At 38.0% G+C, this 72089-nt stretch overlaps 1 long non-coding RNA gene across 1 annotated transcript; it reads right to left on the reverse strand.

The window, feature by feature from the left end:
- Positions 1–17826: 17826 nt before the first annotated feature.
- On the reverse strand, positions 17827–43773 carry LOC141937690 (uncharacterized). The gene is made up of 2 exons (XR_012627030.1): positions 43574–43773; positions 17827–18745 (listed from the first exon to the last, which is right to left on the reverse strand). It is a non-coding gene; the product is annotated as an uncharacterized LOC141937690 (long non-coding RNA).
- Between the last annotated feature and the right edge of the window lie 28316 nt (positions 43774–72089).

The following is a 72089-nucleotide window of genomic DNA, read 5'->3' on the forward strand; positions in this document are numbered from 1 at the left end:
AAGACCAATGCACAGATTCAGAGTTGATGTAAAACTGGTTTATTGTTTATAAGGAAATGTAGCACATTTCTCTACCTTTATGTTTCCCAAATTCCTTTCAACTAAATTGCTAAATGTTGAGGTGAATTGGGAGAGCATTTATTCAATGGGTGACTATAAGCACCAGAGACTGTGATATAGGTTTTTGCAACTTATTTATTGCAATAAACAGTAGGAAAGGAAGCATCATATGCAGTGTTTGGGAGAGAAAGGGACTGAAGTCAGGGTGACAGGGTGCACACAAAACGAAAGCCGTTTGTTTGGTTGGGATGCTCTAAGTTATGATTATATTGATGTGGTATATTTGATTATAGTATAACTCGAGCTATTCTCAGGTCTCCTTGACAATTCAAAATAATGGAGACACCAACAATTTCTGCAGAAGTGCCAACCTGTGTCTTCTGTGATGTCACAGTGCATGAAAACCCCACATTCTGAATGCCAAACAATGACCGATTCTGTTCATGTAGTTTCTTAAACTTCAGTAGGATTGGATGTGTAAGAGAAACATAATTCAACCCTCTTTTGGCTTGGGCTCAAATTAATAAATAATTTTTACAAATGCATCCTGTAATTTCAAGTCAGTATAACTTGATGAGTCAGCAAAAATCTAATGAGTTTTGGTCAAGATTTTGTTGCTGTTGTCCACCTAGCTTCAGCAAGAATTAATAGCTGACAGTAATAATGTACTGAAGATGTCTTCTCACACCAGCTGAGGTACAATTAATGTTAGTCCCATTTTCCTTGCTCCCCTTGTCAGGAGAAAGGAAAGGAGGAACAACAACCTGATTCCCCAGTCTTCCCTGCTTATTGCTACCACCACAGCATAACAGGTGTGTTAGAGAAAGTTCAGCTCATATTTAATGGCAGTTATGAACACAAAGTTTTCTATCTAAATGAAACAGAGTTTTATAGGTTTCCTGCTTTACCCCACCAATCCGGCTGATACATCTGTGGTGGAACAGGAGCATGACTGGATGTCCACTTGTAGCCTAATATGTGGATATTCTCATCTCTTTTTCAGTATCTAGGAGTGTTTCAGGATTATGATGAGCTAAATGGGTCTGAGTCAATGCCTTTATGGAGGACAGCTGAGAATTAATCTCAGGCATGGTGATGTGTATCGAAGGCTGCTTTAGACCTTCATCATCTCTCCCATCCCAGTGTGATAGAGGGAAACTGGTCGATGCAGTGACTTCAGTCACCCTTATGTGGTGGCTTTGAAAAAAGCAGGCATTTCTGTTGGGATGATCTTCCTTTTCCAAACCAGCAGGACCATGGTGACCACTGGGAAATGCATGGGAACAAAAATTCTAGAGTGTTCGATCTGGCTCATGGGTGCCTTCAGTAAAGTTAAACTTCAAAATGTAGTCTTGGTATGGTGCCCGTGTTTCATATATCTGTATCTGCATCCATTTTAGTTTAAAGTAGGGGTCACGGTTTCCTAACAAGCATTTGAATAAAATGAAACCAGAAGCTAAATATGGATTCATATTTTACCATATAATATTATCCATATGATAGACGTTTGCAGTTTTCAGCTCAAACCCGTATAGGAGTTAAACTCGTGCCCTAAGTTTCATCTCAGTGCAAAGAGCAAGTAAATGCTGGAAATCAGGATTTGTAATGGCTAACCCAAGCCATCCTTAACTACCTACACCTCTATAATGTCCTATACTGGCTATGCAACTGTAGAAATACACTTAAAGAAGTAATCTGTCCTTTTAGCTAATAACATCAAAATGAGACCTTTTTCTTCACTTTGCCTGGACCTCTAACCTTTAAAGGTGAGTTAGACAGCTGCAGAAAACCTGATCTCATTTTCTGCCCCCGGCAAGATTTTTTCAAGTTCATCTTCTTTTTTTCCCTTCTCTCAAAATCTGATGAAAAATGAAATGTCATGAAAACAGGCTCTGAGGCTAAAAAACCTCTGTCTGTCTCTGTGACAGATGTCAGTTTGAAAGGTTTCAGGTCACCTGTCAGAAGTATGTCAGTATGATCCATACAAACATCTACTCAACCTCTAACACTAACATTGAGTTCTGCTTTTTAAAATACCCCTTGAAAAAGAATCAAATGATTTCAAGTCACTGCCTTTTCCCCTTTCTTTTAACTCTGATTAATGAGCCAAACTCTTAGGCAAAAAAAAAAAAAAAAAAAGAAAGGGGGAAAAAAAAAAGAAAAAAGCGCCTTTAAAAAAGGACAGCTTGACCTTTTTGTGCCCCTGGCAGTGAACCAATCAGCATTCTCGTAATCCAAACACAGATGCCTGGAGCTAAACAAATCCTATACTTGTGAACAAGAATTCAGTTTGCTGTCAAAATACAATGACGAGCAGCAAAGTGCTGCTCTTAAGCAAAATATCCTGAATTAAATTAAAATGTTTTTGATTAATAAAAGGAGTAACATAAGTAATGTCATACATCACTAATAGCATCATTTGGAAACAATTACGTTGAGATATTTATGCATATATATTACATATGTACATTTAAAGCACAGTACCTCATCCCTACATAAGACATGATCCCGTAATATTTTATGCCACCAGAAACATTGCTCATCTAATGCTACAATTCAGTATTTTGTAGTGGTTAATTAACAGGCTTGAACGTTATTTTGTTCCTGGCTCAGTGTCATAATGTTTGCATTATTTCTCACAACCGAGTTCTGCCCTTTAAAGACTAAGCCTCTGTTTTGTTAAAAAAATTAATTGCAGTATTAAGGAGAAGATCCCAGCTGCATGACAGTTTTTATCAGCGTGCTGTTTTAATAGTCTACCAAATAGATATGCTTAGAGCTTTCTGCCAATTTCTATTTTCAAGTGTTCCACATAGACCCTATCGAGTAGGTTCTTGATGTCAATGGACATATTTCTGGATGTTTCTTAAAAATCTGTAATTTTAGGGTCTAATGTAACAGTTGGGAAAAAAGATCTAGACACCGCACGGATAGACCACAGATGTACCAGATCCAAATTTCAATGTAATCACAAAGTAATTCAGTGCTAATTTTTGTTTCAGGGCTAAACAGGTCATTTAATTTATGCATGAAACTGATGAGAAAGCATAGATGGTGTTTTTATGCTGTGTTTCCATGGAACGCTCTCCTCAGGTGTAGAGTTCTTCTTTTAACTCTTTTCTAATACATTATTCGTATGCTGCTGCTCACTAAGTGTCCATAATCTCTCTTTTTTCTCATAAGTGCATATACCAAATGTGGAAACAAACTGTGTCAGATTTCAGTTTTTTTTTTTTTTTTTTTTTAATTATTAATGATGGCACTGTGCCGCTCTCCAGGAGTTAATTTCATTAACATTTAAACTGATTCATATGACAGAAAAACAGTCAGTTTGGTATCAAAGGGTTACAGCTCTTACAAAACAAGTATCAACTTCATTTTGGGCAGTCCTACAGAGACTTGGGAACAACTGGGGAGAGAATCAGGCACAGAAAACTATCAGTATTGTTTAGACAAAGATAACCACAAACATCCTGAAATACTTAACCGTGTCTAATCTCTTAGTGACTCATGTTTACATTATTTTTTACTTTAATGTTAATTTCTTGTTTTTTTTTTTTTTTTTTTTTTTAATCTTCCATTCTATTTTTTAATACAATCATAGAGTGGAAATAAAGAAGTTTACATGTCATATTAGGTTACAAGATGGATAGTATGATTATTTCAAAGTTCTGATGGGAATGGGTAGTTTTACTAAAAACTGCCAGCTGCACAATTTCTCCGGTCACAGTGGATGTGATGCAGACTGGACCAGGACTGAACACTATCTTGAATACTTACTGATGCAACTCCAAGTCCACCTTGCAAATGAGGGTAAACCACTTCAACAAGCAATATTCCTTCTGTCTGCAGAATTGTAAATACTAAGCAGTAGTTACAGAGATTTCCTTTCTAGTGTTCTCATAACTTCAAGGTTTGCAAATAAATCTGCAAGATATCATTTTTTCTTGTGCCAAAAAGCTTATTAATCCTATGGGTTAAATGCTAAGTATGTTTAAACAGATGATAAACCATTTAACGTAACTTTCTTGCCTCCAGTTATTTTCAGCACTTAGGCTGTGACACTCTGCTCCTCTGAATAAAACCATGAATTAAAAGGTATACACATTCCTTATCACACAGAAAGCCCTTTTAGAACCTAATAAATTAATTACATCTCCAAAGAAAGTCTTTCACTTGCTTCCCTCCCTTAGCATTGCCAACTACATCTGGCCAGCCAGCCAGATACTGAGAGGGCATTATTGCAGATTACAATCAGAAATGTTGAAGCAGTTATTGGTGTCACACTGGAATAGCATATTAACATCGCCACAAACAGTCTTTCCCTTGTAAGAATAGTGCTTTGATGTTCCAACCCCTAGCAAGAATAGTTGGAAACACAAAAAAAAAAAAAAAAAAAAAAAGAAAAAAGGGAGGGTGAAAACAGCAATGATTGTGAAGACAGATTTCCCAGCTGAAATTAATAATTCTGAGCAGCACTAAAATTAATTACTCTGTAGTTGTAAGAAGGCAGCGGATTTATGGTAAATGACAGAGTGTTTGCAAATTTTCCTGACTACTCGATTAGAAAATGCACCAAGTACAGGCGTCAGCCGAGCATGCATTATTTAAGTGGTTGGTGTCTGGCGACAATCTGGAAGCTGCAATTGTTGTGGTTGCCCGTAGGAAAATTCGCACTTTCTGGGAGAAATTCTTTCACCTTTGTGTGCCCACAGCATGGATCTCTCCTCATGGCAGCTGTAGGATACACTGGAACTTCATGACCTGGAAAATGTGGGACAACTGACACAAGGTGACCCACTGAATGCTGGGGTAGGCCCAATTAATTTAAAATTTTGCTTGGCCTTGTCTCTTCCAATTTTCTAAATCCTCTGGAAAAATGATTAATGCGTACACTGCCAATGTGAAAATATTTTTGACCCTATTAAAGTCGACCAAGGGTAAACCAAGTGTAGGCTGGCATTGTATCAAACTAGCTTTATTAAATTTGATTGGAGGTTTGTATGAGGAAGGGACAGACAAGGACATTATTTTGCACAGCAACTCCCTTTTAAATGAAAATACTGGGAGGAATACAAAGTACTGGTGTGCACTGATACAGAGCTGTATTTAACCTAGCAAAATCTTACCAAAAAAGTGATTATTTCTGAGAAAGCTCAGTAGTTCCTCCCTGTGAATGTATGCTGTCAGTGAAGTTGATTCATTATCCAATGAGCGTTGTTTCCCTTGAAGTAGAAAGGGAATGATTCAAACCTTGCCTTACTTCTTGCCTTTTTGGATTTTTATGCCCCAATCTATACTTGTCTTTCTGGCTCCAGCAGCTGGAGACACATCCAGAGGAGGATTTCAGGAGTGGTACTAGGGCAGGTGTAGGCACCTCAGTCACAGAAAGCGCTGTTTTCAACACTTTTCCAAAATTCTACAGCAGTCCACTTTTTTTTTTTTTTTTTTTTTGGGTCAGTGAAGTGCTCCTGAGTTCTGCACAAACTGAAAATCACTAAGTTTCTCAGAATTTATCCTCATGCATTCATGATCCTTAAGCACAAGACCCTGTTCTCAGCTCCCAGGAACACTGAAGGCTGAAAAGGGCATATTACAGAATCACAGAATCATTCAGGTTGGAAAAGACCCTTGGGATCACCGAGTCCAACCATCAGTCCTACTCTGCAAACTTCTCCCTTACACCATATCCCCCAACATCTCATCTAAATGACCAAGACTCCATATTGTCCAGATCTGATATCTCATAGTGATTATTTTAACTAAAAAATAAAATAAAATAAAAAAAAGTCAAAATGTAACACAACTTCCTAATTTTCTGTATAGAAAAGAGTGGTAGCTGCGCTGTTTTTTACCCCCCTAAACCTAACAGAAGATTTCAGGAGCCATCCTGCCTTCCCTGCTGCTCCTTGTCCTGTTTAGGTATCCTGTTGGCTAGCTTGGCTAATTTAAGGTGAGTCTACATGAAGAAGGCAACTGGTCATAAGTTTGCCTGCTCCCAGTCCACTCTTACTTAAAATACTCCAACTCCAGCTTGGAAACTGCAACTCTGTTAATTTAAATTGGTGTTAATTTGAATTGGTGTTTTCACAGAGGGTGTGCTACCTCTGATGCAGGATCTCCAAACTGACTCTTGCCTGCACAGCTGCTGGACTGAGATGTGTGCAGGAGACACTGGACACCGTGAGATGCTGGCTATGGGGAGTAGATTTTTAAGGCTAAGATGCTTATTAAACAATCCATCAGAGTGTTTTTCTGCTTTGTATCAAATGACAGTAAATCACAAACAAAACACTTGAAATGGAGTGGTCCAACTCGTGTAGCGGAGAACATTCAAAGCTTTTAGCATTTTTGAGTGGTATAAGACTCATAATTACAAAATGTTCTGTACTGACAATGTGAAATAATCCTTCAACCACTCAAGACAGAGCAAAAGCAGAAACTACTCAGCCTAGACAGCCTTACTTACAGCCATAACTGCAGCGAAAAAATAACCAGACTTTGTCTTTGAGGAGATGAACATAATGATGCACATGAATGACAGCATTATTTTGGTAAGATGTGAGCTCGCTGGAGACCACCAACAAGCTGTCAGCAGATAAGCATTAAATGATTTTGATGAAATGACTGAAATCCTGCTTGAATTAAGCTTGATAAACTAAAATGAAGAGGCCTCTAAACATCCCTATTGAGCTTCCCCCAAATGCAAATTTAACATCTTCAGAAAACAATCCATCAAATCTAGATGTAGTGTAAATATAAATATATACATATACACATATACATGCATAAAGTTTTTAATTAGAGAGATGTGGACAAATTGTTTTTGTCTACACTACTATTAACCTAGTTATCTAGAGTCAGAGTGAAGTGTTATAGTCCTCCAAACCTGTGATACGTCAGTCAGAGCCAGCTAAAAATTAAGTGTAATATGCAGAGTTTGGATCTGACTATTGAATATGTTTTTTCCCCAAACTCAGAACTCATCTACAAGTCTCAACCATTTATACTTAAACAACTATTAATATAAGAAGATCTCTGAATGTCTACTTACTGCCATAAATTTGAATTGGCTGAAATGAAGGACAGTGTAAACTTGATGTGAAGTACATAGGTTTAAGCATGTGGAAGAGAAACATGATGGTAGCTCATCCCAATCTAATAAATGAGATAGTTACAAGGATTTTTGAAATGGTAAATATATATATTGGAGTGCACCACTGTTATACTTGAATTATTTCATAGTTTGTGAGTGAGTGTACTTGGTAACTTCTCCAGTAAATTAGTCTTTCTAGCACATAGTGGACTGCCTACAGCATTTCTGAGAACAGCGGCAGACCCAAGAACCAAAAAAAAATAAATTATTTGCATGATTCTGAGCTACTTTTAATACTGAAACTTCAAAGATGAGTTCAGCAAAGGGTGAGAGGACTCATAAACTGTGCAAGTCTAATTTGCTGAAGACATGCAGACAGTTTCTAGAATGACTAAATAAATTGCAATTCATTTTTTCCACTTCTATTTTATCTCTGTGCTTTATGTATTTATAAGGCATCTATCATTTTGTACTTAACTATGAAGCATTTTGAGTCAAACTCTCATTAAAATTCTCCCTTAGTAACTAAAAAGAGAAACACAGAGAGACACCTGTAAGCTGGTTCAACCAAATATTTTACTCATTTGTAATATGAACCTCTGATTATAGGGCAACATCTGCAGCTGATGTTTTGCAAATGCTGTCTTGGAGATACATCAGAAATGTCTTGTGTTAGGTCCTGGGTTTGGACTGCTTTGAGGACTCCCACTCCTGTAGCCTTTGCCACCACCTTGCTATTTTACTTCTCTTTTCTGCCTTTTCTGGAGAAGTCAGCCCTTTCGGTGGCAATTATCCATACAAACAAAACTGTGCTCTCCTGCCAGGCTGTTTGGGTATTGTTGCTGTTGTTGAACTGCATGTTCGATGGTTACCTGTCCTCTTGGAGACTGGAGGATAAATAAACTGGGAGGAAAGTGGAGGCCCCTAATATCTCGCAAAGGGATTATGAACAATATCCATGTATTGAGCAGGACACCTATTTTCATTTCAGAGCTAAGCAGTGGTGAACATCAGAGAGGAAGGTTTCATGTTTGACTGACAAAACATCATAGGAACTGAAAACATAATAAGCAAACAGTTTTCTGGCATAAATGGGAAATGAAGGATCAGGTCTGAGAGTAGTCACAATACTGAAACTAACTGTTTGTCTTCCAGACAGGCTCAATTCCAGCCCTACTGATAATTACAGCCACCGCATCATTGTCCTTAGGGACAAAGTGGGAGGTATGGTCTGTCTTTCGTGTTCAGCTCGTGGTAGGACTGCTCAGCATTTATGTGGGATTCAAGGGGTCACAAAATAAGTACGTGTTGCCCTTAGCTTAGATGGCATCATGCTGAGTTACTTCAACAAACAGGAGAGGTAGTCAGGCACGAACAAAGTAAATGCTTCCAAAATATGCAGCATCATGAGATCTTTTGCTCTAGATTGGTCCACAAACTCACTGGACCTGGTACTCAAGTTGTTTACATTTCAGGTGGTCTTAAATCTCCAGAGTAGGTGTTTTTTATTTTTAGTCTCTTCACAGTTCTCCATTTTCTGCACCGGACAGCTCTGACTCATAACAGCATAAAACTTTTCTTGCTTAATCCAAAATCTAGGAGATTCCTGTTTTCCTCAGGATGAGAGAAACATGACCCTCTCACTCATCAAGATAAGTGTTATCTTTAGTTCCAGCCTTGTGATGACTGTGTGTATCAAAATACTGCTATCAGACCAATTCTTTTATCAGTAATGGTTCTGTCTCTTCCTGAACTGACCACAACCTCTGGGAGAATTTGGGCTGGTTCCACTTTGTGGTGTGCTAACCACAAGCACTAGACCGGCAATTTTTTGAAGACTATGGACAGTAAGGGGAGGAGAGTGGCTGAATATCAGTTTGCAGAGAAAACAGCACAATTTTCTTGGAAAAATGTAGTAACAGCTGATTTGAGCACCTGGCTGAATGCAGAGGGTCAATTTGCTGGATGAGATATTAGAGATGGATCTGCTCGTGGATAGCTGACCACATCCATTGCCTAAGTGGGAAGGCATTCACTGCTCATGCCGACAGCTGCTGTGGGGCGAGGTGAGACCTACAGAAGAGATGATAAGGAGTAGATTGATAGTGCCTCTACATTGAAAGGCCTGCCAAAGGCTAGTGCAGTCTTGAGTTCAGTCCAGCTTAGTTCCTTTTCTCTTTTATTAATTTTTCGATGAGGAGCAGACGTGGAGTTTTCCAGGACAATTGTGTCTATAGGATAGATGAGTGGAATAACTTCAGATAATTTTCTCTTTTATGACTGAAGTTACATATATGTTCTCTATTAACTACTGCAGCAATATTGTAGATAGAATGGTAGATTTAATGTTTTTTCCTGTTAAATGCTGAAAAGTTTTTCAGCTGAGGATTCTGCAGAGGCAAAGCCCTCACAAACTGGTTCCCAATTAGCGTTGTAATTCCCATATTTCCAAAATTAAGTATAAAGGTTGAAGTAATTAGTAGTTATTTCCTGTATTCGGCACAGAAATTAAGTCTTTCATAACACTACAATTCCCAAGTGACTGAGGATTACCTTTTATGTAATATTTCCTCCCAAGTTTTGCTGTGCTACTGAAGCTGCATGGTTCAGTCAAGACAGGACTCAGATTCTCTGCATCCCAGAGATGCGATTGCAATTACACTGTTTTTATAAGGTTCTCATTTAACGGCTGGTACATGGTGATGTAGCTGAGCTTTGGTTCTTGCTCGATACAAGTTGCGGAGGGAGAGACTATCTGAGATACGAAGTTGTTAAAGACAGGGATCTACTCCACAGCTTAACTCTGATGGCAGCAGTCTGGTTGGAGACCTTTCCCTTTGTATATTTCTCTATGTAGGTGTCATGACCCTTCCAATTTATTATTATGTATATTGTGTGGATGAGCAGGTATTACAATCATTTTTAGAGTATATTTGTCTTAGTGTTTTCAGTTCACAGCGGAATTTTGCCCACTTCAGGATCATCAGCTGACTTCATTTCACTCTCAGCTATTGGTCAAGACTTTTCCCAGTGAACTATTATCTACTCATTTCAATCATTCAAAGATAACTCAAAAGAGCAGTAGAATATAATATCCTAAAACTTTGTATTTATTTTTGAGGTACTGCACCATGCTAGCATACTTCTATCATGTCACATTGTGTTACACAGACTTACAGTGAGAAGAAATTTAACGGGAAGTGACATGGTGTAAGTGATGCACTGACATGTATAATTTAAGGACTATACTCTTGTTGGGAGCAGACACCTGCAATTAATTCAGATATTGGGAATTCAAAATGAAACTGATGATTAAAGCCAGAAGGGACTTAAGATGCATATTAAGCTCATGAACTGGTGAATTTCTCTGTTTATCTAGCAGAACAGCACAGTTACAGTTACTAAATTTCTTCTGAGAGCTCATCTGTGGAGTGCCATTGCTGCTACTTTGACAAGATTTTATCAGTCCACAAAATACACAGAAATTCATATTTCTTCAGTTCCTATCCTATCCATGAAGACAGAGCTTGAATCAAAAGCACTTTAAAAGGGAAATATCTTTGTTTTCTGTTCTTTTAATGTTTTTTATTAAATCAATATCCAAATGGGTGACTAGTTTTATCCAGGAAATTTCATTTTACTTTCTATGGTGCTGTGTTGGTGGGTTTGCTGAATACCAAGCAGAGGTACTGCTTCATGCACATGACCAGAAGTCAAAATTCTGTATGAGTAATTTTTCAAACATTCGAAGTTACGTCTTATAAGTATCTCTCAAGTATCTCTTCACAGACCGTTCTAATGCAACAAAACATGTTGGCCTTGAAGTGTGCCTACACATCTGTTGAATTTTTTGTTATAGTTGTATACCTGCAACCTGAAATTCAGTATTTTGATCATCTCTGATAGTGGGAATATACTGCTTTGTTTAGCTGTGCCCTACTATGAAAGCCCTCAATGAGCCAACAGCTTGAGCCCTGCATACTAATAGTAATGAACATTGTGATCTTAAGATTGAAGAAATGTGTACTTTCTGTCTATTGAAATAAATCTACATGTGAAGGCTATAGATATCTTCGCATCTATTTACTTAAAAAAGCATTTAAGAAAGCTACTGGAACAGCTTTGAAATATAATAATGTGAAAAATATAAAAGAGCAGCAGCAGCAGCAGCAGAATTCATCCTATTATGACACCAGTAGTTTTCACTGTAAGTTTATACTTACTAACTTTATGGCTAGCTTATCACTGATTAAATGCTAACCTGTGTTTATTTACAGCTTGTCTGTTATTTCCCACTGGACTACGGGCAATTGATCAAAAAGACACTGTTGACAGACACCTAAATTAGTAAACCGGAGATTAGGATCTTTGTTTAAAAATAATCATCATGTGAATGTTAATGCTTAGGGCTCTGTAAAAAGTTTTGGCTTTTTACTTTAAGTGTAAACCCTTCTTTTCCTAAGACCATGACAGCTGACAGAAAAAAAGCAAGAAAAGTAAAACTTGGAATGTGCCCTGGAAATAAAAGATAACTCTGGCATCAAGTTTTCACACGTATTAAGAAAGCCCAACAGTCAAATAATAGTGGAGGTACATGAAATGCATAGCAAACTCAGGGGAATATCCCAGGTGGACTGAACGGGTCAAGAACAAAAATCCGTGTAATCATTGTACTCCAAAGTGAAGGCAGCATTGCCAAGATCCGCCCTTCTGAGCTGAGGCAGCCCTCGCTTGCAAAACTGCTGGAAGATGCATTTCCCTGGCATTGGAAATATATATATTTGTATTTCTAACAAAGCTTTTAAGCGCAGGCAGTCTGTCTGATGCCCCCTAAATTGCTGATTATTCATTTTTCCACCTCCTGTCATTTCTGGGACTGTTTGATTAGGCAAGCATTCTTTTTTTTTTTTTTTTTTTTTTCCATTTTTTTTCCTGGCTAGACTACTATCAACCAATAACGGGGGTTTGAATTGTGAGGCTGGCCAACCTAGTACAACATACTTGCTTCATTTTCCCTGAAGAGTTTGGCAGTCCTGAAAGACATGTTCAGTGTAAACGAACAACTGAGAATGTAATTAAGAAGCATGTTAAACTATAAAAAAGGGGTAGTAACCACAGTATGCTTTCATTAATTAAAGCACTTTCTAATATCAGCCAATTACATCAACCTCCTCTGGCCCTTATATTTCTTAGGCTTTGTGTAACTGGTCCCTTTATCTCTAATGGGATCCTTATAATGCTGACCATGTGGCTTTAGAACAACACCAAAATGCTAATCTAATCCCCAGTGTTGCCCAAAGGCATTACATGGGCCCTGACATGGATCCAAGATTGGTGGCACCCTAATTCAAATAAAAGCAAGAATTAGGGCTGATCAGGTGTCTCAGTGACAACAGTACAATGAGCGATTGGGGGAAGGTGGGGGCAGGTTGGGGAGGGGGAGATGGCAGCAGCAAACAATCAGGCACATTTCAAAAGTAATTGGTCTCCAGGGAGGGTGCGGGTTGCTTCCTAGACCACTTCTACAGAGCCCTTTGCACCTTGCCAGCTGGAGGGAAAGTGCAGCCACTTCCAGAGAATAGCGGCGGGGCTAATGGAAGTGCACGTACGTGTGAGAACGGAAAGCAGGCAGCCTGAAACTGACGGAGTCTATTAAAACGGCTCTTTCTTCCAGATTTTCCTCCTTTTTTTTTTTTTTTTTAGATTCAGCCTCGCCTTTACGCTGATTTTCAGATAACTATACTAAGTGTGGAAAGTTAGGATCCCTAAAAGCAGTTTAAAATCACAGGGCTACACTTCCATCCCTGTCTTGCTGCATACATGGCGTGAAATGAAATGACTTCAAAGCCGCAGAAGCTTTTCAATATTTTTTATGCTTTTTTTTTTTTTTTTCTGTACCATTGACTTCTGTGGAACAGTTTTGTTCTGTAGATCTCAAAGCATTCTCCAGCTGCATGACTGCACCATCATCCCTACTCTGTGCAAAGGGGAAAGATGCTGTGAGCTGGTGTTTTGTGCTCAAAGAGACTGAATGCAACCTCCAATAAGGACTTCAATCTTCTTACGGGCTCACCCCACCAGCTTACAGGCATCTTCCTAAAATTAAATTAATAAATAAATAAAAACAAATCTCTGCTGCAGGTCTAAATGGAGCAACCGAACAGACAAAGGAATAAGAAACCAAAAAACCCAGGAAATATTTCAAGTCATTTTAACTGTTAGAAACTCCCCAGGAATTCTCTCTATCTGACTTGCCCTGGCTTCTTGCTCTGCCAAGTCAGGTACCAGCAAGTCTCTAACTTTAGCCTGTAACCACTATTCAGGCATGACTAAGCTTTTCCAATACAACTAAAACACAGCATTTAGTCAATGGAATTTAACACTCTTTTTCAAGATCTGTCTCTGAGTTGCTGTGTCCCAGGCAGCTTGTCCAATCCAATCTGTGCTTTTGGGCATTAGGGCAGAAAATTTCACGTCTTGTTGGGAAGGTGATTGTCAGATTTGCCTTCAGAAATCTGTAAGAGGAGCCCAAATTTTTAGTACTTTCTCTTGTATCTTTTTTATGGCCCTGCAAGTGACAGAAACATATGCAACATGATTAAGCTGTGATTTTTTTTTCATCTGCTGGAAAGGTATAGAAAGATCTGAGAGTGCATTAGAAGACAGGGCTTGCTGATAGACTAGATCAGCTTCTGCAAAACCTTTTCTGAGTGGGTAACAGAAATACATGTACATACGTAATTTTTGTCATTAGCTTTTCTTTTTTCTTTGACGATAACAATCTTTACTTGTTTCACTCCAACTTCACCACATAAGAAAACACAGGTCTGAATTGTGTTAGTTCACCTGGAAAGCCATAGCTTAATGCAGAAAGTTTCTAGAAACAGAGAGACTGTGGGGTTCTCTGTGTTCTTTGCTGTGATCTGTCCTCTACAAAAAAACCATACCTGTCGTTAGACCAACTTGCTTTGTGCCCTGTGAACACCATCTGACTCTTACCAAAATATTTCAGTCCTACAGTCCAATTTACAGAATACTCTTCTTCATGTCCCAAGGTATTCTGATGAAGATTGAAATAAAAAATTGACTGCTATACTTTTCTTATCTCCTTGCTGAAAGAATGTTGGACTATGACTGCCACCAGGCTATACATTTTTTAACCCTGATAATAAGGCAGGTTAAATCCAGACACATTGTCACCATCTTTTGTTGGCAGGAACAATGGAGACAGAGAGACTTTGGATGAAAGGAACAAGTTTGTGGTGAGAGATCATCCTATAGTGACTTCTCGCTCCTATAGAAGTCGATGGGGTGCCCTTTAGTGCAGTGCAGAACCTCGGACTACCACATTGTTGCTTTTTTCCAGCCTTTCTCAGGGGATGGTACCTAAAATGGAGACACACCAGAGAATTAGTCCCCTCACCTCGCAAAGAACAGCTCTCCCTTCTCATGGAGAGATTAAGTGAGGTATTACCATGCACATGATGCAGTTTTTCCTTCGTCCTCTTCTGAACGCATTTTCCAGTTAGTGGAAATATAATCTCTTAATTCTGGAGAGTGTAACAACTCTGATTATATTTTTAACTGCTTTACGGATCACACAGCAGACCTATAATGCGTGTTCTCAGAAAGACAACTAATTTTCATTTTCAATCAGCTTCTCCACAAGATTTTTCATATAACTTCCCTTCACGCCACTAATTTCATTTTAGACCTGCCATCATATCACACATCCCTTTGCCTGCTGTGCTAACATGTTCTCACACGCTTGTCCTTTATTACCGCAAGAGGCAAGACTCATAATGACGCTCACCCTTACACTTTGCAAAAGTTCTGGGGCAGCACCCTGGCTCCACCAGAACAAGAAAAAACCAGAGAGAGAAGGGATTTAAGGATAAATGAAGAGAGCAGGAGAAAGCAATTCAATTAAGAGTAAATAGAAGCTCTAGCCTAAGCATACTTGAGGTGACTTCAGCAGCACTTAGCTGTCGCAGAGAGGAACCTGGCATCGCATTTCTTCAAAATACCCTGTGCAAACCTATAAGCTCTGAGACAGAGGAATTTTTTAGTTCATATTCAAGCAATGTCAATTCAGCGTAGGCAAGATTCTCCTGTTACAGCCCAGCAAGGTTTTAATTTGAGCTGCTCTATACGAACATACGGAGGCAGCTTTCCACATTCCAGATGCAGTGGATGGTGCTTGCCCCAGTTTGGTGGCCATTCTGCCTGTGCAGTGAAAATGGGTGGTAGAGGGGAAGGGTTTTGCAGTCAGGCAACTTCTACCCACAGACATATGCTGCGTTGGTCACCAGCAATAAGAAGACACTGTCCTCCCATCTTTCCAAAAGGGCAAAGTCGAGCCTTTTGTGTTTTATGTGAATTAGGTGTGCTGTGGTGGTCTCCTAAGCCATCTCCTCTCAGCAGGAACACCGGGTCTGGCTTTTAAAGATGCCCCTTGGCTTTCCACTTGTGAGGGTGGAAGCAGTAAAGGGAGCACTCGCAGATCAAAGGTCCATTGTGGAGAGAAAGTGGTTTGCACACCAGCGTGGTGGATCCCCAATCCTGGTGCTCCCCCTCCCATGCTGAGTGCATCATGGCCAGCTCTGCACCCACCAGCTCCTGCTCTGCCACTCTAACAAACTATTATTTTGCAGAGGACATCCACTCTAATTACCCCTGTGCCAGGAGCAGTGACATCTCTGCTGATGGCCAGCTCTTCCGTTACGTACCTCGCCGAAATGCCCGTCTCGTTCCTTTGTGTGCAAGTGGCTCAGAGTAATTGAAAACAGAGCATAATATTGGGTCACTGGGGTAAGGGAAGGATACAGAACATATTAGTGTTCCACATAACAGGGACAGAAAGGTGAAAAGAACTGATCGAGTCTTTTTGCAGGTTCATTGACATTAGCTCAAGTGAAGGCCCTCTTCTGCTCTTTGCCTTGAACGTGAATAGGAAAAATCTCTTGTGTGTCACCACTTTACTCAGCTGAAACAAAATTAATCCAGAAGAGAAGTGGGAACAAGCAGATTTTTTTTTCCTCCAAGTTTTGTTGTTAATTAAAAAAACAATTACCAAGGATTTCTAATTACTTTACAAGTACACTATAGCCTGTACCTGCTCCTCAGCAAATTAGAGAGATAATACTTGAAACGTCTTATTAAACAGAATTACTCTTCCTCCACATCCATTCACACTTCTGCTTAATAGTCTTTTTGAGCAACACCTCCGTGAAACATTTATGTCCATTAAGGTATCTTACCAGTATTAATACTGTTCAATAGTTTCCCTGTTTTGCTGTTGAAAATGCAATAGATTAGCAAGATTGAGCTAAGGGGCAGTGTTGGAAAGACCTTCAAATATGTCTGTTATAACAGATGGTCCAAGAAAAGTGACTTCATAACATGTTGAACACCGTGGTAAGAAGGTGATAATCACTTCAGAAATTCTATGGACAGCCTTGAGAGGCAAACAAGAAACACCATGGATACAGAGAGGGGAGGACGGGCAAAAACTTGACACAGCCTTTGAGAGGAAGTTAATAAAGTTAGAGCAAGTCTGTGTTACGGTGAACAGAAAATCACCCAGGAATTAACCAGGTGAAAAAAGCAGCAAAGGATCGGTGTGATTTGGGGCAGCAAATACATAAGCATCATGATTTTGCCCCTGATGGTGCTGAGTTTTCTGCAGACATACTGCATTTAATTCCAAGCAATCAGTAACAGAAAAGCAGTGACCTTATTAGAGGAATTCAGCAACAAAATACCAAAACAATAGAGAGATTAATGGTGATGGTAGTGATTAACATGTAGTTCATAAAAAAAATAATTAAAAACTGTTCTGAAATATTTAAAAGACGTGAACGGAGAATATGTGCTTCAAAGGGAACTGTAACGTGACCTTAAGAAACCATACTGCTATTTAGACATGGTTTTAAAAAAAAAGGAAAAAAAAAGAAAAAAGCTTCCTGACAAAGATGTTTTAGAGTTTAGAGTGGTTTTCAAAGAGAAGCAGTAGAGTCCCATTGATTTAGGTACTGGACTTTAGCTAAAGGGCAAAGCAATAGCTAGTAAAGCATATAGGCCACCCTGCTCAGGACTTCTAATGATCTTATATTCTTTCCCAAATGTCAATGGTGTAATTCTTTGTTTCATAGCCTGAAATCCTTGGACTTCTCTCAATTATAATGAAAGCAACTGAAGTGAAATAGAAAATAAGTAAGAAAACTTCACAACGGTATTTTGGGGGGTGGGGTGCTACCATTTTTAATGCAGTATAACGTGTGTTATAAAGTCCACTTCCTTTTTTCAGTGTAATTAATTGGTCATTTCCTGACATACAAGGATACTGCAAACATTAATTGATTGAGGTAATACTTTAACTTCTTTCCCCCTCTCCAGGCGCAAGTGTGGAACCAAGAATTTTCTTGCATTTGGAACAACCAACTCAGGGGTTTCGGATTCTGCTTTTAAAGAGAGCTTTCACATTTGAAATGCAATTTTTTTGTGTGGGTTTTTTTTTTTAATTTTAAAAATTTCTACTGTTGTCAAAACACTGATTGAATCTTATTTTGAATATTCAAATATTATTTAGGTTATTACTTACTGTCAGCATCTACATATTATATTGTAACTAAAGCATGGATAAAGCACGACCACACAAAAACGTAACATCTTTTTTACAGTTTATTGACAAATACCATTTAAAAATCAAAGCACAAGGGGAAAAAAGCTCATTTACCTTGGAATACCTCAGAATTAAAATTTTTCTCACCTTAATTTTTAATTACCATATCATTCAAGACCGTAAAATATGTGCTATGAGTGCTTCTTCCTGAGTGTTTAAACCCACTTTTTTCTTTTTTTTTTTTTAAAAAAATTTTTCTCTCCCTCACCACGTGTGGATTTTCACATATTTTGGGAGGAGAAAGAGTCTTTGAAAACTGACAGGTCGGTTTGGGCTTGTAAAACACAGCATACAGTTTGGTTACTTCAATTTGCTGTTTGCTTATGAATCTCATTTAACCATTTATGTTGTGCACTGCTTCGTATTTACATTCAGCACATGGTAACAGTAACGCTACTTATGCAAAATACAATAGACGGAACTTTTCCTGAAATAACCAGTTAGTCTTAGAGTTTCTATACGATCTCCCTCTTGAGTAAGTAATAAGAACAAAATCACATATTGAATGATATTCTCAGGAACATATGTTTTAATTGGTTCCTGTGCACCATCATGTTTTCCAAGATGGCAGTACCACGAAGCAACATTAATATCTATTCAAAGCAAAGTAGATCACAGCTGGCAGGTAGATTTTATTAGAGACTTATGAGGAAGAAATAAATTAAGCCACAAGGGATAAACTGAATAGGTTGAGGGCTGACTGAACCCAGAATGTTATCCACCCTCCTATGTCAAATTTGTCTGGCTTGCAACACTAACTAGGTTGTCCTTGAAAACAATAAAATGAGGCGCTGTGTTTGTTGTGGAGGACCTCTCTTCCAGAAGGCACAACTGGCACCAGCATTCATCTGGGCTCCCTGTTTCTGCAAGGATCCTGCTTCACTGGTTCTCCACTGGTTTCCGTGCTGCAAAGAAAGAAGAGAGTTTTCATCCCAGTAACGTTGCCGTAAATAGAAACTAATTCCATAAAATTGACAAGTCTACCCTGGCTGTATATGTGCCTCAAAGCTTTTCTTTTTTCTTTTCTATTAGCTGGCTTAATAAAAACATGACTTTTCCCTAAAAACCTCTCTCCAGGTTGCAGGGACTGACGTTGGGTCATTCAAATTTAGTTTAAATCATTACTGATGAGAAAGTATCATCATCTGATAAACAGTGGTTGTGGGTCTTGTTAAAAAAGGATGATTTATAGCCTTTGAGATGCAACAAAGCTTTGATGTTGCGTTTGTTTTGAGAAGGTCCAAGCATCCTTCTGCACCAGCACTGCAGGGGGATGCCCCTGGTAATGTCCTCTGCTCATCAGAAGAAAACTTTGTCTCCTGCAGATTCTAATTCGTTCGCTCATGTTAGACTTCCACACACACCTCCCTTTCTGAGGCTAAGAGCCCCACCAAGTCTGGGTAGAAACCATCGAAAATTTGTTGATGCAACAGCTGTTGATTTGATGAAAATGAAACATTTTTTTGCGAAACTGCATGGATTTAATTGATGTTTTTCAAGGGGAAATATTTCCTTCCAATAAGATAAACTATTTTGTTTAATCTTAAATAATGTTGAAATTAAAAAAAAAAAAGTTGACGTAACGCATACTCAGCTAACAAGTATGAAGCACTGTGACCTCTGCAAGTGATACTGAAATTATTCTTTTTTTGCTAGGCAGTCCTGAATATATGTATCCAAGAGTAATCTGAGACTTGAAAAGTTTAAAAGCTTGATATAATTTCAATTCCTATAGGTGAACAATGGAAACTGCTCCAGTACCAGTGAATGAAAAAGCACAATGCCATTGAAATAAATATTTTTTTTGGACACTTTTTTTGTTCTTTTTCACTAGTTTTTGCAAATTCAACTTGAATACAGATAGAATTATACGATGCAAATCTTTCCTCTTAGTTGTTTTAATTTTAACTTAGAGAAAGACAGTGGGATACTTGCATCTGAAAAGTAATATATGTTAAAATATTTAATATTTTTTTTGGAATTAAATTCTTGAGATTTTTATAATTGAAAGGATTATTACATTATATTTATTTACATTTTCATTTTCTTAAACCTGAAAACACTTTGTGTGCTTTTCATCACTTCTCTGCAGATTGGAAGCTCATTTGTCAGATTCACCTTCTCGTTGTGCAGGTCTTTCACAATGCAGAAGTGGAGAGAGAAACATTTATCAAAAAAAGGAAATGTCTATAAAGCAGTGGAAATTGGTGGGCAGCTTAAGGGACAGATCTGATTTCTTTTACAACATTTAAATTCTTCTTTGCAATTGACTGTATTTCAAGTTGCTAGTGTCCCCTTAACTTTCAGGTCTTTGTGAGGACAGAAGTGCTTTATGCAAAAGCTGACCTATTTTATTTCCCTTTTCATGTATATTTCAGCACAGGAAAGTTAGTAGCATCCTAATATAATATATACTGTAATTATGACATGGTTGTATTTATGTAGTTTCAATGCAGATGCACTTTTTTTCATGTTCTGCATGAACCAGTTGCCTTCAATAAGAACTGAAGTGACCTCTTTCTTTCAAAAACTATTTATTACAGTTGCAAGACCTACATATTCTATTTCCATATGCACTACTGCTGGTTCTTGGAATATGCCGGCAGCAGGCTGGTTTCCTTTAGCTGTGATAATAGCCAATACGAAACCAAGCACCGCTATAAATTCATTAAAACAGCAAATAAGCATTAATAAAACTGGACAGTGAAGGATTACATAGACTTTTAAAATTATGGGAGAAACTTTTGAAGGTTTAATAGTGTTCTAGATGTAGTGGTGCAAAGACAGAAAGAAAACAGGTTGAATCATAAAGAGAAGTGATATTTTTATTATCAAACTGATAAAAGTTGGAACAAACATTTCTGAAGGGCTTGCAAATTCAAAAACATGTCCAGTTTTTCTATCCATCTGCCTGACATGTCCAGCGTTCCATGTCTGAAAGTTTCCTTATGTTTTCCAAGTATATGAGTCGTCCTGAGAAGAAATACTTTTGTCTCTTTATGAACTTTTCCTTTTTTGGAATTTTAAGAAAGTCAAAATGTAAACTTATATAAATGAAGGCAATATCCCAGGTGTAAGCTTAGAAAGCAGTCTGTGGGTTTATTAGCTATCATCTCAGGTACTCAGCTTGTATCTCCCACACATCTAATACACCATGTCTGCCCAGATTGCTTCTTGGTTGCAAGTACCACACTGGAGAGGTCAGGCCTTTGCCAGTCTACATGCCTCTAAAGCACTAGAACCTGAGAAATCTTTTAACTTGTCTAAATTAAAAATGCCCCCTATTAAGCTACCTCTTCCTGCTATACCATTTCTATGTGGCAGTAAGTAGATGTTAACAGAGATCTTACGAAAGCAACCAAGATACAAAAATATGGCCTGATTTGATAAAAAAAAATTCTGTAAGAATTTTTTCCCTGTAATACAGGTTTGCCAATAGCAATTTTCTTTACTATAGCTTTTCTGCTGCAATCTCATGACACATAGGCAAAAGTTTGCTGAGGTTTGAAATTGGTTTGGTCAGCCTCAGCTGTGTTTCACTGATGTTAAACTCAAACCAAATCATTAGGCTATATCAAAGCTGTCTCCTTCAAGAAATTCAGTGCTACTCTTCTGAGTATTTGAGTATTTTGAGGATTGAATAGAACACAAGGTGTTTTTACTGTATTTTGTCTGCATTGCCTTACTGTAGAAATTGTGTTTGTATCATGTCACGAGGAGAAGCATGTCCATGGATGGTGTTGGACTTGGTGGAAGCTCTTATGTGTCCCTCAAGCCTGCTACACTGTCTCCTCAACTCCGGTTGACTACAATCCCTTCCAAGGGCACTGCAGATATACATCTTCATCTGATTGTACCAAGAAAACGGACCTCTGAGATCTCAGTGCACACTTATACTTTCTTTATAATTATATTATAATAATGCTTAGACAATGCCCTACAATACCGTGTACAGTTTTGGGCATTCCGATATGAAAAAGGCATCCAAAGGCTGGAGCAAGTCTGCCAAAGCTGGAGAGGCTGAAGGAGATGGGCTTCTTCAGTCCCGATTGGGGAGGATTTTCTGTAAATCTCATCTAAATATTTGCAAAACAGGGCTGGAAAAGTTACAAAGCCAAGTTAATTTGTAACATAGAGAGGTGTTAAGAAACTAAAAAAACTACCTCTTTTTCTTTTTTTTCCTTGCAATTTTGTCCCGTTGTTTCTGAAATATTACAGCTTCAAGGAAAACTTTGGTTTGAGCTCAGAGAAAAGTTTAAGGGGGCGTCTTCATTATGGCTCTCTTAGAAATTACTCTTAGAAATATCAGATTTGGTGAGAGTATAAAAAGTGCACTTTATAGTCTTTTCTCAGTGTAGTTTATATCTGAATAAAGGTGCAAAAATCCTATTTAAGATTGTCCATTTTAGATACATACAATGTGAAAATAAATAACTTCTAAATTTCAAGTTTTATAGCTAAAAATTTAATTAACTTCCATTCACTGAGAGTCAGTTTTAATGTATCTATTCAACACCCTTAATTTTAAAAATGTAAATACCAAGACTGTTTTAGTAAAAACAAGTGTCTAACCCTGCTCCCCGTAAGGGTGATAGCTCATCACAAGGACTGAATTAGGCTGTATATGCTACTCTTACAAATTATTTAAGAGTTAATGAGATTCAGGCACTGAAACAAAAGGCCTCATGTTCTCTCTTCTTGATTCCTACCCCACTCTATCTAGTGGTTCATCCTACTTCCTTGGGCTGATCCTGGAGCTGGTTTAAAGCTGAGCAAAAGAAGTTATGCGTTGGATTGTTATTGGCCAGGGAAACTGTGAAGGACATACAACTTCCATACAACAATCCATAATTTGCAGTACTGTCCAAGTTTGTATTTGAGCAGGGGCCACCCATGGCTAATAATTCAATATCTCTTGATTGTAGCTACCTCTTTACAGTTCTTTGAGCTTTGTATCTGTGTCAGTAGCTTCCTGGTCTAACTGAGGAAGCTGGTTAGATGAAGGAAAATGTCCTGTGCCGGAAGAAGCACTGGACCAGGTGTAAATGGAAGAGGAACCACGCATAGAGGTGACCTTTGTCTTACAGAATGACAAAGAAACAAACTAGGCAGTAGATTTACATGACTAGTAAGGATAGCTAACCAGACATTGTAAATTATTTTCCATGTAGTTAAAGCTATGAGTGCTTTAGCTTCAGCTAGAAAAATGGGAAAATAATATCAATATTTTCTAGTTAACAAATCCTGAGAGATCCTGTGATCATGACCTAGCATGACTAACACTCCTATCTGCACAGTTTTTGAACAATTTGCAAACACCCTGTTCTTCTAGTCTTTGCAGATGCTTCTACCATATGTTGAATGGCCAACCATTTATTGCCCATACAAATAACATTTATACAGTAAAATTACTTAGTATATTCTCAGAAACTCAATAAAATGATAAGCAAAATATTTCTATAATGTTGTTCAGTAAAACACTGAATTCACCACACTTTCAAAAATTTCCATAATTTTAAAACTTTTTAAAATAGAAATTTTGTTCAAAGCATAGAAGTGAGAAACTGGAGAACTATACAAGATGGTTAATATTTGGTACAAGGTTAGTTAACATTTTTTTTCCCTCTGAAACCAAGGTTTATAGGAAAATCACCTGTACCAAGGTATGGATTTTGTAGCTGGTTATATCTTTTTATTATCTGGAAGTTGGAGTACAATAATTCTGTTCCCAGTGGGACTCTTTCCTCAAACTAAGGTTCTTGCAACCTTCACCATAAAGTACCTTTTAAAATGCTTTTTTGACATAAAATATGATACCTGTATACAATGATCTGTGCTATTTGACTTTCACAAAATGGAAGGTGTGCTTTTGATCGTGTATATGAACTTTGAAATTACACAGGTCTCATCTACCTCAGCTATTGCTCTGATAGTTGTGGTCCTCTGCTAAGAGGGAAAACTGCCCCAAAAACTCTCCTCTCCCATCTTAGTTTGTTCAAATAGGAGACTCAGCAGGGCAGAAGCAATTGCGGAAGACAATGAATATTGGAAAATGGCACTTATTTCATGCCCATGTAATATAGTTTGCTACCATTTGTGAGGATTTTTAGTGCTTCTCATTAAACTAAATACTATAAAAGCAGAAAAAAAAAATCAATTAGATAAACTGAAGGATTGAAAAATATTACTAACTCCAAAAACTGAAATGAATGCCCGAAATATATGAGGGTCAGCTGAAGTAAAAACATTTAATCTCTATACTGTATTATTACTTTTTTACTGAGCCCTTTCTGGAGCGTGTGTACCTATAAGAAAAGCAATAGCCACAGATAATAATCATGCTGCCAGTTGAGGTATCGTACCTAGGATTAGCTGGGGCTTAGGAGGAGGACAAGGTCATTGCCAGGGCTCTCCAATTACTACTGGTATCACTACCTTTTCTAACGTGTCAAATGACGACAAGCTTTTGAAGGCTAAATCCAACAGCAGCAGCTTCTAGATGGGTTAGTGGTAAATGAGTGACACCGTGTCTGAGAGTTTGACATTGTTTGTCAAGATAAGTTCACAATGAAGATGACTTTCATTTCCAATATAAGCTATGATAAAGAGGATTGCACCTATAAACTGTGCTGCTAAATGCCTGACCCTGCCAAGAGAGAGGCATTAAATAAAGTTAATGACAAATTCCCAGGGCTATTTGGGATAATTATTAATTGTTATTAAGTTATATTTCCAGTAGTTTGTGTTTCACTTTTTAGAGCCATAGCTAAATTTACAGCGTTCCTTTAATTAACGGGGGTTTGGGGATGCTAACCTGTCAAAGGGCCGCACTGTTTGTTTCCTAGCAATGTTTTTCAACATTTATGCAATAAGATTCAGTGGGTGGAGAGAAACCCTGTAACCAGAGGGCTCACAAGCTGAATGTTATTTGTTTACTCTTTAGCATAATTTGATTCCTGCTTCCCTGATAAACAAAAAATGACTTGATAATTCTCTTCCTCTTGGGGGCAGGGAGGGTAGAAGGGGAAGAAAAGGAGACTTTGCACGCAATATGGCAGTTTCACAAGTGAAATTCACAGGATCCCCTAGAATTTGGTTCAAAACGCTTAAGGAAGCTCTAGGGTATTCTCCCAGTAAGTCACAGAGCAATTAGTTGCTTCTGGAAATTGTATTTATTCCCCATTGTTCATTAAGCAGATGTGTTACTCGTTCTTACCTATCCTTAATTGTCAGGATCTGGAAAGAAGTTGATGAAATTCAGCCCTTTCTTAGGGTCATTGCTTTAACCTGGCTGCAAATCCTGCTCAGGGAATGAATCTGGCTGCAGGGCATGAGCACCCCGTGCTCCCAGTTGCTGTGGCACACGATTGGGTGCCCTCCTAAGGAGCACACCGTTGGATGGGTGGGATGTCCCAGCGGGGGATGTTACCAGGCTGTAGTGATCGCTGTGCAGGCTTGGAAACTAAGGTCATTTTTTGAAATGGATGCTCTGAAACCTCTGGGGTTTTCTGAAGCAAAGGCAGGAGTAAAACCCTGTGGATTAGGGAGAAAATTTGACTAGCCCCGACTTGTAACATGCAAAAGTTTGGACAAAAATAATCAACAAAAATGGTATCTGTAAGCTGTTCCTTTTAAAGAAAACTGAAGCTTATTAAACTAATGTAAAGAATTTATATCTCCCCAAAATAGTAAAGTAGGGTCATTTACTCACAGTCCTTCAGAAAAACCGTCTCAGTGCTGATCCCAATACTTTGCTCAACCTGCTGCCTTTCTGCAGTGAATACAGTGAAGTGTCTTAAAAAAGCTGCCATTAACCAAATGCCAGGCTCCATTTCTTGCAAAGACTTGAACTGGAGGACAAAATAATGTTCTAATCCTCTGTTTAGTCCTTTGGTATAAATAACTTTTGATAATCTGTTACCTTGTTTTTCTTATTTCTCATGCAAATAATTTTCTTATAAAAAGGCCCCAATATGCATACAATATGTAGAAGATGTATAAAGGATACTAAAGTCCTTTGAAATAAAACTATCTTCAAATGTGCATTTAACTTTAATAGGATTTTTTTGTTGAGATTTAGATTTAAAAAAATCCACCCACCCACCCAACCAAAAAGCTGTTTGTTTCCATTCTATTTCAGAAGCCGATTTTATGAGTGAGGGTTTTTTGTTTCCTAAAAGAAAGGCTTTTGAAGAGAAATCTTGACCCTGAAGTTGCTAGGAGTCTTACCTTGATATTTCTAATGGTAAATGACAGAAAGACCCAATTTCCAGCAAGAAAGGATAACATGCCTGTGCTATTAATTATGGCTTTTACTTAGACGCAGTGATTCAGGAGAAGCAGCTGACTATAGTTTTATCTACTAGAGCTACAGACTGTCATTGGAAAATTAGTCTCTCAGGCAGGGGGGTTTGTATCATCTCATATAATACTCAAGTGGTAAAACCATAACTGTATATTGGAGAAGTCCAATGTGAAAAATTTAAATTTTTTGTTATGGTGTCCAACAATGCTGTAAGGTTGGGTTTTCACAGAGCTCATCACTCGAACACTTTTGCTGAGTGACTCAGCACTCAAGTCTAGACACAAACATACAGAAAATTTCCAAAAAAACCCCCTAAAACATACTTTCAGTCTGAGTTTCTGCTCTCTTGACAGCGATCCTATGTGACTCAGGTTCCTTCCTTTTTCTGGGAACTCACGGTTGTTCTACTTCCTGGGGGATTTGTATACCTGTGAAGTTTTGCTGAGATTTAGCTGAGAGCAGCAATATTTTCCAAACACAAGACACAGGGAGAGAGAGAAAAAAATGTGGGGGTTTTACTTGCATTTTTTGCCTCTCTACTTTCAGATAGTTTACTAATTATATGTACTGTGAATTTACTGAGCTGTTAGCAGATTCCTTGTGGGATTGTGTTTTGTTTCTCATCATGTAAGTTATTCATTCTCTACAACACAAAGTTGAGTCTTTCTTCAAGGGAAGAAAATGTGCTTTGCATTTATTCTTTTTTTTTTTTTTTTTTTTTTTTTTTTTTTTCCATAAGGGCTCCCATGAGCTCTAAAATTAAGCAGGTCCTGACTGAAGTGGTAGTAGGACTGTGCTGATCTCAAATGAAACAAGAGGGTGTTTACAGCAGACTGGTGACCTGGAGGCACTCAGCTTGAAGACGTCTGATTTCTGCCTTTCTCAGAGATATTCTGACCCCAGGTAACTTCTTTTCCAGGAGGTACAGTATTCTGCCATTATTGATATCATTCAAGCCTGGCATGAAAACAATTGTCTGGTCCAGAAGCTTTTAGAGGATGCGTCTGCCCTCGGTTCTTCCTAGCTCTTGCATGTTTTATCTCTTTTCTTTGAACACATACAGATCATTGCGTGTGCTTCATTTTACAGTTCATTATCATCTTCAGTATCATCATCTTCATGTATCCCCTACCATCAGCTGCTTTTGACCCAGAAACTTGCATGTCAGTGTATGTTGAAGTCTGCATAACAAGCGAGTAATTACCAAATCAGAGGAGAACGTCATATATCAGAAAGATATCAAGAGGTTCTGAATACTTGTCCTGAATATCAGGACAATGTCAGCTTTTAACCTCACCTAACAATGGCACTGGTGTTTACTTAATGGTCCTTCAAGAAGCCAATCTAATAATGTAAAAGTCACCACAGGTTGACATCTAACTGAAACTCAACAATGCATATAAATGATTAAAATATTTATATTGACTCAACTGTGCTTAAGTACCTTTTAAAGTGTCTTTAGGATTTATGAGCAGCCGCTCTGTTGGGTAGGTTGAGAAAAGTGTCCACTTCCCACTACAGCACGATCGTTAGTTTAACAGCTTGTTCACCACCGCTGTTTCCGTAAAACCTGAACTGCTGCCCTCCCTCTCACATTAAACAATAAACACATTTCCCTGCTCAATCTTGGTCATGGTGACAATGAGCCACGATGCTACAAAACTTGAACTGTCTCCTCTTTCTTAACAGTGTGGTGAGTTTTGACCAGGAATGAGCAAGCTCTTGCTTGGTTTTGGGTTCAGGCTTAGACTTTAAAGGTCAAATTTAACCCAAAGCCACCTTAAATGAGTTTCTTATGAGTTTCTGCATTATTTTTCTTTCTTTTTTTTTTTTTTTTTTTTTTTTTAATGACTTGGAGATCTCACTGCTACAATTATTGAATGACAGGAAAGAATCAAATAGCACCAGAGACAGGGAAATTAGAATCCCCTAATTCAAACCTTGCACTTAAATCGAAAGCAAATTAAAAAATGGTTTGAATTAGCAACATAGAACCTAAAATGCAGAGGAGAGGTACATGTCTATCCAAAGTGTGTAACCACCGCAATATGAAGGGGCAAGCTGAGGTATATACTGGCGCACAGCAATACTAGAGTAAGAGGTAACTTTTTTTTTTTGAGTCTGTTTTTCTTTTGTTGTACTTTTCTTTTTAACGATTTTAGAGCAGTTAGATTCTGTCCTTGTGGAAAGGGCACAATTTTCTCATCTTTTCTCATTTGGGTTTATGTAAGCTGACATTTGCAGTGCCATTTCTCTCACTCTTAGCTATTTAAAGGCACTTGCCCAAAGAATCCTTTTGGGAACTGGCTTTCTAGACTGAGGGCTGATGTTGCTTTTTGGGTGAAACCTTCTAACCTCTTCAAAGAAAAGACAGGTTTGACCCCAAAGCCCTTATTTATAACAACCAGTCACAAGGTGACCATCCTGCATGACCTGTGGAATATACTACACACTATTTTTAGACACCACAGAATGCACTCAAGGGCAAATGACACAGTCCATGATTAACAAAGAATTCCTGCAGAAGTATTACTCAATATTAAGCCACATAAATGGACCCAAGGAAAAGAGAATCAAGGAAAGGTAGATAGAGGTTCGACTAGTATCTGAGCTCTTCTTGGGCCTCTTGAAGTACTGACTTTTTTCACTCTAAATAAACAAAAGCAACTCCAATTTAAAGGTTAAATTAAATGCCTTGGTCTTACGCTTATACACATGTGTGTGTGTGTATGTATATACAGGTAAAATTAAATATACTGTCTTGTACATACTGTAATTTCACAAACATCTAAATATGCATCTTTTTCTATCTTTAATTTTCCACATAAAATGGTCATTCATACCCATCAACTGACAGATAACATCATTTAATCAAACAAATACAAACCAAAAATGTAAATTGAGCATACACGAAGAAACAAATGCACATTGAAGATAAATAGTGACAAAAAAACCTTTTTACTTTGCTGCATACAGGTTAAAAAGTTTCTCTGTAAATATTTCATAAGAATGCATGTCTAACAGAAAGCAAGACTTAGGGGTCTGTGAACAGAACAGGGAATCAGAAGCAACTTCAGTATTTAAACATGGCCTTATCCCGAGTTTCACAAATCACTTAGTCAAATTCAAACACCTTAATAATTGGGTAACTGTGAGACAAGAGCACTAGAAGAATTTAAGTATTTAAAGTGGTTTAGCAAACTTTTTTTTCCCCTGAGATTGTTTAAATTCCAAGTGATATATTGCCTATTTAGCTATTAGAAGCGTTAAGAAATACCTTGATGACCAAATGCTATGCTGCACGGTTATTTCATCCAAGAAAGAGAAACCTAGTTATTACTTTGACTTTTTCAATAGCTAATTATTACAGTAGGACTTGAAAAATTCACACTGCTCCACTAACAGTGGTTAATACCTTATTATACAGCTCTTCAGTTGAGCTTTGCTACAGTTGCTAAACTCACAATGCTTTTTTATAGACTTGTGAAACTGGACAACTTTGAGTTTTTTATCTGTCTTTTTAACTTTTGTTTAGATTTGGAGAAAACCTGAAATGCGGGGCAGGCAGGTAAATACTTTTCTGATGAAAAATAATAACAGTTTTTGTCCATTTGCGAGTTTTAATATTTCCATTTTAAACATCAGTTTTCAAGAATTTAAACTTGGTAATAGAATGCATTCCTTTTACTGAAATTTGGCATCAGCATCCCAAACAAAGAAATTTTGTGTTTTCTTTTTATATATGGATCTATATACACACATTATGTACAAATTATATATAATACAGACATAATTTCATAGGTAAAAAGTGTTATTTTTAAAGAGAAGAAATACCCCCCCCCCCCCCTTTAAGGCATACTTTAGAGATTCAGTTTAAGAAAGTTTTACCAATTAAAGTACCAGTTTAAACCAATTAAAGAAATGGTTTAAAAGTCATTATTTCCAAATCTCTCTCTGCACACATACTTCCAGTTTTGTGACTATTATCAGTTATTCTTGCCTCTGATGTAAAAGCTTTTTCTGGAAATTTTAGGTCATGCTGGCCTATGTTTTCAGCAGATCTCACCAGTTAAATAGGGTCAGCTCTGTTCTTTCTATGGCCAAGGGAAAAATAATGGTGCTGATTCACCCTTTCCTCTGAATCAATACAAAGCTCAATGGCATGCTAGAAGTGAAGTTATTCTTTTTAAGGAGGTCAAAACACGATCCTGATTGCTTCTGGCTTAAGGAATCCGTGATACATTTTGGATGTGGAAGGCTATGTCTCAAAGCCAGATTAAAATTTGGAGATAGCTTTCTCCTGCTTTAAATTATCCTTATGGTATCAATTAGCCCTGATGCTCTGTCCTAAAGCTTTGATAATGCAGCCATGTGTTCATACGCATGTTATGGTTTGCCCTTAGGAAAGTCTTGAAAGCTGTTTTTTGGTACCTGTAATTTTTTTTTTTTTCCTTTTTCAAATAGTGATACACTGAAAGAAAGCCAAGCACTGTCTTGTAAATGTAAAGGAAGTGGTGAAATAATCACATTTTACAAGCTATGTTTTTTTCAGCAGTTTTCACTCTTCCAAGTTTAATCACTTTATATGGGTAACCCTCCAGGAAACAGGTATCTTTGAAAAGCTGGTAACATTTAGAGATACTGAAATGCAAAAAATACATTGGTCCATATTCCATATATTTTTAATTGTTTCCAAATAATTAATTATTTATTGCCACTGCATACTCCAGTGATGCAGTACAGTTAGGAGTGTCATATGCAGCCCCAAAACCAACGTAACAGTGAGAAAGGGTTCATGGAGGAGATAAGAAAACATGCAAGTGTTCAGAAAAAATTAGTGAGAATAACAAATAGATTTTAATTCTGTGATTAAAGGGACTGTGACTTGGGAATTTTTGTTTCTGCCTGTCTGCAAGAGAACGCAGCAGCAAGATTTGAAGCAAACCACTTAATGGAGTAAATATCCAGGTGACCATCAAAATTATCCAAAGCAATGATTAAAAAATGGAAGGTATTTTTGAAGATCTGGCATTTTTCATGCTCAAGCCAGGGACCAGCATGAAAGGTGAGCGTTTCTCTGTAGCTGAGTTCTCACACCTTCTTCACTTGAATCAATGATTGTTCTATGATTGATGTCCCTTCGAGGGACAGAAAACAGGGCTAAGTAAGCCTCTCGTGTAATCTGGTATGACAACATCTACATTCTCTTCTTGGAAACTCTCTGTCATGGTAAACAAAGTTTCCCAACATCGCGTTTTATTCTAATGGTTTCCCTGGGGTAGTAGGAGTAGGACAAACATGTTATTTGAAGCCAGAACTTTGCTTTACATGATGAATACATATAAACTGTATAAAAGTCAGTTCTCCATTATTATTTCAGTTACCATTATATATTAGCATTTTTTTTTTCCAAAATAAAGCTGAAATAACCCACATCACTACTTAAAAAGTACTAGTGAGCCAGAAAATTCCCTTCCAGAGTTATTGGAAATATACCACAGATTGTTCAGCAATTCTATTTACATTCAGGAGCAGGAGTGGTAGATATTTCCTAGAAGAGATTAATTTCTGCAAGGTATTTAGTTCATTTTTGTCAGCAGAGGTGAGGGATAAGCAATGACAATTTCTGGATAGATCATTCATTCTAAATGCACAAAGTTAAAACAAAAGTACCCCTGTTTTATGTGAAAGATGCTCTAAATTTCTTGGAAAATAATTGATCCATACAAAATGATGCCCCCTGGAAGACAGCCAAGGTTTTGGTGTGATGTGCTGTTTGGTAGCAGGTAGCACGGATCTAAGCTGGAGGAAGGAAAGTTTTAACATCTCCTTTCCCCTCTCCAATTTAGGGCTGCTAAAGGGGGAAGAAATGTCTGTTATGTGTAGAGGGATGGCTGCTGCAATGTAGTTTCTCTCCTGCCATAAGCAGTCCTAGACGAATTCAAAGATAAGTTAGTCCTACCATACAACAAACCGAGTGCCTATTTGTGCAGTGCTGGGCTGCTCACTTTGCAACAATTTCATTGAGTTAACACCACTCAACACCTTGCAAGACTCAACTTCTTGCAGGATCAGGCTCCAAGTGCTGAAAAGTAATCTTTGCAAGCACTTCTTACAACATATCTTTGGGTGACAATGCAGTAAAAATAAAAAAATCACAGCCAGCAGTTATATTTTGCATATGATTCTAAGGAACTGCTAATGAGCTACACAATTTATCTTCAGAAGAAGAAAAAAGATGAAAAAGGGCTTATGAAACATTTTTGGCAGCTTCTTCAAACTATTTTAGAAAAACGCAGGGAAAGGTTAAAAACCTTAAAATGGGTATTTTTGACATTTGCCCTTTTATCTCACAGAAATTCTACCAACAGTTTTTTCATGTTTTTAACCTCATATGTCAAACGCGCAGTGGAAGAAAAGCCCCGCGATGAGCTCAGGATATAGCAAAACCTTAGTGACTGGAGTACCCGGTGTTTTTGAAAGGGTACGTAGGTTTGGAGCCCTTCGGAAAAGGGAGGAAAAAAATATTTCTGATGTTGTTTTCAGCTACAAGCTGGCCGTGGTACTCTGTGTTTTCTTTAAGTGTGATTTCAGCGAGGTCTGTGTTCTGTCTGCTGTGATGTATCTCAGTGCAAACAGCTCACTGTTAGCCATTATGTACCTATTAGCACTGATTACTTTCTGATAGCTCTTCACCAGTTGGTTTCACTCACTTTGACAGGTTTGGTGCTTTGTTTAACCTTTAAACTAGTGGGGCAATAACATTGCTGACAGAATTGGAGAAATAATTAAGGAAAACTTAGCCAAGGCATAAGAAAACAACTGTAACAAGGCAGGTCTTTCTGGTGGGTTTGAGAAGTTGTCAGCTGACACGCAGGAAAAGGATGGAGCATCCATGTGGTGATAGCACAGTACAGCATAATTATGGCTATTTCCAGTTTAATCTGCAGGAATCCAGTTTAAAGAGATTATTGCTGCTTTACTAATCTTATTTTTTCTCTCTGTAGGTACATACTGTCTAGGCCAAGAAATAATTTATTTCTGCATTTGTTATAGAATATATAACAGCAGTGAGAATGCTGGTAGTTTAGAGAACATTTCTGTTTTGATTTATAAGGGAAAAAGAAAACCTCAGTATTTTTAAATACTGTCTGTAAAGCTGTTACAAGAAATGACAACTTAAAATCAAACATTTTATCCGTTAATGTTACAAAGCAACTTGAAGATTACCATATATGAAAGAAATCAGATAATAAAAAAAAAGTCCTTTTCCACAAAACTCACCCACACAATTTATGTTTGACAGTGTTTTGGAGGAAGTGCCTTGAGGTGAAATCCACTTCACTCCCACTGAGCCTTTACAGGGAACTAAGGTATGAAGTCCCAAGCAGGAACGAATTAAAGTTGGATCAATCCAGTTATTAACACAGAGATAACACATAAGAAGCATCTTCTAAACTCTTGCGGTTAGTAGGTTGCTGCACCATCACAAACAGGCTCCAAGCCCGCTTTGCACCATTGCACCACGCTGAATCAGCTGCAAAGCTGCATCCTGAAGAGCTGCACGTGTCGGAGCTCTTGAGACAAAAATGTGTTGGAGGAAAGCTGGTATGCCATCTTGCTAGTACCTGCCTAGACACCTAACTGCAATTTATCTTCAGTTGGAAGAACAACACTCTCCCAGTATTGGGAGAAGTTGTCTTTCCATGAGAGAACTGCGTTGCTGGGGCAGAATAACCCTTGTGGTCCTCTGGCTCTTGAGATATGGCATTCCAAACCCTCAAATGGGCTTCTTTCCGTACCTGGTCCTTGCCCGCTCTCTGCAGCCCTGCTCAGACTAGCAGGACTCCCGACATGGCTCAGAGCTTCTGTGGCATGGAGAGTAATCACACTGACCATCTCAGACTTCTTTCTCTCTTCACAAATGATGGTTTCCTCTCTTCAGTAGAATTAGAAGCTTTCTATTTTGTTTGAAGGAGTATTCAGCATTGGCACAGCATGAAAAAAAAAAAATTTGAAGAGGAAAATCTGGCTGTTAACCCACAGAAACAAAGAGGGCATTCACAGCAACTGCTGTACACCTTCAGGTACTTCAGAGACGACCATCTACCTTAAATCTAGTCAATTTTTGCAAATGAGTTTTCACGTTGCCACTCTTCTCTTTTACTGAGAGTGATTCAACCTGTTTTGGAAGAAATATAGTGCTCCCTTTTATGATCAGCATATGTTCAGGTTTATGATCAACATAATTTTCACAAAAGCTTAGTGAAGAGGCAGACTTCTGAAAGGCAGCCTGGTATTCTGCGACTATTACAGCTCATGAAATCCAGGTCTCAGTAGCTGGCACAAAATAGCCAACCTCCAGCAGAAGCCTTACTGGAATTTTTCTTGTGATCTTTTATATTTTTCTTTCTTGTATTTAGCTAACTCAGTTAAAAATGGAATCGGTCACAATCTTTTTGTCTTTCTATCAGCCAAAACTGGCATGCAAATCACAGAGCTTGGAAAACATGCTTCATTGCTGCATGCAGATAATTAAAATCTAAATAATATTCCAATACAGTAGCCAAAATAGTCTGCGTGATCATTAATAATTGAAGAGTTTGTAAGTCATTAAAATATAATGCATTCATTATTTTCCTCAAGTTGACTAGTGCATTACATGATGTGATGTATTTATGATTCGTATCCCTCCTTGCTTTAGTTGTACTTTCTTTGCCCGTGATAATAACTAAAATAGGCTACTTACCCTTTTTGTCACATGTAAGATACTGACATCAAACAAGTAGCACAGTTGTCTCTTAATTAAGTGTGGTAACCAGTCTAATTTACTGTCCTTTCATCAGTCATTTATCATCACTTTTACTGCTCATAGTATTATTTCTTATGCTAATTGCCAACTGTAATGCTCCTAAACTACATAACTGCATAAATATTTCCTAGCAAAAGGGTTCAGCATTTCTCACAGCTCGTTTTAAAAATACTCCATGGAGTGCATTTGAAAGCAAATATCTGAAGTAATGTGAATTTGTCTCTGGCCAGGTAAACACAGTGCATTTTGTGGGTTCTGCACCTTAATAGCTTCAACAGTTGGAAGAGTCAAGAGAAGGCAGATCTTAAAGATAAGACGCTCTTCAGCCCCAGGAAAGAGGGAAATTCTGAGCTCTCCCCTCATTTTTTTACCACATAAGATTTTTTAAAACAGTGTCTGGAAAGATTTTGGCATCACATTTTTCACCTCAGTGCATTAAAGGTCTCTTGACAAATACAACATCATGTAAAGGAAATGAGAATGATGTTTCCCCTACTACTGTATGTGAATTTGAAATCTTTATCTCATTGTAAAGTGTACAACATGCCTGACACCTCAAGAGGGTGCGCTTATAATGAGGGTAGGGATAAAGATATCAAGAATTGTGTTAATTAGAGGATTATAGTGCAGTTCTTGTAACAAAAAGCAGGAATATGCAGAAACCATGTATGAGACTGTTCTAAAGACAGACATTATTAAAGATGCAGGTGCCATTGCTTGTGGTGAAAAGTAAAAGTATTTATTTTGATAGAACAGATCAGCAGTACTGCAGGAATAAATGGAATTGGGTCATTATATGTAAACCGAAATCCCCTTCTCTAACTGCAAGGGTAGAACACTTAACATGAATTCACAAACCCCAGACCGAATGGATTGGTTAGAGATCAGCAGCCACACGAATTTCTCAGTAAATGTCTCTCACCCCATTGCCACTTTTTTCAGTACTCCATATGCTAGATTGCAAACTACAGATTTAGCCCTTTTGCCCAAAGGCATCCGAACCTGTGAAAAGCCTAGCTGAAGCAGTGTCTATTGTTCATTGACAACTTGTCAATTTACTTCCAGGCAAAATAACTCATAAACATGATAAGTAAGGCAGATAAAACAAGAATTCTTTCACACTTTGCAACTTTACTGCAAAAATGCCTTATTTTTCATAAATGTGTGAAATCTCCCCTCAGAATTGTGACTGTGCATTGAACTTTAAAACTGTGTAGAAACCGCGCATGCATCTCACGATTTCTGTCTATAATAAGATGAATGTTAAATATTAAAGATGCATTAAAAGTGATAAAATGGAAGATATTCAAAGGTTCAACAACATTCTCATATCACTGGCTGTTTTTCTTGAGTTAATAAAAGTTCATTTTAGGGAAAAAACTCCAAAGGACAAATGTTTGAATACCAGTCTCTAAACTGACATTCGTACATTTCTTTAACGGTTATTATATAAATCTTTCCACTTCTGGAATCATATAAAACTCCTTTACTTCATAGACAGTGGCAAAGAGCATTAAATAGAAATCAATGGCTTGCCAATTTAAAATATGTTCATACAAATAGCTTCCTAGTGTTCAATAACGATGATGATATTTTTCACAAAAGATACTTAAATGATTAATTTTTTATGCATTGCCATACAGACAATTTCACGATCACACACTCAGCGTTCAGCTGACTGCACATTCGCACACACAAATTAGTTATTCGCAAGGAAAACTTCAGAACAAGTTGCCAAAAAGCAACTACAGAAATGATGTTATTGCACATGCCATTAGGCTGAAACCATGTTTATAATGCTACAAATATTGCTTTTTTTCCCCAAGACAACTGGCAGTCTCCTCTTCTCCCTCTGTTCCTTTCCTTACTCTCTCAACATGTGCTAAATTTGTAATCCTGTGGAGCAGAGATGGTCTTTCCCGTGTGCAGGTGTGTGTCCTCCAGCACACCGGACTTCTGACCTCCGATGTGGCGTTGCCACAACACTCCCAATAAGTGCTCTGAAATAGTAAAAATGGAAAATGATGTCATAATTTCGTAGCAGATTGCTGTTGGGCCACGGGTTCATCCAGCCAGGCGCATTGGGGCACGTCGCCTCGCTGGGGTGGCCCTGAGCTCCTGAAAGCCTCCGGTGAGCCCTGCTGGGGCTTGCTCCAGTAGGGAGGTTGTGGTGGCCCCAATTAATTAACCAAGCTGTGAAATGGAGCCATTGGGAAGTGGTTACTTTCCAGATTCGATTGCTTTTATACGGACACAGCAGTCTTTGGAAGAGGGGAAGAAAGTGGGGAAGAGTTTTCTGCTGAATTACAGCTTTCTGAGTAACAAGAGCCCATAAATGAAAATGTGGTGTTTTTTTCTTGTTCTCCAGTTGTACTTTTTCACCTGTGACCATGAAGTATCTCAAGCATTAAACTTTTATTTCGAGTAAGGAATTAGAGTTACCAAACATTAAAAATGCAAACAAATATTTGTGAAACATTTTCTCTAAATCCAGTCATAAAAAAGATTCCAACTTTAAAAACAGTATTTGCATTATGCATATCTTATTAATATTCGATGATTCTTTGCCACTTATAATTAGAAGAAAAAAGGAAACCAGAATTATGAATGCATCATCATCTATTGATTCATTACTGAAATTCACTTTCTGTTTACACATCCTTTCAGGTTTTTATTACACATTCATTTTAACCAATTACAACTATAATTATAATTTACACAGCATAGTTAATCCTTTGTTTTCAGTTTTATCTTTGGGTAGTATAAGTCATTTGTCATTGTTTTTCAAAGAACTTAATTTCACTATTGTAGGAAAAATGGAAGAGAGATTTTTGGGAGCTATGCTTCTAATAACTCTGATATATAGTATGTATAAAATCGTGGAGTGATTTAAAGTTTAATGATCTCTAATGTACAAACACCCACACGTATTACATTTCTGCATATATGCATTCACAAACACACCTGAATTATATAGTCATAATACTCATCACTTCCGTGTAATAACACACAGAAGGTCTTCTTTTTTTTTTTTTTTTTTTTTTTTTGTTTGAAGTTGGTATTACTGCACATCACGTACCAGACACAGATCTGTAGCGCTGTGAAAAATAAAAAGCCCTCTAAGGATATGAATCCTTGTTTGTCCATTACAGGCACAGATTTTACCACTGATGAAAGTACCAAACTCCTCAGAGTACACCAGACCACCTTACTTGACATCCTCTTCCTCCCACACAATTTTGTCAGACTATTTTCTCCCCAGTTCTGGTAGTAATTAGGTAAAGGATGTGACTAGAGTGGTTGGGGCTGGAGGATACTTTAGAAAAGTATTATGTGTAAAGACATTAAAAAAAAATAAGAAAGAAATCCAGTTTAATTAGTTTGGAACAGAGTTAAGGCAACATTGAACTTTATACTGGTGATACTGATCACCTCTCACACCCCCTAATCCTGACTTATATACGTAAAACACTGTTATTTCATAGATTTCACCAGCAGCCCTCGAGATACCATTCTGCATGGTGCTGAGTGTGCTCTCCTCTAAGATTACCACTCTCATTGACAACAACGTCACCAGCAGAAACATCTCTATTAAACTATTTACATGTGATCATGAGTGAAGATTCTTTTATTAATAAAACTTGTTATGCAAAATTTTTCTTACTATCCCTCTCTTTTCACCTGTGATTAAAATACTGAACATTGCCATGGGCAACTTGTGAATGAAAGAGTGCAATCTATCTGTGAAAAATGGGAAGCAGAGAGATGTATTTTCATTTCACAAGACAGGAGAAACTCAGTAACTAAGTGCTAAAAGAATCATAGGTTCCCTTGAAAAAAACCCCACAAGTGAATTCAGAAAACATTCCGGTCATTTGCAAGCCATTAAAAGGATTTTGATGTTGAGATATTTTTTGAATATTTTAATACAATCCTAAGTGACAGCATGTCATTTAAATAACTGGAAACTGCAAAATAAATGGGGAAGTTAACATTGGTCTTTTGTATAAGATAAAGAGTAATATGACTTTTAATTAAAAGTGGTTGATTTGACATTTATACTCCACCAGTTCAGAAAACAAATGCATTAACTGTGAATTAAAAGATGTAATATTGATGACGTTATTTCTTTTTCCTTTTTAGTTCTGCTTCTCACTGCCGTTCCATAATGTTACGCTATTTAAAAACGGTTTCACTTTCACCTGAAATATACTTCTTAATGTGATGGAACACGCATTTCATTTCATTTATAATTTTTGATCAGTTCAGCTATAGGAAACTAGACAATGTACCGATATATTCCTATGATAGAGGCAGTTGTTGGATAAATTCTATTAAAAGCGAAAGAGAAGGATGGAACCAAGGTCCTTTTATTTTCTTTCTCATCTGAATGTGCTGGGAATACTGAACTGAAGATCCTTCAATGCATCTCTCTCTAACATCAAGAAGGAGCACCCTTGATTCCTTACCACTAAGGTGTTTTAAAAGTTGGCCAAAACTCAAAAGAGGCTGCTGCCTAGTGAATGAGGAATAGAGGTTGCAGCTCTGGAGGGCCGACAGCCAAACTTCAGTTCTGGTGCAACTGTTGGAAACCTTTAGAAGTTGGGGTAACTGTGGGTGTCAGTGCCATTGGTGGGTTTGTCCTCGACTCTAGATGCTGTTTCCACCACCTCTGACATAGGAGTAAAGGCAGATGAAAACATTTGAATTAATTACCCTTAATTATGGTTTAGTACATTGACTTCGGGGATTTTTTTTTCTTTAGTAAATCAAATTATTAAACTGCCTTATTATGACTCCCAGTGTTAATTATGTGACACTTGACAGCTTAAGATGTACAAGTTTGATCTTCTGTAACAGACACCAATCCAACGAGAACTCTGTTTCAGAGGAAATATGTTTTTTTAGAGTTCCAGGTAGTTTTAAGAGGTACCCACCAACTTTCATGTTGTTCAGGATGTGAATAACATTGACTGGGACCTGAATAACAGGACAAATAATTTGAACACTCTCATTCTTTTTTTTTTTTTATTTAAGTATCATGATGCTTCTTTTTTTTCTATTTCCTTTGTGTCCAGGTACATCACCAACCGTAGTTACATATCCTGAACTGCAGTTAAATATTTTCACAACCACGTGAGTGATAAATAATGGAGGAGCACAAAGATCAGAGATTACAGTTACACTTTTTAAAATAAATTATTTTTAAAAACTCATGACTAGATGATTCACACCGTGACCTCTGAAACCAGGAAATCTAAAATCAATAGTTAAAAGGAGAATTATTTACAAGATTATTACTGGAAAATTTCCTAAAATTCTTACTTGGACTTGTTCGGGGCAGCACTGAACTTTACCAAACTTTACTGGGCAACTTTGCAGAAATATTTTCCACGCTTAACTCAGCATTGTCTAGGACAGAAAACAAGATACATCCCTGTGATAAAAGTACTGGAGCAAATAGTGAAGGGGACTGGAAGACACGGAGCAAAAGAGAATAGTTTTGCCCTCTGTGTTTGACTCCACAAATACAGATCAGATTTTGGGCCAGTTTCGACCCCCATCTACAAATTGCCCAATAATTCTCAAGAAGGTAGCTTAACAGGAGAGTAATTAAAGATCTTCTGCTAACTAAACAAATGTGTAGATTAGCCGCTGGTTAAAGTTTAGTTCACAGTGGGCATTCTCAGAAATTCAGCTCTGTAACACGGTCAACATTGCCTGCTAACAAGATACCTGATTTTTCAAGTCACAGAAGTCCTTCCATATATACTCAGAACATAGGTAAGCATTGCATCTGGGCCATTAATTTCTTTCCTATAATGTGCTGTACTGATGCATGGCCACCACTCCACTAAGGAGAGAAAATTACAACCCAAGACTATTTAGGTTTACTTTGTCTATGGCGTACAGCTTAACCGCACTCCCAAAACAGTACTACCATAGACAAACCACAGGAACAAAACAGCTGTTTTTTTTTTCTCAATTTTTCCCAAGTACTTTTCTATGCAAATTATTCCAATTGAAGTAGTGCATTATAACACACTTACTCTGCAGAGTTACACATTAGTGCTTAATATATAATGTAAGACCGTTTACTCAGCTTCTCAGTTAAAATAGTTTAAATAGACTTGTAGCAATACCTTTACTTATTTATGTTGCAATTTTGCTGTGCCCTGCTACTCTATTAATCTTCCTTTTGGTCAAGTCCATTTGAAGAGGCTCTGGTGATACATCCTCTGTATTCAAACTAAGGGCAACCTTCATGGGTGCAAAGAAATTAACCCCCTGAATGCATACCTGGAGCAGAGTTTATTTGCAGAGGTATGAACTACTTTGAAATGGCGGTTAATGAGAAATGGGAGCTGGCATTTACTGTTGCAATAAATCTTATATGCAACAGGCAGGTTCATAGAAGTGATGCTATAAACACCGTGCAGGTAGGAAAGGGACCTGTTCTCCTCCCTCTCAGCCAGGTTGTTCACCAACTGGTGTCAACCACAGCTGTCCTAAGTCAGACTGCTTTGCAGGCTCTCCCAGGTATCAAAAGCTCCTCTTGTCTTATTTCCAGCTGGTGTAAATCCTGTGCACCCTCTGAAGCCAATGAAACTATGAGGTTTTACTGCAGCTGAGAATACACCTCTCTCTTTCTGGTGTTTTGGAGATCATGCAGTGAAGGAAGTAGAGGTAGCTGTGAAATTACCATTCCAGCTATATGGTGTTTGTTTTGTAGTTGTCTCCCACGTGTCCCTGCAAGAATTAATGTAAATTACAAAAAAATTCTGATGTAATTTCATGAGTTCTATGCATTACAGGTGGATCTCTCCCTAACCCCCCCAAAATACCCCATCTCACAGATGTGGTAGAAATAAAGAATCTGAATAAAATACTCAGCAACTGAAGAAATGGGAATTTAGCTTTAGCTTCTCTCCAGTGCAGGAAAAAAGTAAAAATATTGCCTTCTTCAGTGAACGTGCAGTTTATCATTGCACTAGATAAAACTTGCAGGAGTTAGCACAGCACTACCTCCGCCTAACACCCCAAGGTTGTATTGCGGCTTAGTATTTCAATCAGGGACCATGTCTAACTCACAGTAACTTCTGTGTCCTTATTGTCTAAGATATGCTATTATGTCAAATTTGAAAATAAAAATTGCATCCTCATGGCTCCTTTTTTTTTTTTTGTATACAGCACATGGCAGGTTAAAAGGGCTTAGCTGTGTTGATTAACTATCCAAATGTTTAATCAATACTGCAATAGCTGGATGCATTCTGGCTGTGAAAGACCTTGGAGAAGTCCCACTTGCCTTATTCCCCACCCCCAAGTGGGACATCAGTGAACTGTTACATGGTCCTTGCATATCAATGCAGAGGGGCTTAGACAAATACAACACTAATGGATAATTGTGGGTCACCTTGTCAAAATATGTTAAATGCCCCTGAAGTATTTTTTTTTTTTTTCCAATTAAAAAAAAAATGACAGTAAACTGACCTTGCTGATATCATACAGCCTTTCAGGAAGCAAATACTACTCAGTCTGCAACCCGCTCATTGATTCATGGGTCAAAAATCCATTCCAACTAAATTATAAAAGACACATCCTCGTGTGTTGATACAACTCACGGTAACTGCCTGACAAAGTGTTAAACAATTGTACTCTTTAGCGTGGGCAGGACACGTTTGCTGACACTTATTCAGAAAATACACGTAGGGGCCTCTGAGTGATTCATAAGCAACGGCTGCGGATCCCTGGGTGCGCTGGATGTTAATGCATCGCAAAGTCAGGGAAAGTTCATCTTGTGACCACGGCTCCTGGACTCGCTCCAAGAATATGCCATTTGCAGAGATGGCATTAACTGCGAGAGGGCCGTTGTGGGATTTGGATTCCTGCCCCTGTATTTATCTACTCACAATGTCATTAACACCCACATTGATCCCGAACTGCTGCTGGTGCCGAGGCTGTGCGCAAGGATTGCTTGTTTGCTGGTGTCACAAATCACAAACCAGAGAAAATCGTTCTGATAAAGATAACAGCTCTGTGGCTTTGCATTGTTATAAATGAGCCATAGGAGCCCTCCATACCTGCTAGTAATGCGCTATAATGGTTTTGCTTAGCTATTATTTAGAAGCATTACCTTTGCTTTCGCTGACAAAATTAGTACTAGGAGGACTGTAACATGATTTGCACTGGGAATGTCACAATGCATCTGTCATTATCTTTCTGGTCTTGGTATACTGCCTAAGACAATGCTGTAGGTTAAAACTGGCAACAAGGACAAAACATAATTAGCTAAGTCTTGCCTTCATCATGAGACTTGTTTTGTAAGGGCAAGAGAACTACATAGAGTAGTAGCATCATATTTGCTTTAATTTCTTATGTATTACACAGAGGTTGCTTGAATCTCCAATAGAGTGGCACTAATTGCATGTACGTATATGGCTACATAAATAAACACAGAGGTAGAAATCTGTATATATACATAAACGTGTATGCATAAAATTTACATGTTGCATATGTGCTTTTATATTCGCGCACAAGCATGGATGCAATATTCACAACCTATTATTCTCTAGACATGATTACGTCAAACACACCAAGAAATCTTGCAAGACTTACTTGTTCTGTGGTTGCACCGCCCCAAGCTGGAGCACCTAAAGAAGCAACACCTAGCAAAACGGTTGCTGCATCTGCTGTAGTAACTTCCTGGTCCAGATTGGTGTGGCACACAGAAGAACAAAGTAAAATGGCTTGAAGAAGACCACTCAGCAGATCAGTGGCAGAGAAACAAAACCCCGTTTAGCATTGCCCCAATCCAACGTGCAGTGGTGCTTAGGAGTGGAAGCGGGTTCTCACCTTCACTCTCCTGCATCAAACATTGGGAAACACTTACCTATGAAAACTTTATGAGTAATAATTAAACAGGCAATTGAGGCTTCAAGGAACCTGAGCCACAGGTAATAGTAGGCACTAAAAAGCCTAACTATTCATGCATGGAACATTATCCATTTAAAACACTTTATTTGCAAGGAATAGAGGGAGTCCATGAGAAGATTGTTTACACCCTTGAGGAAAATTCTTAACAGTGCTTAAAATCCTGCCTCCGTGACAACTTTGGCCACAGGTCCCCTTCACTGATAGGTCCTCAGAGCCAAGCACTGCTGGACATCGCCAGCAGAGCAGATCCCAGGCAGGAGGCAGGAGGAGGGTGAAATACTTGCTTTGGATGGATCTGAAGTACAGTGGTTCCAAAAAAGCTAATTTCTGAGAGCCAAAGAAAATATTCCTGCAGACTGGTTCAGTTTCCCTGCAGGTCTGATATTTTCCTATCTCCTTTAGTCTTCTTGAAATATTCTTGCTAGTCCAAAGGATAGTTTTGACCTGGATAGTGCTTCCAGTTTATTTTTTCCAAGTGAGACCATTGTTTGACGCCATTCTGTGTTTTAGACTTAGTGGTGAGACTTACCTTCTGTGAACATTTCTGACTTCTCAAAATAAAAACAAGGGGGCTTTTACACTGTATCTCAGAGCAGCATTTCATCTCAAATTGCCAGCTACAAGAACTGATCTCTCTGGAGTCTTCATGAGCTCAGCAAATGCATTTAGCTTCCTCTAAGGATCTGCTCATGGAAAGATTTTATGAGCTCAGGCCGTTCAAAGTGATCAGGCACTGAGTCTGCTTGAAGGTTTGCAAAGTACAAATAGGCTACTGACAGAAGACAAAAATCTGTAAACAGAAATGCAAAGAGGACAAGCTTTAATGTTGTCCTCTCAGTGATATCTAGGAGTTGCTGTTTTAAGTATACTGAAATCTACACTCATCTTCTGCTTACATAAATGAAGTGTGTTTGACACTTTGAGGTTAAATGCTTCCTTGCAGATGAAATGGAAGATTCTCCTATGCTTCAGCTATCGCAGGGTCTATGACAGCAGTAGCAATGTTCACAGTAGTAGGTGCTCCCACGTTTGAGACTAAACTAAATAAAATTTTGCTTGGAAACAAACTAGTTCACAGATATTTGACCAGTGAAAACAAGAAAAGAGGATCTGAGTCTCTTCAGTCTAGGTTGTCAGTGCTTCCAAGGAAAAGAAAAGGTCTCTTCTTTCAAACATCATTGAGTCTGTCAGCCAGCCCTGGGTCTCACTGCTTTGCCAGTGCCATACTCATCTTCCATTTGCAGTTTTGTTGACTTGCTTGTGGACTCTCACGCTGGTCCATTCTCTCCTGTCTGGCACATAACAGGGAAGTGTAAAATCCATCACCAATTTGTAAAATGCTCATACAGAGAGGTTTTAGGTTTTGTTTCTTTTATTTTTTTCCCAGTGACCAAGGTCCCCTAGGGTATAGAATCTTAGGAAAGTATCACACAAAGAGGTGCAAAAATACTATTTAAAATATTGTGTGAACTGTAACCATATCCTGCATTGCACTGTTACTCATAGGACTATTATACACAAAAAAATGTTTGTAATTGCTACGAGGGAGATCTATTCACTTTTTCACTGAAAGAAGACAAGGTGATTGTCTGTCTTACTCAATATGCATCAGTAAAGAAGTGTTGCATCCTTTATGCCTTTACCGAATGCAAGAAAACCACATCAACTGAGTAGGCTTCAAATAAATGTCTTTGATGGGTTATTCACAAATGTTCAGGCCCTAGTTAGTCTCGTATTCTGGCTGTTTCTTGCCTACAGCACTGAATGCACAGCTAGAGGGCTCGCAAACAATTTAAAGACATACTAACCTATTCATACACAGAAGGACATGAAAAAGCCCTTTTGTATTCAGGATGACTGGTTCCCCACCATTGAAAAAGGGCTTTGTTCAGTGTGTGACAAATGATAGACTCTGGATAGCTGATTATGTGGAAGTTTCGCTCCGCTCAAGTAGACATGGTACTGGAAAAGCTGTGAAACTTGGCTGTTTGCTGTGTCATGCTTCCATAACATCATGCTGCAAACATCTTGTGTGATCTCCACTGTAAGCCACCACTGCTCCAATGAGCAGAAGTTCCCATCATGGGTTCTGTCTTTCTCAGAGGCTTTGAACGAGTCAGGGATGGCAAAAAGGTCATGAAGTGAGATCTCCAGTGGTGAAGGTCTACATGGCAGTTGAATTGAGTGCAACTGAACGTACAACTCAAAAAAGGATCACTTGTATTAATTGGGACACCATGTTATATTAAAAATGCTAAAATGCTAAAAATACTGCCTTTCTTCCACAGGCATTAGCCTTCTAGTCCGAAGGGAATCAGTCTTTTCAAGGGTCGTACAAGTACACAATGCCTGTGCTTACTTTCCCATGGGGTTTCACTCAAAAAGGAGAATATATGGCCTATAGTAGGCAAAAAATAACCTTTAAAAATTGAAGTACATCAACAGTTCTAAAGGATTTTTTTTTCCTGCTCTTTGTCTGTTTCAAATCTGAAGTTATAACCTTTGTTTAGCATCCTTGGTGAAGCAGTCCGTCACAAGAGTGTCTCAAAGTCCTTTTCAAACAGAACAGACTCTGGAAGATTTCAATGTTCGTATCAAACTTCACAAGGATTTCGATGTGATAAATAGTTTTGGTGGTTTATCATCACACATTGCCTTCACTGTGAGGGAAATGTCGATCACACTTGGCAGTCACTCTTCTTTCAAAGTCTGGTCTTCCTTGGTTTCAGCCTGACACCAATTTGCCTTTCAGCCGTGAGCTGCCATTTCAGTGTCGTTGCCTGCTGCAGCAAGCAGCTCTGTTCCCTGCTGATAGGATTTACTTGGTTTCCTTTCTGATATTTCAGAAATAATGTCCATGAGAACTGGCTTTTTATTCTAACATTTATTTGCTCCTCCCTTGTACACCTTTGACATGAATACATAGCAAATGTATGAGTTCCTGCAAGATTTTCTTTGCTCTTTTAAGCTCTCCTGGTCTTATGTTAATACCAAAGTGACTTTGGATGACTCTGTAGGCCTTGTATAGTCTGTTCAAATTTCTTAATTGTCAACAATGTGCCAAGAAATGATAACATCTTTGCATGGTATATTTCAGTTATTTTCTAGGCTTGATTAAGTCACAATCATGACAGCTCCTTGTCTTCTGATATTTTGGCACTTCTGCCTGGCTGTTCTAGCACAGACCATAGTGTTAAAATGTAGAGAAAGATTAGAAAAAATGCATGCAACTTTTTTGAATCTCAAAAAATTTCTGCTATAGCTTTTCATCAGAAACAGTTTGTGATACCCTTGCATGTGAATTCTTAGGAAAGAAAAATGCAGAATCCTTTCATTAAATTAAACAACTGACATTGCATGGAATCAACAAATATCAACAGGTCATTTTGTGACAGGGAAATAGCTAGTATTCTTACTGACAAGAGGGGATATAAATAGAAATACTCACAGATCTAAATTTTTTCCCCTGAGAATCAGGACAAACCAGTAATGGAGGACATGCATCAGCAGCGTTAGGGAGAAAAAGACAAATTATGGGAACTAATCGTATCTCCAAAGTACAGCATATGACTATTGAATCACGAATCGACCATAATAGATCTCTAAAGAACATCACATATCACAGGAAAATAAATGTAACTTCTGCAAACAAAACAGATTAAGGGCAGAGTATACTTCACCAGAGTGCACAGGCACATGGGCAAAAAGCTCGTTTTAGCACTTGTTTTCTAAGCATGCTGTGCAGAAAAATTCTGATTTTGTTCAACAGAATGAAAAGGAATATCAGCATAAGTGATGACAGCACTAAGCAAAACAAAACATAGGTCAGGTGAGATACATGCAAAAAGGTTAAGAGTCTGAAGCCATAGCGAGGCTACTAAAAAGCTTAATATTTAGCAACAGTTGCCCCATAGGGTGTGTGATAAGGCCTATTTTCTATTCTAAAAAGTTATAATGTTCACAAAAGTGCCATTAATTTTAATGTGGGCTATTCGCATGCATCAAGGAAGGTTCTTAATTTTAAAACAGGAACTGGAAACATGCTTTTTTGGCAATCTTTTCAATTATTAATGTTTTTAACTAGGTACTGTGATAGTTTGGGTGTTAATATTTTATCAATGATGTTATAATTGTGTATTGGCCCAAGCTATGCAAACTAATACAAGGTACTTTTTTACTTTGCGTTTAGGCCAGTGTCTGCTAACACTCAGCTGACATAGTACCTTGCCATGGAAATAGCTCCACATACTTCAGTGAAATGAGTCTTGGGGTTTAGATAGTGGAATCAAATTCTAAATAACTCTACACTGAGAAAGATCTCTAGTGAAGGGGTTTTAATTTTTACTTTCATTTCTGTTTTCACAATCAAACGTAGAATAAGCATTTTGTTTGACAGGTATCTTTTCATTTATGGTATGTGATCTTTTTCTGCAAAATATCCCATTCATTTGGTGCTCCACAAAATGCATATTTTATTTCAAAGCTTTTAACTTAAAAAAAACCCCAAAACCCCAAATAAAAATAAGCAAACAGCCCAAAAGAAATCAAGTCTTGATTGTCTGTGGCACAGTCCCACAGCCCAGCTGTATGTGATCACTATTTTCTGAGACACTGTTCTCAGCTGTGAGTGATAATGTCTGGTAACTCACTGAGGTGAAACATTGCCTTTATTCAGAAAAATAATTTGGGCCACTGCTGTAGAAAATGAATGCTACATTCTTTACACGGAAAAAGAGCATGGGATATGATTTCCTATATAAGGAACGCTCTTCTGCAATACATCAAATCTCTTTTCTCCTGTGTGTGCAAATGCACTCTCCTTTGTTACATTATAAGAGGGTGCGTAACTCCAAAAGAAATGGAGTTAGATGAAAAAGAGCCATTCCAAACTCTACTGATTAAAATAAATGTGCTCATAAAAGAGACAGGAGAGTAAATTACTGCATCCCCAGAACAGCAGTAACTTATACACCAACAAGTTATTTTCAAGTTTGCCAGAGGAAATAATCTGCTATCAACAAGGGGTAATTGCCTGAGCAAACTAGTCTTTACATCTCACACATGCTGTCACCTTGTGTAAGAAAGAAATACACCACATATCAATTCAGGAAAAAAAATTTTGAAACATTCCTTTAAAGGCTGCTTCTCTCAGCCGTTTGAAAGAGAGAACATATACACAGCTTGGAACATATCTAATCTCTGCTCTTTTCTTATCGCTGAAGAGTATCCTAACACACCACAAAATTCATAACCTAAGCAGCCTCCAGCAATATTAGAAAGAATCCATTTTAGATTGGAACAGAAATTTTAATCTGAGATTTACCTGTGGCTGTCACAGGTGAAAACAGGTTAGTGACAAAACCCTTCAGGAATAAATGAAGGAAGTATTAAGTAAAAGAGTCAAAATTTTCTGATTTTTATACCAATATGGGCTGCTTAGAGAGCTGGATGAATACTTATTTCACTGAATATGCACAGACACACACACTCTTTTGTATTCCCATTACACAAACATTCATTTGACTCAAATGCTCTTGACCCAGGGCCTCACAGAAAAGGAGCTTTCAACACTTGTACGAATGATTTTTTTGTCAAAGCAAGGTGCAAGATTTGCCTGTATGCAAGTATTTAATGTGCATTTTGTCATGTAAGACAGATTGCAACATGTATTCCACAAATGTAAGTACAACCGACAGAAAAAAAAGAAGTTTCTCATTCATGAGAAGATCAATCCTTTAAAGCTTTGTACTAAAAAGGTGGCAACTGTTAATTAAAAAAAAAACCACACAAGTGGTGGCAATAGCTTTATTAATGTTCTGGGAAGTAACAGAGGGGCTAACTGACATAGGTGAATAATCATTTTTTGAGAAGTAAAAAAGAAACTGCTTCTTACTAGGCAGCATTGTCCACTCTATTAACTTTTTTTTACCTTAAGTTAAATATTGAACAGTATTTTATTAACCAGAAAAACACATTTCCCTCCCTTCCTCCTCAGCAGAGGAAACTATAATTGTCTTAATTTCCTCCACTCTATCTCTCTGACTTTTATTTAATTAAATTAGCTCCCTTATGCTACTTGTAGCACTGTCAGTATGAGGCCATGTAGCTAAAAATGAATAGGAATAAAAAAAACCCCCATCAAACTTGAGTCATCCTGATTAATGTTCTGGGATGATCATATTTTGGAACCTGGTAGGATTGCTTGATCAAGACAGTAAGCAATGCAAAAATAGAGTCAGAACTTGAATTTTCCTAAATCAAAGATTACAGGGCATATGGGAGGATTTCTGTCTTCCGTCCAACCCTTACGATGCTCTTCCAACAAAGAAAAATGGAAAGGTCTTAAAAGATTTTTGGCAGCATTCTGGCAAAAGATATAAACTACTGTCAAGCATAGTATGGAAGAAAAACCGTCTCAGTTGACAGAAACAATATGCTTCAATTTTTCTGTTGGTAATGATTTTGTATTCCAACAGTACTTTGAATTCCAAATTAATCGCTGTGGTTATTAAAGAAAAAAGAAACCTCCCTTAACCACAGCAGAAGTCATGAATGAGATCTGCCAGTGTAGTCGACAATTCTTCTGTCTCCCTGCCTGTCTGCCTGCACATATTGGCCTGTGATTGGCAAGGTCTGAAGTCTGGTCTGAAGTTTGAAGAGCTCATGCTGTACCCTAGAATGGTTCCATTCCTAAAGCATCGATTTCAGCTGGACAGGATCCGACTATGCAGTCTCAATTCCTCCTTAACTACAAAATAAAGAAAAAACACAAGATTTAAACAAAAAAACAAAGAGCCCAAAGCAGACTACATACATAGGCTGACATTTTATACTCAAAAAATTAAGCCTGCTGTGTCCTCAATGCCGATTCATGTGAGTTTCGTGTATTTTACCAATGATAATTCCTAACGCAGGAAATACACCACCTGTAATGGATTGCTGCACACAGGAAGGAAATACATCACTGACACCTGTCCCTAGTACAGTAATAAAATGTTACAGATTTCAGAGATAAAAACATCATAATAAAATATGCTCTGTATGCAAATACTAAGACGAGTTTTTGAATTGAAACAAAGATGGAAACTGTTTTCTGAAGTGGAAAACTGGAGGATTAAAATTGAATCATTGCTTCTATCCCTCAAATGAAAAAAAATAAAGGATTACAAATATCACTCAACTTTTATTAGTGCATGGCAGTCATCAGAAATGGGACTATTCGCCCTGGGAACAAAGCTGGTAATATTTCTTAGGAGTCAACAGTCTCATTTTGTTGTACAACAATATTGAGACCGAAACTAGAACTGAGCTAGCGGGACACTCTTAGCTTGGTTTGAAGAAAGAAATCAGACTGTGCAGACTTCCTTGATGAAGAAAAATGGCAGCAGTGAGGTCTTCCTATCCCTTCCTGCCTTTTGTGAGTTCATCCCTGACCATTACAGTTTACTTCATGCCACATTTTGTCAACCACACCTCATGTCTCCCAAGTAGAATATTTTTCTATGCCTATTTGCCATTGATCATTAAATAACACAAAAGACATACGCTCTCGTGACATCAGGTTGTTTAAAAAGCAGTCTTATTTATTGCAGAAGGATGTGTACGTTACAGCTGCAACATCGAGCAATAGCTTGTGCTCAGAAACCTATGCCCAATAACGGATCAGTTTCCAGTCTTGTCAGCAGCTTTCAGAACATAAAGGGAGTTTTCCTAACTGCAGTGGGTGTTGGAAACTCACAGAAATGTGAGAGCACAGACATATTTGCTGCGCCACATCCTCGGAGATGGAGAAAGACTTGCAAAAACTGAAGGGGTACAACAAATTACAGTACCTTACACTTTAAGGAGTTTTTCCCACATTTGTTTACACTTGCCATAATAGTTTCTAGAAAAGTGCATGAGATGTACCTAAATAATATTCTAACAATTACAGCTCCTTATGAAAGACCTGGTGTTTCAAAACATTGGAGTACGTGTTAAATATACCATGGAAGTTAGGATAGGAGCCTTTATCGCAAGGGGGGAAGCCAGAAGAAGGGATACAGACCAACCCAAACAGATGCCAGTGGGATCCACAAACCACTTTTGTGTTTACTGCTTGTCTCCCAACTATGGTTCAAAATATGACAGAAAGTGTTTATAAATATATATAAGTATATATGCATGCATATAGCTATTTTTACTGGGATTCTGTCTTGTATTTCTCAGCATCAGGCTTTCCCCCTGATTCACAGTTGAACCTCTCCATTCAGGCTCTCAGCTTTTTCACTTCTGGATTTACTCTTTCCCCTGTTTTCAGCCTTGCTGAGCCTCCTTTGTCAACAGCGTGGATCCCTGAGGATGGGAGCTCAGGAAATGCTGTTGAGGGCAGGGCCATTACCATGCATGAAGAGGTACGCGCCATTGAGCTGAGGCAAATAGGAGCTATTGTATTCCTCCTCCTTCTCATAGGGCACCTGTAATGGGAACCTCTCTTCCTTCATCTTTGCCGTCTACAAGGCTCGGGTTGTTTGTTCATCCCCTACTTACCAGTGCCGAGACCCGCTGCCGTGTTGGAGTTCTCATGCTGCTCCATAAAGGACTTAAAGAGGCACAATTATGTGATTCTGTACTTCTGCCCCTCTCATGTCTTTTATCAGTAGGAAAGCAGGGAACATGACACAAAAGATAAATGAGGATGGTGCTTGATGACGTCAGTTAATCAGTCAGCTATTTTTGAGTACTGACTGACTAGTCACTAAATTGCAGGCTAAAAAGTCCTCTCATACAGACACACACCAATCTCACTGAGGTACTCTGGCTGCTGAATGCTGTAGCATTTGAAAACCCTTGAGCACTATGTACCTAATTTAACAATTTCAGTCTTTATCAAGATTTTACTTAAAAAATTACAGGAAACATCATGAAGGAACTCAAGAGAGACTGAAGTAAACATCTGGTTATAATTCTGAAAATGTGCTCCAAAAGAGCGTTTTCAAATACGAGGCCAGTGCACAATACTCCAATTTTGCATCTGTTTTAAGCAAAATTGGACAGATGTAAATTTAAAAAATACATAACTGTACAACTGTTCTAATTATTTACCCAAATTCTAACCCATCTGAAAAGATCTTATCCCTAAGCTTGCCTCAGGTCAAAACAATGTAAAGTGAGCTAAAGATGACCATAACCCTGTGACCCCTACAAACCCCTATTTATAAACCATATATCATAAATATGTATTACAAAAATATTACCAGTGGGAGTGGAAAAAATCAATAAAAAATAAAAAAGAAAAGTGTGCATTATAAAAAAGACTGTCATGAGTTGAAACACCTTCAGTTAAATGTATATATAACATACATCACATATAAAAGCTATTAATCCAATTTAACAACATTCAATGCATTTATGCTAAGAAACTGCTAAAAAGCACTAAATGGAATTTACCGAGATGAATAAAAAGCACAATTACCAACTAGGCTTGGGAGATTCCAGTTAGTAAATGAGGCTGTGAAATTGCTTTGTGTTAAAAGAATATTAATGGCTATGCTAGCACTTGACTAATATTTTATGGTGCAGGCTGTTACTAAATTAGACCCTTTGCATGTCTTTTTGTAAAGTCATTTAGTTATACATGGAATTTCTTTTTCTTTAGAACATTTTTAAGAGTTTGCTGTGTTTTGGAAGTTCCTAATTCTGAAGACTTTTCTATAAGCTGAAGCTACCATTGTTCTGTCTTCCTTGCAGACAGGTTGGTAGTAAAATGGTGCTGGGGGTGAACCCTCATTTCACAGGTGATGGCAACCACTCTCCTCAACAGCTAACTCAAAGAAAATCATGCCAGAGTACTGCACATTTAATACCATAATCACGTGGTTTGGTGTATCGGAGATGAGAAGAAGAGGTGTGAACTGTGAATGAAATCCTAGCTTGGGGAACTGTAGAGCATAATTTTTCCTCCCTAATTCTGGCCTTCCTCCAAAGCTGAGACTGCAAAGATGCCTTTGGACGGGTCTTCTGTGACTAGTTCTGTGAAGGCAAGGGACCAGTTCCCAGCTCCCTGCTAGAGGACCTGATCTGAATATTACTGCTGATCCTTACTTCAAGTTTGCAACTCGTTCTTCTAGTCTCCTGCAGATTTCAAATTTTGTTGGAAAACAACAGTATTATGAAAACAGCCCTTATTAGTTGTCTATAATTTTGACCATAAATGACAATGTGCTGGCACTTTTATTTGGAAAATATTTAAAGATTATAAGTATCTTATGGCAGAAGCCAGAAAAACCTTTTTTTTTTTTTTTTTTTTTTTTTTTGATAGAGAAATGCAGTAGGTCTTGCATCAACACTTTAATTTATTGCAATCTTTTAAAACACTGGATATATAAGTCTGAGCAAATCTCTTGAAAAAATAAATAAATTAGGGCATGCAAAAGTCCTACTGTGCTCAAAACTGCTCAAGTATTTAAGTGAGAGGGTATGAAACTGTATATGTGCAGGTTCTTCATGTGTGGATTTAAATAATATATAAAGTTCATGTAAGAGTGAATAACAATAATAAACATTATACCCTTAGTAACAATGGCCAGTAAGAAAAATAAATACCCTCCCAATGAGGATTATAGTGTTCTATGAAGTTATACCATATTCAGTGAAATTTGAAGGCTGTATTGCCCTAGCCTTTCCATCACACTGCTGAGCAAACCCCACTGTTGTGCATGGGAAAGTGCTTGGGATCCAGCAGACCCATCACATAACAGGGTGAGGTCCCAACACCAAACTTTTATACACCTCCACACAGTCGAATTTGCCATGTTAAAAAGTGATTAAGATACAAATTGTCCTCTCTATTAACCCTGACCTGATGCAATAAAATTCTGCGTAATCTCTCCTGGTAAGGATGATGCGTAAACCACAGCAAGGAGAGCAGCAAACTGGACAGAAAACCCGACTGAGCCACACGACAGCCTCTGAACAGAACTTGGAGAAAAAGCAAAATCTACCATAATGTACTGAGTCGTTATTGCTAAGAGGAGCATAGCTCTTCTGTAACAGCAGTAACATTGGTCTCAACTGGGGAAACACGGCAGGAGGTTCACGGAGTGCTCTTCCAGCATGCTGGGGAAATGATCCCTGGTGAACACCCAAATGCGGCTCGAAACATCAGAAGTGCTGGTGCTCAGATCATCTGAAGCACCAGTTACAAATATATTACAAGGATGTATACGCTCAAAGCTGCTGTTATATGAAGCATGTCATCTGTATAGCCCAGAGGAGAAGAATTAAATTGTGCAATCCTAGTTAGAAGCTGAATGGATGCGCTAACACTTGGAGCTGAAAGGGGTAAAATGCAATAGCAAGCAGTCGGAAAGGAAACAAGCTTTGGCCTTTCCTGGGTCATTTCTACACCCCAGAATGAACCCGGCTTGCCTCCAAGGATTAAGTTAGCTACAACATGAGAGCACTGAACCCCAGAAGTATAGGGCAGCCAGATGAATTGATTGAATTTCACTTTATGAATGGTGATAAATAAACCCAATACTACAGGGGAAGCTGGAGCTCCAGCTTTCCACTATAAAAGATTCTCATAGCTCTAAAACCTCCACTGCTTGAGCCGGCAGAGGCTCCTGGGCGGGAGAAGTGCTCTTTTATTCGTCCCATGAAATCCCATTCAGGTTCTGCTGCCATATGAATAGCTGATAATTGCCATTTCCTTTCACTCGCTCGTGTTCCCCTGGAAATCGCAGCTGGCTGCCAACCCCGCCGAAGGCGAGCAGGGTGGAGGCAGCTGCAGGCAGCACAGCTGCCCCGGGATGCTCTGGGAGCTGCCAGCTCACCTGTACGGGTGTGAGCCCCTGCGGGGACGGGCATGGAGAAGGACCGAGATGAGGTACTTCAATGCCACTGATCAGCTCAGTGGTCATTCACATTTGCCCTTCCTTTTGTTGCAACAGCTGCTGACTGAAGCAAAACTTCAGGAGTAACAAAGCCCAAGAGCACTTGTTGACATATAAAAGAAAGGAAGGTCTTTGCTATTGTGAAGAGAAGTTCTAGGACCAGGGGTAGGGATGGGTTTTTTGTTTTTTTGTTTTTTTTTTTTTTTTTTACAGCTATAATAATAGAATTTTTCTTCTCTTGAAGAAGATACTTATGTGACAATGTGATTTTAAAAAAAATATAGAAGCAACGTTTCGGTGAAAGTCAAGCACTTGGAATTTAAGAAACACATTGCTTACCACCATCCATAAAACTTCATAGTCCATTGTGTGTATCTGCTGAAAAAAAGAAAAATTGAATTATCTGAACACACTTTTCAAAAAGTTTCCCCTTCTTCAATAAGTAGATACGCCAGACACCCTACAAGTCCAAATTAAGTTGCATGGGCAGCAAGACGTCTGGCATTTCATGCATCACAGCTTTCACTCGCTTAACTGAACATGGTTTCATTTGCAAGGCTAACATAGGGGGATTTGTAATTAATATGTATATTTCCACACACGCACACTCAGGCACATATAGATGTAAATGTTTGGGTGAGCTTAGACTACAAACAATGTCGGCCATGCAAAGCAGTGGAAACGGATTATTCACTTCAGTAGGACAGCTTATAAAGTAGCTTAACATAGATGAACAGCAATGATATAACATTATTATTACAGCATGAGCATTGCATGATAGAAAAAGTGTATAGAAAGCATCTGACACAAAGGCCTAATGGCACAGTTTCTGCTCAGGCAAAATTTCCACTAATGCTTTCAAAACCAGAGGGAGGCATTGACCCATTACTACTTACCACTAGCATAGCTTCAAGGAACAATTGCAGGACTGGGCCATTATACAGCACTTTCCATCTCATGAAATGCCCTGCTGCTTTCCAAATTATACCTATTTACAGGTAGATAGACAATACTTTATCCATGACAAAACTAGTGACCTAGAGGGTAAAATGCAGAAGAAACCCTGCACACCAATTCAGAAGGGCAGCAATGATCCTGGATCAGCATACGATTGTGTCAGGCAAGGCCTGAGGAGTTTAATAACTCACTTTTACCAAAAAAAAAAATTAAAGTAGACCTTTAAGGAACATAAGCATCATCTGCTTTTATCCTAGGCCAGATGTGGCATCACCCGTCTCTGCTCTGGAGCATCCGTGGGAGCCTGCGTTTCCCTCCAGGTTGTGTCACCCAGCTGCTGGGTAGGACGGACATGGCATTTATGAGATCTGACAAGATATCAACCCAAGGTGACTCTGCAGTGAAAACACTTGTGAGTCGGAGTTCCTACACAGGCAGCCTGTATGCACTCAGGGCGAGATCATGATATACTTCTTGCAATTAACATTTTACGCAGCAAATAGTCTCAGTGAAATCAACAAGATAACCTATGGCATTAAAGAGCTTTTTAATATGGGCAAGAATACCACCACTGGGCTTTGACATGCTTTATGTTTGATACACAGAATCCTGTGAATGACAAACAACAAGCAAATCCAGGGATCACATTCACCTACAGTTGAAAATATTAAATGAAATCCTTACAAGCAGCATCTTTCTTGGCTAAGCTTGCTGACGTCACAGGTCTGATGCACTCTTACAAAATAAAACTCAGTTCTGAGTTGAGGTCAGGTATACTTCTGGGTTAGAGGAAAAGCCTCAAACCCGGGCCCACTGTGGGAATGCTGAGAGGCACTTCACAATGGCAGCGTTGGCTGTTCAATCTGAAATGTAAGAAATCACTAAGCATTATGTGGTAATGCTCCTACCGACAGATACAAGTCTACAGTCTTTGGATTTAGAAATGAATCATTTGAATTTTGTCATTATCTCTGGAAAGGTTTCTGGTGTGACAATAGTGATTATAAAAGGAAGAAAAAATAAATAGCATTCAAAACTATGAAAAGTAAGACTTGATGGCCATTAACTACTAATGGAAAAAGTTCAGCAGGGGTGTGATGTAGCCAACAATTTGTATTTTAACATATTGATAATGAATCCCAGCGCAACCATTCAAATCAAAGTCAGTATGCTTTCTTTTGTCCCTATGGAAATTTAAATCAATAATACTGGCATTATGCATATATACCTATATGTATATCTATGCATATATATTTCTGAATTACAAAATACTATTGCATCGTTTTACTCTCGTTTCAGATTTTTAACACAGGAATGCACATCTCCATTCTTCCAATCAATTTATTCTGTTAGTGTTTTTCAGCATTTTAAATCCCTAAGCTAAGTCAATAATGTTGATTACTTACCATAAGCACCGTACATGCCATTCTAATACAGGTTATTTGCAATTTGACATCCTCATCTATATGCATTATTCCACTTGGAAAATTAAATGAAACCCTTGATTCAGAATTTGAAACACTTAGAAGTAATGATCCTGTTTACTGATTGACTGAAGTTGTAGTTTTTAAGCACTATTTAATAGAGGAAACAAAAAGCACTATCAAGTAAAAAGGAAGCATCTAAGTTACTTTAGGAAGCAGTCATACTACATGAATAATAGACATTCATTGTGTTTTTCATTGTTTCATACCTCCAAAACAGTTACCTAACACTGCTTCAGATTTCTTACAGTTCAGAACATGAACCTAGGAAACGTAACACTCAACAACATTATTTTGTCAGAGTCCCTTTTCAGTGTTGTTTGCCTATGAGTGTGTAGCTGGTAACAGCTGTAAGTTACTAATAAAGATTAGAATAAATTGGAAATGGAACTGGAGGTGCTCAGGGCCAGTGTGAACCATAAACCCAAAGAATTGCAAAAAGTTACTTCTAGACCTCTACTGGGGCTAATACCTTTAGTAACAGCAGTAACATAGAGATGGGCAAAGCTTGGGAGTCCAGTGAGCTTCTAACGGTGAGGATGACATGATCAGGATGACAGGAGGATGTCTGTGCTCAGTTAGGGCTCTGCTGAGGACCACCTTAAAGAGAGGGACCGTCGCACAGTGACTGTGTGGATTTGAAGATGGAACCACCTGGAGGCATAAAATTTGGTCCGTGAATCACAGGTTTAGTTCTAATTTCAGATGGGACACAAATGAGGCATTACATTGTGCTTCGGGTGGTAGTTTGAAGGGAAGACAGGCTGTCAACAACATCAAGGGTATTTTGTTGTTATTCAGTAAATGGTAGTGAATAACACCGAAACAAGAGAAAAGTGGATTTTGGAGGGCAGATGATTTGCTTTTTTTGTTTCCCCCTTCTACTGGAATCCAATTTGAGGTCTTGGTGAATGTGGTGCTTTTAAGTGGTTCATCTCTATTCAGATGATGTTATTTCAAATTCAAATTTATAAGCATAAATTTGGGGAAATTCATTCTCACATATCCACAACCTTTCAAAGATTTTCTCAGCCATTACTACATTGCTGATAGTCAGTTTACTTCCTGATCTAAACCTTTCACTTGAGATTTTAAATGTATTATTTACCACAGAAGCATCATGAATTTAGTACTCATACTTATTAGCATAGAATTAGAATAAGTCTGAGGAAAACAATTGAGAGAATTAGAAATATATTGCATACTAACTTTAGACAGTGTAATGAGCAGATGCTGAAAGCTTGTTTGATGGCATATTTTTATTCAGAATTATTTTAGGGATTATCTAAGAGCTGTACTGTGGATTATATAAAAGGAGTAAATTCAGTTTAATTTAGCCCTATGAACATGTGAAAATGTCTCAGACAGGTGAAGTATACTGAGGGATGTCTTAAGCTACCACTCCAGGGACTACAAATAAAAAAAAAAAGTCAGTTGCCAAGTGGAGCTGGCATTTTACTAAGTCTGGATATAATTGTACTAGAAATCTTGAGGATACTTTGAAGCAGTCTTAAGAGAGGATATTGCCTACTGGAATTCCTCCTTAGTGCAAGTTTCACTGCAATTTATTTTAGATCAAATATACTCGTGACATAAGATTATACTCTTGCTCTGGATATGTATATTCATTTCACCATCTGAAATTGTTGGGAGCTATGTACACTCGCTTCTGTGCCAGCTGACCTACTTTATGGGTTCATGTCTTGCGACTGGAAAATAGTTGCAAAAGCCAAACCAAGCTTTTTGTGATGGACAAGCACGGAGCTGCCGGTCCCATTGAACTGACTGCCCATCAGCTCATGTGTTTTTACTGTTTCTGTTGGACTTCAGCACTGCCTTTCTGCGGTTTCTCTGTCTCATTTGCTGCACCCAGATTCTAATCCATGCAAAGCAGAAGTCAACCCCAGGACCAGCATTAACCCTTCACAGTACATTTATGGGCACTGGGACTTACAGAAAGGTGCAGACAGAACACATAGATATTCTCCTCTGTCTCAGTTCCTTTTCATGAAATAATGACAAAAGCTCTGGAACTTTTATTATTTTTCAGAAGAAAAATCCTATGTCTGCCCTCACTCTCCTCTTATGTTCCCAGCCTTTCTTTCTGACTTCTTTTTTTAATGGTCAATAGGAGAGTCCCCTTTTTATGAAGTTGCAGTCCCCTTTGAAGGGTATCCCTTACTAATCAGCCTGTTGAAGGCTCCGTCACTTAGTTATCAGCACACTTGAGCAGACTGATTTTCCTGCTCTGACCAACTATTTTATCCCAGGAGACCCTATCTGAATCAGTTCTAATGATCCTCTCTTATTGACTGTTGATCCTCCACTGCTGATTCTCTGACAAGTGCAATAATTTCTCTTGATGCCCCCTAAGCTTATACCACACAACATAATCAAGTTGACTCAGAAAACGGGAATTGAAACCTGAGAAAGAACATATGCAAACATACATCTGGAGTAAACCAATCCTGCCATTTAATTATTCCATGATCTGAGCTAGAAATAGCTCTATATGACTGCAGAATGGCAAACATGAGAAAAAAAGTGACCAGAGTAGGATTCTTTGTCAGACATCAATGGTGTGAAAGCACGCAGATTAAATTTTGAAAACAAAAATAATGATGTTGAGATACAGGTAAACCCAGCACGGCATACAGCACTGATTCACTGGTGATTACTCTAAAATACAACTATGGGATGGAAGAGAGGAGTTCTGAAAAAACCCATCTTGCTTAGTATTTCATTAATACATCTACTGCCTTGAGAAGGATGTAAATCATGTCATTCAGGTATTGGGAGAGTCTTGGATCCTGCTCTAAGGGATGCTGAAAAAACACCCTGTATGTGGGTAAATCAACACTAAGATTACTAAAAAAAATGTGTAAGGCTTAAATAAAAGCAGACTGTCTTTCTTTTTTTTCTTTTTTTATATATATCACTGAACAAAAAACATTCAGATGGATATGAGTAACAGGATTTGTAATCTCTCTGTCTTCCTAATTCTATGAAGAACAAGATCTCCTACCTCACAAATGCATGCTCTGACCACTAGGTTAAAAAACATAAGAAGTGAATCATTCTCAATTTATTCTACTTTTACAAAAACTGTTTTCAACAACATGAACTCTTTCCAACCTGAACTGGAGCAAGTGTCAGATTTTGTGACTTCTGCACGAACATCCCACCCACAAAGCTGAAGAGTTATACTCCTTCCCTTGTACACTGACGTTTTTGGTGCAACTTGCAATTACAAGAGACTGTGCAATATCCGTGTAAAAGAGATCCAGTGACAGCATGAAAATAGAAATCCTCAAATACTGAATTTTCAATACTGAAGACTACAAAACCCCCCCCAACAAAATAAGATTTGAAGACCTTATCATTACAAGTCCTATTGTCTTTGTGTCCTGAAAATACAAGTGTATGTAGCCAAGCACTCTCCAGCTAAAAATAATATTAAGAAAAAGCTCATGAAACCTTTCAAAGTGATTGAATCTGCAGAGGTTCCTCCTGTGTTAAATACTCGCAGCAATCGACACCCTGGAAGCGATAAGGAGATAAAGAGCTGATTAAATTCTGACTCAAGCGCAAGCCTTGCCAGGACAGCGGCACAGACAAGTGTTCTCTTAGGCTTATTCCTGCCTGCCTATCAGTGGCATAAAGCCAGATGCCATCAGTGGCACCATTTTGTCAGATACTTAGCAGGGACTGTCTAGGCTTTACTGTTTATAAATTAAGTATTTTTTAAAGTACAGTATGTAACCGTACACTCCACTTATCTTTGCTTTAGAGAGATTGACACCATGAATTATGAAGTCAAACCCTAGGCTAGAAGATGCCTGTAAAGATTAAGTCATTTCATTCTTTTCCAAACAATTAGCAGCACTAGACTGCTAAGCGGAGATCAATCGTAATTGGGGAACTGAGAGAGGGCAATAAACAAATTACTAGTGTTTTCTCTGAAGCCTGTTGGTTTACAGACTCACTGTTATTTAATCCAGAAGCTCAGCAGATTGTAAATTATCCATTAGAGTTGTCACTGGCCCCTTGAAAAGGATTTACTTTACGATAAAGGTACCAGAAAGGAAATCTGCCTGGTTGTTTCAGGTGAAATAGGATAATTGCAGCTGATTCATCATCATCACCATGTTGGTACTGCCTACTTCGAGACGATGGTCAAGAAGGTTGGAAGTTTTGCTTGACAAACATCAACATTTGGACTTGACCAGCTTAGCTGGGAGGCACCCTGTGTCCTCTACATCTTTCAGTACCCTTTGGGTTATTAATTGCAAAAAAGAATGAAAAGTGACCAATGGACTTACCTGTTCAACACAGAAGTGAGATAACTGGCTAATTACACTACTAGAAAAATGATTTCTTTTCCACAACCGGACCTGAAGCTTTAAGGATCTCCTTCCTGAAGACTATACTACATCTTGGAAGAAGTCAGGGCTGCCTTACAGTGCGGCCACAACCCATGTATGGGCCACATTAGAAGATATTAACAGGGTTGGAAGGACCTAGAATCCAGCCTGCAGAGTTCACTGCAGCCTTTAGAAAGATTTACAAGGTTTTTGTCTTTTTTTTTTTTCTTTTTTTTTCCACATAGTTTGGGTAGCAAGGAGCAGGAATACTGTTTCTGCAGCAGGACAACTACCCATGTGCTACTATATTAGGATATCTGCATACTGCAATGAAGTCTGAAGTATAGACATGTACAAAGATAGTTATTTAAATGAAAGAGACCTTATTCTTTGCCTATCCACTATCCCAGTGCAATAGCTACAAAGCAGAGGAATTAATGTTTTTCTTCTCTTCTAAATCCCCTCCCTCAAAGGATGAAAGATGTTAAAGAGACTCTTTGTTTTGTTTTCAGCTCTTTTTATTTCACTTGTATATGTTGGCAGCTGATAGAGCCCCAAATCTTGTCAATCCCAGTGTGCTAGGCACAGAAGTATAAAGAACGTTACAATTCCTGCTCAGAAGAGCTTAAGGACAAAAATCTAAAGGACAAGACATGGACAAGACAGCAATATCACTAGTCACAAAGCTTTTGCACTCAGTCCCAGAAAATAATGAGAAACAGTATAAACCCCATGATATTTAAAACATCATATGTATATTATGATTTTTGAGTTCAAGTTTCCAGAACTTCTTCCCGCAATCATAGTGACAAAAAAAGCCCCACCAAACCCCAACTTTCTTCTAATTAAGAATAGAAATCTTATATTGATTGTGTGTGTGTAATCTTAAAGAAAGCACTAAATATAAAATAGAATTTAAATTATATATATATATAATATATATATATATAAAAAAAAAGTTTACTCACCACACAGTGACTTATTTGTCTTCACAAACACTGCCACAATGCCCAGAAAGGAGTAAAATAGGAGGAAAAATAACTGTGATACATCAGAGGATATAAAGGAAGAAAATGCAAATGCATTTAGGTTGTTGGCTTCTTCCTGGAAACTGCCAAAATTTCCTCATTGCTAGAGTTTATACTGATCCAAAATGACATAGCTACAAAAAGTTCAGGTATATTAGAGAACTAGAAAGTGTAGCGAGCATTTGCTTTCTGGTTTGTCTAAAATGCATGTAACCTGTCTTGTCCTCAGAAGTCCTATGACTGTTTAGATCATCATTAACTGACCCTAAAAATTATATTTTTCAGTAACAGTTACAGCCTATGAAAACCCAGAAGCCAATGATGGCAGGATATCATGCACCAATGCGACCAAAACTGGGAAAAAATATCCAATTCACAGAAGAAAAGAGATGTCTTTTGTGGATTTGAATTGTACCTGTCTTCTCTAGTTTCACTCCTTGGCTGGTAGGCCACATACAGAAATAGACAAGCAAGAATAAGAACAACAACAAAAAAAAGCATTTGCAAGTGTTGGTTTTGTCCAGTTTGTTCACTCTGTGCTTAATGACAGCTACAGAGTCACTAAAACCAAGTAGCCAGATTACAAAGATTTAGTGATAATGAACAAGTTAATGCTGCCTCTACCCCACTACCTTTGTCCCCCCCAAATATAATGATCTCTGCCCATTAAATCTGACTATTTAGAATAATAATAAAAACCTCAAGGCTGTGCAATCTTTGTTCAGTACAGTATGAGAAGCTTGCAGAGAAAGGAAAAAATCCCGAGGCAATATTTTCACATACATTAAAAATATATATGTGGGGTGTGATATCCCATTAACAGACATCGTATGCCTCCTCTGGAGATGTTAATTCCTAATCTCATCAGGGGAACGTGTGTGTGTACCGTGTGTATGTTCATCGGTAATGTTTCATAAATTGTCTGTCTCTAGATGAGAGGTTATATTCATCTGAAAACTTACATTGCTCTTGGTATTAAACTCAACTGAAAAATCAGCTGTGGTTTTTCCCATATTTAGCATATTTTCCATAACACGACGTAGCAGGAATTGATGAACAATAAGAAGGAGCATTACTTTTAATGAAAGTAAAGAAATGCTGGGCTTAGTCTTGACCTCTGCTCTAATGAATCTTAAATGGAAAATAATGAAAAGAAATTCTTTCAAGTAATGAATTTAGGGCTGTTCACAGTCTTGTTGTACAACTTACGATTGAAAAAAGGTAGCATCTGAGCATAAATATTTTATTAATAAATGCCACAGCTTTGTTACTGTGTTTGGAAACAGGCAACCCCTCTTAAAATTGATTCAAACTTTTACCTTCAAAAGCTGATTATTGTAAAATTTTTCCTCAATGAATGTTTTAATAGGTTTCCACTGTGAACTTTACCTTTACAGTTATACATTTCTAAATTATGCAGGCAAATATATGCAATTCCTCATGAAGTCTGTATATTTCATTGGGTAAGGAAATTAAAACTAATGGAAATTTAAAATGAATCAGATGATCGAATCAAAAATCTTTCATGTCATAGAGGATTTACAACCCTTTAATGTGAATGTCTCACAATGCAATGACTTCATCTTGGTTTCCTTACAGATTTGTTTTAACTTTTGTCCATGAAAACTGGCATTTTGGTTTGATTCAGAATTTCGTAGTAAATTGCTATAGTTCTTGACATTAAATTTTCCACTATATGCACTTATATCAGTCTGTACTGCTGTTTTATTGGAATTTGAGTGACTCAAAACCAGCGAAAATATTGGAGTTTTAGTATCTTTCATAGCAGAAGTAACAGGGTGAAGGTATCTAACAACTACGTGATGAAAAGGACTTCTGGTGATCTTACAAAACGTTAAGTGTCAGCGTAAAGATGGTTTGTTTTATATGTTAAGGCTGCGAATCCTGAGGTGAGGGGATAGATGTGACAGAGAATAAAAGCTCCTGATGATTTTATAAAACCCTGACGAATTGCTGAATACATTTATATACCCACACAAGTTCTTCTGCAAGGTTTATAAAACGGCAGGAGCTCCTATGGAGGCTATAAAACCTCCCGGACTCCTGAGGGTTTGTCAAATCCACGTGAGATCTTGTGGAACTTGTAAACTGTCAGTGAGGTCCCGCGGAGTTTATAAACTCTGGCTGGACCTTAAACAAAGTCTGGGGTTCCTCCAGCAGTTACAAAGCCCACCAGGACTTTTGAATTGTCCACAGTATTAGTACTTCACTGAGAGAAATACAACTAACCTTCCCAAAGCTGTAATGTACTCTCTAACATCACCAGATATTTGTAGGAGCAGACGAGGACATGAAGAATCACTAAATTACAGAGTTGCCATCTACGTATCAGGTTGCTGAAGATGAAAAGAAGTCTTAAGTGATTAATCATGTTCTCTTTATTACAATGCTCCAGACACTTAGCTGTACCCATTTGGCAAACAAACTGTGTAAATTTTTAAATCAATGGGCCTACTGGAAATAAAACACTTTCCCCTCAAGAAGTAGAAGTGAAGACAATATGTTCTGAGGAGCGACTTGGTTGAAAATGAATCCAGACACTTTTGGTCAGCTATATAAACAACTTGGAAAAAAGCAGTGGTTTATCTTGGTTGTATTGGTTAAAAAAAAGGTTTTGCCTCTTTTGCTACATGAGGTCTCCTAGAAATTGGTCAAAAAATTTTTTGTACCTTCTGTTATATGAAGTCCTTTAGAAACTACACAATTTTTAGTTGTTTCTCTGAACCCAAGAAAGTTCAAGCCTTTCCTTGACCTTCGTCCCTGCTGCTAGAAAACCTATTTCAGTCATCAGAGAAAGTGTGTAAGGACAGAGAGAACATGAGTCATCACAAAGTGTTGGTACATTGGGAACTGACCTAAGGGAAAGGAGTCCTCACACAACATCTCCCTTCTCCCAGGACTGATTCTGCTTCTGATGTGACTGATTATGCTAGCTTCAGAAGATCTCTGGTAACTATTAACTCCCATTTTCTTCCTAAAAGCATCAGTCACATATTAATTATGGTGTAATGTCCTTCATTGAGGGTATCAGCATCTCATAGGTAGAAACCTACATTTATGTTACTGAGCTTTTAAATATTATTTTTATTTCACTGATAGGAAGCTGAAACTTGTGGGTGTACAGGAAGTTTTTGTCACAAACAGAAATTCAGTTTAAATAAACAGTTTGCAATCTCTTCAGATTAGGTCATGCTTAACATTGACTCTACCTAAAAACACGTCTTCTTAAGGATACATTTTTTGTTTTAATCCCTTTGTATCTCTCAGCTGCTGCACCTCAGAACAGCATTTTAGGGGAAGGAGGGTTGTTGAATGCTGTGTGTGAAGAGTAATTCTTTGTAAACATCTGACATTGCTTCTTATGTGGATGAATACATAATGCTTCCAAGTAAACAAATCACATTTTAGATTTAGATCTCATTTACATAACACATAAGAATGCAGAAAATGTCCCAGAGGGCAAGTAAACACTTTGAGCATAAAATGGAAAGAAATTTTGAGAACCGTTTCCTTGTTGGTTTCTTTAGCATGATTTAAAACCAAAGAGATGGTTATTGCAGAAAACAAGGCTGTTCTCAATCCCTCTGCACGTAAAGGTTGCTTTGGATGAAGCAGTGTCTGTGGCCCCACTATTGCTCATCCTGCTGCAGGAACATCCCTCACGCAGGTTGAATTTTAGGAATGCACTTGTTTATCTGCATAAAAACAGTCATGTATCTAAAAAAACAACAAAATCATTTGTCTGAAGTTTCCACATCCTGTATTAAACAAGAGGACCTCAACTCCTGCTCTGTTAAGCTGTGAACACTATTTGATATTTGTTGGGGAAGGCTGCTTTGCATTTTTCATGATTTTCTTTGATTGTGACCATATTAACATTTGCATTACAAACACAATTTCCGGCACTTGAGACCATGACAGAGCTATCTCATGGCTGCAATACCTTGACAGTCTTTTTGTCAGCTGGAGAGTGATGGAAGCCAGAAGAAAGAACACGTTAAGATTAAATTCTCAAGCAAGTAGTGACAAACTCCTTGTCCTTGAAGCTTATATAAATAACTTTCCTGTGTTTTTTTAACCTGTTCCCCCCTCTCCCCAGCCACCCCAGCAGTGAGGCATGTCACTCTGATGGTTCACATCCATCTCCTTTTATTGATGTCCACTTTGGTATCTGCACAGGTCATCAATTTTGCTGCCTCTCCGGCAGCCGCTGGGAAAGGCAGGGCAGCCTTGCAGGACTTGGTGTGCGGGGGGAGGCTCGGCTCACCGCCGGACTCACGGTTCCAGTCGGATGCCGGTACCAGGGTCTCATAAATCTTGTAGGTGACCCAGGTGAACTCTGAGGCTCAGAGCTCACTGAAAACTGATCAGGCCTCTGTTTAGTTTAACAGGCCCTTTTCAGTGACAAGTGAAGGGTTCAACAAATGCACAAAACAGATATATATTAGTTGAAAAACTAATGGCTTTTAAAAGAATGTTTGACAATTGTTTAGGGCTGTCTGTAGATCCATTATACTGATAAACGACCAACTTGGTCTATGCCAAACTGGAGATGGCCAGTGAGAAAGCAACCTTGGTTTTTATTTTTTTCCTCCTCTGCTTCCTCGCACATTCCCCATCTCTTTGGTAGCTTCATAAGAGCCACATGTGCTGTAGTGGTCAGGAAGACTTAAAGAAGGCAGCAAAGGGTACCTGTGCAGCTTATATTTAACCTTGCAATCAAACTGGAATTAAGCAAGACTGCAGATGCCCCCGGTGACCTGCTATTGACCGCCTGAACTTCTAAGTTAGGGTCAGTTGGGGCCCAGAATAAGAGGTCAAAAGCTGGTCAGTGCTCTTCAGCTCCAGCATGTTGAATAGAGAGACTTTATTGCTGTGATTTATGCAATTTGCACAGACAGGTTAAGGAGACCTTAAAACATGCCACAGTGCTCACTTACACTGGGTACACCATCCACTTGGAAAATAAATTCCGATTGTCCATATGAAATCTCTTGTGGATACGCCTTGAAGTATTTTTACTCTCTGTACTCTAAAGATTCATTCCCACACTCGACCCCTGAACGTGACAAGGTTAGTGTTTCCAGATTTATTTAAACAATACGAACGCACCAAACGAAGCACTTTACAAAGCTGATTAATTGCAAAGGCAGAATAACAATCAGTAATGAATTTTTTTTTTTTTTTTGGGGGGGGGGCTGGGTAGGAGCAGCTAAACTTGTAGAAAAATTAACATCTTAAATCCGTCACAGTGGCAATTTGAACACAGTGAAGACCAATTTTTAACTAGTCCACAGATACCAAAGTTTGGTGTTTCCTTCTCAGTTTTTAAATACCTTCTTTTTTGTACCAGAAATTCTAGAAACTATCAGATCAGTTATAAAGAAGAATTTAAAAAAATTAAGAGCTCTTATCACTTTGTAATCAAAAGCCTTTTTTTTTTCTTCTTGAAGTTTAATATGGATTAAATTAATTTTAGCTTCCCCACCCAAAAGAGTTTCAATGGCTGTGCTACCTGCTGCTCAAGCTCTAGGTCTTTCTCAGGCAGAAACAGACAGTAGTGATGTGGATTTTCTGACAGACTCATCTCTGACCGCCAGACTTGTTTTCACTTGTGATCAAAGCAAGAAATTGAACCCTGGTCGTCAAAGGTGAAAGGGTAGGACATTTTTAAAACCTTTTAGCGCTACGTCTTCTTCGTTGTAGTAGTTCATAATTCTTCGGTGTGTGTTACCCTGATTTAATACATCTAATTTAACAAGATATTAGTCCATAATAGGGTATAATTGCATTTGACATAATGAAGGGGAGGAAAATGTAAAATTTGCCAAGCTCTACTGAAAAAATGGCTTTAGCAAATGTGTAGCTACCCATTTTCATAAGTATTTTAAGGATGCAGTTTTAATAAGCATATTCTACGCCCTAAATTATATTTACATGAAGCTCAAGAATGGCTGAGCATGAACTGTTTGAATCTGTCAAGTAAGTGCACCGTTATTAATAAATATATTTATAACCAGCTATAGAACAGAGCAGCCCTGGTGGTTAAATAATAATTTGTTTTTAAAAGAACTTATACATATTATTTATAGTGATAGACTAGTCTGTCATAAGCATAATGCATATTTTTAAGGCTGCCAAAATGTGTATTTATCTGAAAGCCTGGAACAGACCCAAAAGACACTTCTCAAGTCAATAACACACATCATAACCTCCTATAGAAGTATCTTTCTCTTGTAATGAAATATAGGAAAAGCTATCAGGTCCTTACTTATTTAACTCAGAGATTAAGGTACACAATGCTGACCACTGATTTACACATAAAAGGGTCTGCAAACAAGTAACAGGAGTAGAATATGATCTCTCACCAATCTGCAGAGCTAGCGCTGACAGCTGTGGTCTTGTTTTAGCCTGCTGTGTGTGCTTACTTAAAAGCAAGTCAGACAGTCTTCCCAAAGCACAGAAGAGTGTTATTTTTACCGTAAGTTTCCACAGATCACCCTAAAATTGCCTCAGACTGAAGAACAAAAGTTGACCATGTATCATTACTGATCAATCGGCATTTTTAAGGGCATTGTCATGAGTCAGCTGGTGGTTTCATGTTTTTCTCTCCACTGTTTAACAGCGAGTGATCATTGACTCAGCTCCTGAACGGTTACAAAACTCCCACAGAATAGATACTGGCAATAAGGAGGTAGTAAGTGAGAGACCTAACATCCCACGTCTTTGATTATATTATACAGTAGAAGTATAATATAGTATAAAGTACAGAAAATAATAATTCTCACTATTATTTTCATTGTGAAAAGGACCCTTCCCAGCAGACTGTCTGTCCATCTAATTTCCCATTGTTTTTTTTCATGCTATTCTGAGCCTTCTGAGGTGTTCAGCTGGTAGAAGACCCCACTGCATATATCTCATGGTCCAGAGCTATAGCTGTTGGTTTATGATTGTGGCTTTCAGGTGAAAAGTCTATCCCACATTCCTAAAGAATCTGTGACAGAAAAGAGAATCTTATTTCCAAGCAGGTCTAAATTTGCTTAGGCGTTTCTGCAGACTAAGGAGGTTGAAACCCACCAGTATAAGAGCAAAAGATTTTTGGAAGTTCAGTTCAGGGAAAGCTTCAAAGCTAATTTGAATCCTATCCAAGTTTCATCTAAAACTTGAGCTAGAATTCTCACAGGAACATGCTCTTTCAATGTATTTCTGAAGTTTGACTCCGCATAGAATTGCAAATACTGCAATAATGCTGGATAATTCTTTGCGCATTGATAGTTATGCAAAGAAGAGCAATCCCAAAAGGAAAAACAAAACCTTCCCTGAACACTTTAAAATATTTTGTTTGTGATGGGTACAATGCAGAAATTTCTTACAACTTTTTAATTTTCTAAATATAAAAAATATTCTAGATCAGCATTAAGAGTTGTGAGAAGAGAGAATCTTACAGTTGTAAGAGGCAAACTTGTTTTGGAAAATATACCAAATTTAAACATCAGCATTTTAATAAGAAATCTGTATCTAAAACTAACATGATGCTGATGAAGAAAGCAGTACTTTTGATGCCAGTTAGTCAGTTTTGGATCAATATACTTTTTAAATTACCAAGAAATTGTATGATTTGGCAAGTGACAATCCAAATATAGCAAAAACATCAGTATGGGGAGCCTGTTTCTAAACAATTAGAAAGATGAATAGAGTCATGGGTTAGTTATACATAATTTCCTATACTTGTATTGCAGCAGCTTTTCCAGGGGCAGCTCACGAATTTTGATGTTCCTTATCACTGCCAACGCAAAAGACTTTTGACTCTTACTAGTTGTAGCACAGATCAGGAAAACCTCAGACAGCCCTAAAATTCAGGCAGGGAAGGCTCTAACATATCGAGTTGAGTTTTGGTGCTTCTGAGTCCTGAGCTGATGAAACGTGAATGAAAAGTAGGATGGCTGTGTTATGATACTTATATGTTTGTATGTAAAACAAAATAAAACCGATTATCAACTGACAGGATTTGGTCCAAATGGCAAATTTCAGCACAAGAACAGATCAAGACTAAACCTGCATGTGGATGAACTAAGTCCAAAGTAAAGGTTAATCTGGTTATTAATAATATAGTATTAATGCTGTGTAACAGAAACATAGCATGTCTTTCATCTTTGTGTGACGAAAATGGCAAGGTCAAGAGGATTTTGGCACTTATATGTTCACCCAAGTACAACATTTAGACTTCGAGTACCTGGTGCCTAACCCTAAAAATTAAAACTGAACATGAAGTTCCCCTTTTGGATTTATCTGCATGCTCTACAAAGAAACCCCAAACTTGGCTTACTGACATGTTTTCTCACCTTTGACAACAGACCATAAAGACAGACTATTGAGTACTTTCCTTATACTTTCCCTTACTTTCTTTGAAAAGCAAATTTTCAGCCTGCAAATTCCTAAGCAGTTTGGACTTCTGGGTGTTCAGCGCT

The sequence above is a fragment of the Strix uralensis genome, chromosome Z (assembly GCF_047716275.1).
Source record: "Strix uralensis isolate ZFMK-TIS-50842 chromosome Z, bStrUra1, whole genome shotgun sequence".
NCBI classification, from domain to species: domain Eukaryota; kingdom Metazoa; phylum Chordata; class Aves; order Strigiformes; family Strigidae; genus Strix; species Strix uralensis.